This window comes from Haliotis rubra, unplaced genomic scaffold (genome assembly GCF_003918875.1).
Source record: "Haliotis rubra isolate DU_JTF1 unplaced genomic scaffold, ASM391887v1 Scf2016, whole genome shotgun sequence".
NCBI classification, from domain to species: Eukaryota; Metazoa; Mollusca; class Gastropoda; order Lepetellida; family Haliotidae; genus Haliotis; species Haliotis rubra.
The window spans coordinates 1,690-73,778 of NW_025766022.1; the positions used below are offsets into that span (position 1 = coordinate 1,690).

Sequence of the window (72,089 nt, forward strand, 5' to 3'; positions counted from 1 at the left end):
ATAAAGACGACGGCGAGAAAGGATTAGTTCGAGTCGGGGACGTTTCGTCACGACGTCGCGAGACCCGTATATCATACGCCTGCACGACCGCCAACGTCACCGTCGACTCCATGCTTTCATCATGTAACATCAGTAACTGCGACAAAACTGCGTTGTTTCAGCAGCAATATTGCGCTATATTTCACGCGATATAACCGATATGATGAATATCAACGCCTTCACGTCTTCGTCAGCGACTGCCGTCGGTGAACGCGTTGTATAATTTTAGCGTGACGAAAGAAAAGCCCCGCGTTCACCATTGAGCTCGTTCACCAAGACAGACAACAAGTTCTATCGTCCACAGCCAGTACGATGAAAATAACTGGCCCAGCGCATATCATGATTTTCGTCTCCTCATTTCATTAAAATGCATTGTTAGTATTCACGCGATTACATTGAATACGCATGCAACATATACAGTACAGCATACATAAGGCTGACGCCGACATGATCGTGACAAAATAGAAAACCGGGGACAACAGAATCATTGTTTCGTAAATAGCAATCCAGATAGCAACTGAAGATTTCCGACAAAGACTTTGTTAACCAACATACATTATCCCGAGAAAGAACGAATGCTTATGATAATTCAATAGCACGAGATTCATTTTCGTCTTCGTTTCACCGTCCCGTCAGACACCAGTCTTCTTGAAATGAACATATTTTTACAGAAATAGTCTATAGCAGCGAAGCGTGGAAATTGACTCGCCAATATTTTCTAGACTTGCGGGCTGGCGTTTCGTATGCCGGATTACGTTCTTCACGCATACTGTTCGAATATGATCGTCAAACAATACGCTCATTATGGTCGAATTTACGCCACGGATTAGCAGACATTATCTGGATAACAGGTTTTTATGCGGCTTGGTGTCAATAGATTACCATTACCACGTACAGCTCTTCTGCGCTGCCGACCAAAACGCCGATCGTTATACAATAGCATGTCAAATTGAGACAATCGGTTATGCGGCAGTCGATAGCGCCGTCGTTCTTACGCCAGTCAACGCTATCGTCGACCATCGGGTATCTATTATTGCGTGATGGAGAAATTGCGTCGCCATCAATCGGGAATACATGGAAGAACCAACACGATATAGCGATGTGGGGATGACGACACGTACCTGCCTTCGGCCCGTTTATATGACGTCGCCGCCAGATGTAAGTATCATAACGGTATGCTCAATCATTGTATTTATACAGCAACATTCTTCGAACGCTCTCCACAGCGTCCGCCGTACCAATTTCTCTGGACTTCGCTGACGTCATAAGTTCGACGGTCAGCTTGACTATCCTCATTGTTCATTAATATTGCCCGGGGAATAGAGACAGACCATCTCCAATCGCCAGATAATTCACCGTTTCGTCGTCAACTACGTCGAATTTTCGGCTCCAGACGTAGAATCGATGCGAGGTTGCCCATGTCAGACTTAATTCATGAGTTGCCGAAGACCGGGAAGGCATAGTTCGTTGTTCGCTCCGCAAACAACGTTATTTTGGAGATGATCTCTCCTCGACGGGTAAGATTAACGCAACACTACTTGCGTGACATTGTTTCGCAACTGAGATCATCGACGTCGACTTAAACAGACAAAGGCAACATCGCGGTATAACGCCGCGCTATCGTCATATCAACACGAAACTATTTTCATTACGTCCGGTGAATAGAAATCTTGATAGAGCACTCCATTGAATTAAAGGAATGTTCGGAAATACTGTATATCTTTATTTACTGGGGATATCCGTTAACAGTCGTCGTCTGAAACATGGCAATACAGCAATGAACGAAAGCTGCTCGTGCCGCATAGATTCAAAAGAACATGCCCGAAGCCGTATCGAAACACGGCGTCATTAAGCCAACTTTACGTCATTTCGTCGATTCGCGAGTCATAGCGAACAGCATCATCAGCATAATTGAGTGTCAACATTTATCACGTACCGTGCGAATGCGCGTTATCTTCTGTCGCAACGAATAGTGCCGTTCAACACTTCCGCAAAATGTGCGAAAGCGAAGTACCGCCGTTCGTCGCTAATTTCACCGATCGTTGTCCGGCGATAGAGATGTAGTTCGGCGATGTCCCGTTGAAATAACGCATCATGAGTGCGGCGATTGCTGTTCAAAGCCCCATCAACAACACTTCTCCTTACGGCATTCCCTCTCGGCCGACCAACACCGTCGGCGAAACACGTACGCATCGTAGAAATGCGATCACGAACCAATGCCACCGGTTCACAAAATGAGGGCCAAAATAATCTTCGGCATCGTAAACGCCTTCACCAGTTTTCGACGGCCTGCAGAAAGTCAGCCACGGTACCGGTCGCAATGATCTGGTAAGTTAGGATAGCTGTCACCATCGTCACGCATTTGCGCCCGTCGCGCCTGTCGCGGCACCGCATCGCCGATTTCAAACCGGTTTATTTTACCGTCATTCCGAATAGCGACCTTATCATTGATCAATATTCCCGTCCTTCACGGCCAACGGCGATCATACATCATACGCCAGTTCGAACGCTGCCGCCAAACGCACGAAGCATGCGCGCATCGTGCAATGTCGATCGACGTTTCACGGTTATTTCTAGTTCGCTGGGAGCAATTGCTATTTCACGCATAGTTTTCTTTCGTCCCGTGACTGCGTTAACATCAACCGTAAACAATACAGCGTATTACCCATACATCAGCAAAACAGTTCCTCAGCATGCATAATATGGCATGCACATCAGTAGTGAACGCTCATGAATGGTACCATTGAAATCGCTAATGCGCAACAGCGACAAAGCGTGACACCGCAGCGATCGCCTTCGAAGGGCCATTGTCTTTTAGTTATCGACCATGATTTCAATGATTCACACAAACACAGTGGAAGACAATGCGATTCGTTTTTTCAGCAGCATCACAGGCAACAGCTATTGTTTTGATCGATTATGCAGCGTTTGTTAATTGACTATTGTGTCCGCTTCACAAACCATAAGACCGCACAACATGTCCTCACAAATGAGCTTAACCAAAAGGTCAAAAGTCAAGATTTCAACTTTCACCTGGAGTCAAACGCTTAAGTCATGGTATAAAACGAAGCTGCCGAGTCCTTTGCAGCCGATATCGCAATATCATACCTCGTACCATGGTACTACCATATCGAGAATTGAAGGTCTTCAACTCGATACTTTTCATAACAATGACACCATCGATAGGAAAGCCCGTTTCGAGGAAGTGAAAACAGCCATGAATGCGAGTGAAATAGACTCGTCTCCCCGTGACTGGTATTCTCCATTGAGCCTCATGATGCGCATCGTCAACGTTAGGTCGCGCCGGAGTCAAACCATCGAACCGGACATTACCGCAAGCGGTTGTGTCACCACCACTCTTCACAATACATGAAGATGCGTGACCGCAGTGTTGTTTTGCTTCGTGCTCTCATGCCATTTACTTCTTTCCTTTACGTTGCTGCTGCTTGCCCGATGGCGGTGGGTAGCCTGTTGCGCCCGCCACCGATTTCACAAGGATATGCGCTTCATTCGCCGTGATATTGCTTAAAGCGGCGTAAAACCGAAACTTCTCATTCACCAACACGGCCAGTACCAATGTCAACTCACACAGCCACAAGGACTCACATGTTACAACGCTGCAACAAGCGACGATCTATCAGTCGTTAACTTCGACATTAATGCCATTCGCAGCGTTGGTGAAACGATTGCATGAAATTACGGCGACAGCGGAGTCAACCTGAATGGTGACGTCAATATCACGAACAGTCGGCCCAGTACGACCAGGTCCCAGCAACGCATCGTCAATAGCTGTGAAGACCATCGTCAGCCCAACACAAGACTGAAATTCAAGAAAAGCTCGAAGTCTGCATCATAGCAAGCTCAGATCAAAAGAAATAGACAGTTCGTCATAGTCATTCTTTGCAAACCGTTTCATTCGCAAAAACAGAGACTATCGCCGGTCTAGGACAATCGCTTAAATGCAACATTTCCGGTTATGTAACTCGATTTGTTCCAAACACGATACTCCGCCACCGTGATCGATAACCAATCGACAGACGAACGGAGTTATGAGATTACGTATTTCACGACTATTTAGAATATTAACCTCGTGCAACCACCATTCATCTTCTGATGAGGCCTCAACCGTAAACATATCAGTCAGTATAGACGAAACAATACCATCTTTATCATCACGAATTAGAAGATAAAGTTCGTTCACGGTGTCCGACCGCCGTAATTAACGCTTATCGCGAGGTTTTACCAAACATTTACGGTTGAAATGCACTTCAATATGACGTTGTCGAAATGCTTGCTTCATTGTTAACAGGTCAACGAGTTCGCATTATTATGAATCGGTCACCAGCGGTTCAGAAACGTCATTAGCGCATCAATCAGAATCATATCAGTCGTCTCGAATGTCATTCAAATGTTCAGGTGAATTAAGTAATTAAAATTACGCAACAAAGTAAACCGCTAAACTCAAAAATATGCTCATTATTGGCGAAGGGTTAATAAACATTGCACAGGCACTGAATATGCCTCAACATTTGCGTGTTCATTCCGCCCTCACGTTAGTCTCAAGCACGTTAACCAATACGTAAGACTTAGTATCCGCACGTTACTGTCATCAGCAGTTAAGCTTCGTTTCGTTCGTTATTTCATTATGCTTGAGTGCGTCTTTAAATACGTTAAAATAGCAAATTATTTACAACACGTAACCGTAGCGTAATTGCATGCTCCAGAAATCAATGTTTGCAGGTGCCAAAAGGGCAGAATAACTCATTCATTCATTGGGTAAGGTGCTTCAGCACAGGTGAATGGGCTGAAAATACGACTATTTTGACGCACCAATGCAACCACGAATGTTACCCCATTTGTGATATGAATACGATTGTTTGTTAACCATTATCAGCCGGGTGATAAAGCTGTGACTCACCAACGGAGAATAAAATTCCCCTCATCATGACTCATTGTTTATCTGGTCACACCACGGCAACAGTATTCATCGTTCTAGTGATGGCGCGCAAGATATTTGGCACTGTCAATCACGTAACCCCAACGCATATTGATTTTCAGCTCGTATTAACACAGATGTCGCATACCGGTGTATTACGAGAAATGCATTATTAAAATAAATAGATTACGAAATAGTTTCCGGACGCGTATAAAACAATCTTAATTACCAGCCCGATGATAGAACGGTTTTCAGCATTTGTTCGTGTACACATCATCAATATTGTCCATCGATCACGCAACATCTCGCTCAATACGTGCCAAATACAAGATGTTTGTTTAGATTATCAAAACATAAAACAAAGGCGATGACGCTATAGCCAGCTGCGTGAATATCAACAAACGACACGTACAGAGTGAGTGCGAGGAGGAGGAGGAAAGTGAAAGGAAAGTGAGTGAAAGAGTGCGAAGCAGCAGCGAAAGAGAGTGCGAGTGAGTGAGTGAGTGAGTAAAGAGTGGCGAGTGAGTGCGCGAGTGGTATTAGCGAGCGAGTGAGTGAGCGAGGAGGAGTGAGTGAGTGAGTGAAAGTGAAAGAGTGGCGCGAGTGAGCGAGCGAGTGAGTGAAGCGAGCGCGAGTGAAAGAGCGAGTGAGCGAGCGAGCGCGAGTGAAAGTGAGCGAGTGAGATGAGCGAGTGAGCGAAAGTGAGTGAGCGAGCGAAAGAGGAGACCGCTATCCCAGTTATATGGCGGCGGTGATCAGCATTGTTATCCCGCGCAGACGTTCACGACAATCCGCCCTTTATCCTTGCGTTAAACGTACCGGCATCATTAAACGTTGTTATCGCACAATTCCGCTGACAATGCCAACACCGTCATCTTTAATTCATCTTATTAGCAGAGTTAACAAACGACAAAGTGAACGACATAACAACAGAACTTCACCACTAAACAGTGAAAGTTCAATCACCACCGCAACGCTGATGTTATTTCATTAACCCCGTTTCAATTAGACTCGAATTTCAGTTTATATGCCGAATTTGTATCACCAGGTATACATTCGTTCATGTTGCCCGTCGCTTCATTTCTCAAGTCAACATTGGCAGCTACGCCTCAATAAAATCACCAGCGCAGCGTTTCAAAATGTTTGAAACGCCCGTAAAATGTTAATCAACCATTTTCATCAGATGATTGAGTCATCACACTGTTTCGTCCATAACGGTGCGTTCATCACCAGCAATAATTATTCATCTTTACCGAGTAGTCGTCAGCCACCGGTATAATTGTACCGTTTCACCAGTTACGATAACGACACTGCGATATGGAGTACGGCACAGACAATAGTGAACAACATCATGGTACCCGAATATGATGGCATGAAACAAGCGAGCGACCGCCCTTTCGACAAGCATGGCCACCAACCTCGATTTCTACCATTGAGAAATACCTTCAGTAATCAAGTTTATCAGAAGTATATGAAGCTCGAAGACGTTCAAGATCACTACGCAATACGGTTAACAAGCATAAGTGACGTTGTCTGGTCAACAGAGTGAATACGCAAGTAAACAGCCGCAAATTAAATCAGCCATACTGACGACGATGCGCAGCAAAACCACTCAATCATCGCCACGGCATCTACCTACTATTATATATCGCCTGGCATACGTTCCGCCTGCCTGTCTTCTGCCAATATAAGCGTCAGTACCATTAATGCAACAAGGATTGCCAGAGCGATTTTCAGAATTTACGCATCAGTCAATGAAGGCAGCCAGTAAATCGAAACGACGGTCGGTCGTCAGCCGCTATCAAACCGAGACACATTCACGACAGAATGTCAAAGCGTTATCAATATATCATCGTGAAAGCGCATTTATTATTGCTGGAATACGCAAAGTTAACGCAACAATTCGCTAATCGTTAAAGATTGGTGAAATCGCTATAGCAGTTCGAGCGACGAAACAACGATTCGAACTGGTCCGCGAAACATTCGGTCTGTTCCATCCCACGTCTGGTCCAACAGAACGCCCGTCATGTCCCATTGTTGATAAGGCTTTCATGATATCGCTTGGAGCCGTTCTACTCGACCAGTTGTTCACGGTCAAAACCGCCATCCCTCAGTTTATTCCAACAAACGACAACATCAAGATGACGCACAAACGTTGGGGTCGATAATCTGTGCTTTATCGACCAGTGCGAAGAACCGCCGTAATTACGCTGGTAAGAGGCGATCACCGATCAAAACAGCTCGATCGTCGACATTATCGTCTATTTCAACGGTTGCCGAACGTTGCCGATTGTTCAAGACTCGATTATTTATCATTTCGTGCCATCTTCCGCCGATCGCAACGCACAGTATTGTTCGTCTGTTCACCACCACCAAAGTGAAATTACGAGGAGACCATCGAAGTCGCTGCTCATTCGGTGGGGCATCCCGATTGAATTATTAACATTGTTCAGATGGGAGCCACCATCATCCGCTAATGCCGTGTCCCCACTACGACATACATCTATCGCTCGCACGACGACGATAAACAGCGGAAATAGCAGTCTTTCATATACTTAAAACCACTTAATTGACTATTGATTGGCAAAACGACAAGATTGATCACGTTTTATGACAGCTCATATGATTTTACATAAGAGCCAAACGTGCCATTTTCAGCCCGAAAAATACCCGTTTTTATATTCTAAGATTAGCAGCCAGTTTTATCAAATGGTTTCAAGATAATGACAACGAAGTTCCGTGAGCATCGAGAATCCTGTTCGTTTTTAGCACCACTTCGTGCCAGTTTCGTTCATCACCAGCCCCAGAAAGCGTTTATTTCACACTCCGTTTTCATAACCGCCCACACCTTCTTTAATGTCTTCAAAATCGACGTCACGTTCCGTCACTATTTACATGACTAAGAAATGAACTGTTGGGCACTCTGTCACGTCATTTAAGCCAGTCATTTTCGTTCTATTGGCGTATTGCAGCAACGCATACGAAAGGACGGGGCCTGGTCAGCGATCTCGACTAACAAAGTGAACAGGCATTTCACATTCATTCAACGAGTCAGCGAACGTTTTCGACACCCGTGATTTCATTCTCATAATAAGCGACTTAATGAAATTGAATGAATAACGTTTGGACGGTTTAAATCAAACGTTTAAAATATCACGCCAACATTAACACCACCGTTTTATGTTTACCGATTTGATGCGCATTATTACGATCAATACGACACGCATGTCAGTACCGCCGTTGCTTCCCCCAGCCAGCCCTATCGTTAAACTCAGCATTTTGAATGTGCCAAGGGATCGGGTTTGAATGAAATAATGATTTCTCCATGATGATACACGATAATTGGTGCTTCAGGAAAACACATCAAATTGCGTTCTTTAATCCATTAAATAATTTTAAATTGATGTCGCGACGTTACCGTAACGCCATTAACGGATGCCGACACTGGCAAGGTTCCCAACGTCACCATTGGGTACCCGCGTCTGCCGGTGACACGAATTGCGTCCACGGTTCGGCAGTTTCGAACACAGGATGTTCCGCAAACAACTCCGCGTCCGGTGAGAACAAGCCCGCGCCCGGGTCCGATCACAGGATTTCTTTACGTTCGCAAAACAAACTGCGCCCAGAATGTTCTGTTGGTGAGTGAGAGATCGCGCGATATTAATTTCCTGCGCGAAACCGCAAGGAACAGTCCGATCACTCATGTCTTCGGCAAAACAGTCCAGAACAGCCAGAGACATCATGTTCATGGTTCGGCAAGGAGCTGTTCAGAAACGTCTGCAACCACGATCGTACCAGGTTCATGCCTGCGTTCACCAACAAATTCCGTGTCCGTTCGCTGGTGAAAGTGAGAGACGCCGACACCTCCCTGCGTTCATTGTCTGGCAGTCCGACTGCGGGATGTCTGTACTGCGTTCAGAATACCCAGCGACATCGAATTTCCCTGCGTTCATTGGGTTCCGGCAAGCGGTTCATTGGGGATTTCGAACAACGCAGGAGATCGTTCGTTCATGGTTCGCGTTCAACTCGTGTCCGAATACCCGCAGAGATCGAGTTGATACCCCGCACCATGGTTCCGGCAGTGGCTCGAATACGTTCGCAAACAAATTGTGTCTTAAATGCCTGCCGGTGAAAGCGAAAGAAGCCGATACCTCAGGTTCTGTTGCCCGCGCGGCTCGTAGCGATACGTCTGCAGTCACCCGCGTCCAGAATGTCTGCCGGCAGAGAAGACGAGCCGACAATACCGTCCACGGTCTCGAACAGTCCGTTCGCAACCCGCAACAACAGCGCCGAATGCGCCGTTACCTTCCGCGTCTGGCTTAAGCGCGCGTTCGCAATGTCCTGACTACAGTGCATTCTCAGCCATCAACGCAACGGTCTTGCCGGTGAGCGATCCAGTTGTTAACGCTCAAAAGTTGCTTCAGTCAGGTACTGGCACGTACCGAATCGTCGGCATGTCACCGATGTTAACATCAGACCGCACGAAACAATAGACCGATCGATATGACCTCAGCCGATCGTTGATTAAACAGCAGCCGGTTTAACAACGCAACAAGAAAGCTTCAGTTGCCGATTTTCGCCGCACTACCGCTGCTTCAATACCCAGCGTAGATGCTTGTGTTGTTAGTTGTTCATTAGTCGCATATTTCAGCGCAACGAATTTCACCGTTCGACCAGATAATGCCGAATTAAAGCCGACCATCGACACGACAAATTTCTAACCCGATTCACGGTCACTTTACAGTATGCTGTATCATTAGTTGCTTCATATAATAACAATAATAAAGCATATTTAGCACGTCAGTCGCGCTACAGAATATTTATTAATTTATGATGAAGTTGATACATACAATATACCGAAAAGGTAGACTTAAAACAGTCGTATTTTTGCGGAAGAGTTCAGCAATATCGCGTTCAAAGATTTCAGTTTGTAGATGTAATGCCGACAAGATGTAAACAGATACGTATAAAGGTTGTCAAACTGTCATTGGTCACGATCAAAACAGTCGGGTCAAAGACCAGATATTGCAGGATCTCGCAGTATCCAGCGCAGTCCACAAAAATGAACCCGCACATCAACCGCAGAGCCGGTAGTGTCGCATCAATTTTCCTTCAAAAGAATAAAGTCTTCGATTGTCGACGCCAAGAAAGTATGCGACTTCAGACAGCACCATCATCAATGGCGTCATTTTGGGGATATTAACCTAAAGTGATGCAGATTTATTGAAACTCACGTGCTGTTATGCTCGAACATAGAAATTATCCGGCCAGTTACCCGCACTCGCCGTCATTGTTTTTGGCGTACCCAAGGATGTAACTTGCGCAGTGCGCAAAGAAGGAACACGGGGAAGATATCTAATGGTATTTTTTACAAACCAGTACCGCCTATGAACGCGCTGTTTCAACAGTGATCAGACATGCATTGCAGAGAACAAATCATCCTTATTATCTTGTTCGTTTCGTAGACCACCTTCCTTGGTGTCAATCAGGTTCGTCAATAACAACCACTCCTCGCTTTATCTAACGTCCGCGAGGCATCGAAAAGGTTGCTCGCGTCAACCGACGGCTTCATGCCGGCAGCGTTCACCACCTATCAAGTCAATCGTAAAGATTCAAAGTCGTTACCATGACCAACTTAGATACAACATCAAAATGGTGGCCTGTTTCATGAAAAATAAGCATTACCGCGAGCGTCCGATGAATTTCCAGAGCAGAAATCGCATCCCGCCAAATATCATGGGAACAGCAACGAGCGACGGCGGTCATCGTCGTTAATATCGCGTAGTTTCAGCTAAAGATACAAATATGCCATCATATTACTTGGCGGGGATTACAGCAGTGTCGTCGACACGAATATATTGCAGTTCGTTCACGCCTTGTTTATTCTTACCGACAAGCGTCTGCGCTAATAAAGCTTCCACCGACATTTTTACCGTTCTCGCATATATATCTTCGGCCTGCAAAAATATTAAAATAGCGATGAGGAATACGCATTTCATTATATTAAGTATTCGAAGTCATGCGCCATTACCCAATAGTTTTCGCTGCCCGTTAACATGAACTAATAACCGAAGAGGCCAATCAGGACATGGTTTATCATCTTCAATCTCCATTACGCCGACCGGATCCGTAGCTCCATAAATAGCGTTCAACACGAACGCCCGTTAGTGAACGCTGGCGCATTCGAGCCGATTACAGATCGCCGGACTCGCCGCAACATCAATCGACAGCGGGTTCGTAAATCGTTAAAGCCGCATTCTTCGCGTTCGTCCGAATCCGTCCTAACGACCAGACGACCATCCGTTATCCCAGCGTATTCGTTAAGATTTCGATCTTAGATAGTAGTGAACGGCAACTCTCTACCGATAATAGCGAAATTGTTGATATAATGGTTGCGCCGTTTAGTGTGACCTGTGAGTATCGAAATGAAGACGCATAACATTTTATTTTCGTAGAGATTTATCCCGGATGACGCCAATAATGGTAACTCCAGGCAAACATCGCCATATACGGTTACCATACAACGAACACTTTTAATAACATTAAATATTAGTTAATTTATCAAAGACAGAGAATTTATCAGTTATATTCGGCATAAATATAGTCGCGATGGCGGTATACGAAGAATCATGAATGATCATGTTGCAGTGCGCAGTTGTCAACATCACTCATATCATTTCGTTGTATTTAAATTGCCGTTTCATCATTTCGTCCCCGTCAACGCGATCGTCACCAACACGTTTCGCCGTCGACAAATTAACCGTCGCTACGTCATTTTGCCGCGATGCGGCGAAGCGTCGCGTTATCACGGTCTTTTATCGGCAGTGACCAAACAGTGCGTCTCTAATGCCGCCGGTCGGTATTACGCAACAGCATCAATTCCCCATCCACCCAACGATAATTGTCTTAACCTACCGTAGACCAGTTCACATACCAGACCGCACCGGTTATTTAGCCTGTCACCACCGCATTAATAAAACTGTTCGCCGGAAACAAACAGCCCCGAAACTTTCGAACAGCCCCAACATATACCATAGTAATAATATTAATTGGTTTATAGCAGATTCAAAATTAACGGCGTTGATGCCATCAGTTAAAAACAATGAAAAGACAGAGTCATCTTTAGGTTTTGAAAGTTGTCGACCGGGGACCGTTCAACAAAGATCGACAGAGCTGGTGCCGAAAATTCACGGATATGCCGGCCGTTAGTTCAACGTATTCGCCGAACGGAGCCGGCAGCGACAGCAGTTCATGACGTGGGTCGCGCCGCAGACAGTAAAGGCAACAAGTAGGCAGATCCCGTACTTACCGGAAGCCGCATCGAAAGCGCCGTTAACGGCATAAAGAGAGCTTGAGTCATTAAGCAGATAGAATAGAGTCGAAGTCATCTGCCGATTGTATGAAAAGCCGCACCGTGATTCGTACGCAAGAATGTTGTTTGTTTCAGTTTCTGTATGAAATTCAATGGTTTTCCGAAACGCGCCTTCTTTGTGCCTACCGGCAACGAATTTTGAAAGTAAATACTACTATTTTCCGCCGTTATTCTGGCCCATTATGACACCTCTCTGGTCGTTCAACACCGTGACATTGCTTCAGATAATGACGTTTGCATGAAGATTCCTTCAGCGTGGATGTTTATTACGTACCTCGTCACTGCAAATGACGCATTGGGTACGCCATACCTCTTCGCAATAAACACTTCGTACCGAATCATTATTGAAATGGGTGTTCACCGCCGCTTAAATAAACCAATGCCAACGGAAACGGTGCCGTCAGACCAATGATCTGCGAGCACCCCGGTACCGCTTATTACTACATTTCAATAAGGGCGGGGTGTTAATGAGGTGAGGTGAAAAGCTCGTCATATGACGATGCGCATGTACAGATATTACCAGTTCAGACTTTATAGCGTACCATCGCGATGGCAGTTAAGAATAACTCATATACGATTCGCCGACCGTTAAACATTATGCCAGGATCATACCATATTTTACATACCAATTGCATCATCAGTATACGATGACCAGCCAGCGTCATATCAACAGCACCATATTTTAACGCTAAAGCGGCATCGGGGATTATCTGCTGGATTTCAATCATCAATACCACAAGGTCACGTTACGTGGGTACGAAAACAGTTCGCGGGGGTAGTTTTGTTGTCGTCCCGAATAACTGCCCGTAGCATATCATATACACATATGTCATTATTACCATACAATTCCACCCACTGTTCAAATAAGTTCACCACAGCAAGTTTCATACATCTACAGAAACCATGTTTCATAATTACGACAACATTATTGGCAGTAGCAATCACTGTAAACAACAGTGACGCAGACACATTGTTTCGCCGACGAGTGTCACGCCGTGAAGAGTACCCGAAGGTCTACAACACTATTCAACCGATACGCTCGTTTTGGACAAGACGTGTGAACGCTCTGCATATCATTACCTGTACGTTTATAAACGCAGTTAATTATGTCGTTGCCGCCAAGCCCTCATCAACCCGTGACTTTCATCACAATAACATGTACACCGTCGCATTAAATAACAAACAGCGACCGCATGCTCACGAAAACCATTCAGCATCGTCCATAACTTCAGAGCCCGCAGCTTTGTCGAAAGATAAAACGAAAAAGAGACCTTACCACAAGTTTAAATTCTCCCACATAAAAATACCGTTTTCACAGCAAAATCTCGAACTCAAACCATCATGCGTTTTAATCATTATCAAATATGACAGCACTCGCCGCAAAACCGAAGAGAATACAACAAGCGGGCTCAATCAGGGCACTGCGTACCGCGAAACGCCAGATTTCAGGTTCGTTATCATTCAATAACATTGTTATTTTAAATATCACTACAAACAGCCTTTCATCACGCATAACACGGCAGTACATGCTGTCATACGTGCCGTTCATTGATCAGTGTTTAATGGTGCCGTCATGGTTCGTTGGTACCAGGAAATCCGCACGGGGAACGCTGACCTGGGGTACGCGGTACAAGTCCACTGTTCGACCAGACTTCACCTTCGTGCCGTTGTTTGAGACATATACTATCATGCTGTTCTTCGCTCGCCGAAATATCGGCGTTAACTCAATAATACCACCACCACCACCACCACCACCATCACCACCACCACCACCACCACCACCACCACCACCTCCTTCACTCACCACCACCGCCGATCCAGCTCGACCGGCAGCCAGCGCGAGCAATACGAGCATTATCCTCGCCGTAAGTGCCGAAGCTGTCAGTAGATGCTCAAACAACAGCGAAAGCCGCAAGTTCACGAAGGCTACGACATCATGCCGATGCCAGAATATGTCGCGATCGCCATGACCAACACGTGTCGAATATCACGCCCGGGCCCGCCAGAGATCGCACGCACAGCGAGATATTTCGAGCCAACAGTATCAGCTCAGAAGAAGCCCATACCCGATACGATCGAGCTGACCGATCATTGCTGTACCAACTGCCGTATGATCCACGATACCGGAATAGAATGTCGTGCGCACTGGCGAGTAGATGCCTGCGTTCACCGGCTAATGACTATGCCGCGCCGTCGCAAGTTGCGCATCGCTCAGACATGTTATCCGTACCGCGGCGGTCGAACAGTGAAGGCGTCCGGTTGCATTTATTCAGTAACTCATGCTTCGTCAGCTGAAGGTTGACATGTCGTCGTGGTGCCACGTCATCCTGCTGACTGACAGACCGCCATGCTCGCCACAGCCGTGCAGTCCGGTAGGAACAATCACATACCGCGTCTGTAATCCATGGCATATCATAACGCAACAGTAACGCACTCGTAGCCAGTGTTGGTCATCTATACTTTAAAGTGAGCGTGAGGAAAGTTTAGTTTACCATGGCGGCGCTAAAAAATGGGTGGGGAACTTCATTTCTGCTTATCGGAGTCGGCATCAGCCAGCATCATTCACATTTGGTTGTCGCTCTGAAGTATGACGAAAACTCAGTTAAAAACAACACTAACATCTGTAAACATGCAAAGATGATCGTCAAATTGATAACAGTGATCTCCTGAAACCGTTAAAAGACATCGCATACAGCGTTAAAATGCGCATCATGCCGTGTCAAAGAGCATGAAGAGAGTTCCTACGGTTTTTGAAAAGTTATTTCCTTAACCAGCCTCTAAAGCTCGCTCTTTTTAAGAGTATATCTTCATCGCGCATGTTACGTCTCGATACAATTTTCGATACCGCGTTGTTGTCATGTTACGTGAATTGGAGAACTTCACATTTGTTTACGCAACGAAGTTCGATACCATTTCGATTTCACCCATGCCTTCGTGAATTCCGTTGATAAGGTGAGCATTTTAACAATCGATTCGATATTCATGGCAATAATAAAAGAAGTCTACTTCTGGTGTCCGCTCTAATATTACGCAGCGCAGCGTTCCACGATATTTAGCACGAGCCAGCATACCGGAGACAAGCATCACCAGAACCAGTGTCAACACAGTGGAACGACGAGAAAACAACGGTTCGAAATAATATCCCATAATGGCAGTTGCAGATGCGCCATTTCCGGTCACCTCGGATTGTAAACGAAGCGTTATTGACGATAAATGTCATCGACACCGACATTTTTCGAACACAACCATACCACCCTTCAAAACGATCATTCGGTTTCGAAGGACAACCATAACAATGCCATCACGATGACAACGTTCATCGCAACAGACGCGATCATAAATGACCGTATCAGACCTCGACACCTTGAAGAACAATCCTCGCCAGTGATGCGCACCCGAACCGTTATCCCAGTTATATGGCGGTCAGTCAATCGAGTTCGTACCGTTCAGTTATTCCATATCGATTCGTCAAAATCGATAAACATAACCGAGGGTCAATTAACGTTCTTCTGACAGGCATGAAGCTGAACGACACGCACCCGTAAACAAGAAGGACAACAGACTAACCCGTATCGCAACAGACGCTTCCGACGCGTTCATCCTTTCCGTCGACGTTCGACATTCCTTGGTAATGACATGCGTGCCTGTTCCATCACTTATCATTTCTCCACGATAAAATATCTTCGCGTTCTATCGACACGATCATTTTGTACATACCAAACGACCGCCTTAATGCCCATCATCTTTCGGGTACGACCATAAAACAACCCTTTCTGAGACACCTCGACAGGTTTATCAACCCGCGTCAACGCACGACATTCGTGTTTGTCGAAGGACCTCGATAATTTCGTAATGCGCCATTAATTATCGTCTCGCCCGCCATGATGACAGTGCCGACAGCGAAGACACCAGAATTAGATACCGCGATACCCGATCACTCTGCATTAAAATATGTCAGACGTGTATAAAGGTATCCAGGCTCCAGGCCATAAAGCGTTCTCCAGGTGTATGCCTCCAGTGCAGCATCGCGAACCGCGCGGTAAAATCGCGCAGCGTTGGTAAAGGTTCTGTTCAAAGCAGCCCGTACTCAGGCGTATCATATCCGGTACATAAAACAGTGTTAAGAGTAAAGACCGTTTTATACAGCGTTGTCACCCTCCAGCGTAAAGCTCCAGGCGTATGGTAATATCCATGCGCCGAGTGTATACCAGTCAGCAAATCAGGCAAAATTCATATGCGCCAAAATTCCAGGCGTATGGTATACCCATGCGTTGAGGTACATCCAGCGCATAGTAACGCACCAGGCAGGTAAAGGCTCCAGGCAGTATGGCAAAGCAGCATCCAGCGTGTTGAGTAAAGCATCCAGTGTATAGTAATACCAGGTTTAGCGGTAGCGTCTTCAGCGGTACCTGGTAAAGGCACGAACGAAATCAGCCTGCCAGTTCTCGTCATGGCAACAAGCATGTAAATATTTACATTGATGGACCGCGCATTTCCAGACAGATGGGCTCGGGATTGTTATCAACATCCGCCGAGAAACGTACGACAGTTAATTTGCCATCGTGGACGACGTTAAAATACAGACCTTCGGGATTATATTGATTGGGACGCAGGTAAGCCATACTGATTGGTGCCGCTTGACGGATACGCACATTACCAGTCGCATCACGCTTCTGTTCGCGACATTATTTGTCAGATACTGACCAATAAAGCAATACAGTACGATGGTCATTTGCAGAGTGAGCAGCTTTAACGCCGCATAAAGCAGATACGACCGTTAATTGAAACATGAATATTATGCGAAGCGACACTAGAATGTGATTAACGGCGTTTATACTGTAGTAGAGTTATTTATTAGCAGCGCAGGCTCATTGCGGACACAATACGCCATTATGATGACTCTCATTCAACATGAGACTTATTATGTCGAAGTTCGCCTAGGTATTTTATTTGTCTTTCTTAATGAATTGCGGCAAATGCAAGACTGAGCATTACAATCTTTCTGTCAAAATTATTGAAAATGATTTCGGTTGTAAAAATAGTGATCATAAATCTCGCGGTTTTACTGGATGGCTTTGTCTATATTCACGAAATTTTGTAATCAAGTGAAGTCGGTGATGATAGCTTTTTGCCAAAGGTAGTTTATTTCAAAGAGTATATTTACATTTCACTGTTAATATGTAGGTCGCGGATTGTCGCTACTTCTTAGTGTGAAGTCAGAAAGTCTATCCATGTGCATCATCCATTGTTTCTTTCAGGAAAATGATGTTGTTTGCATGGAGTAGTGCAGTTTATACTTGATCCCAACTCACTCGGCGTAGAATCGAACCAGAATAAGGTCTGTCACAGTGTCGAGATGTACGAGACACATGTGTTAGCAAAAGCATAATCATTCTCCCCTGCAATAAAAAGACTATACGGGCTGACTTATTCTTTACTGAGATGTATAGTGTCAAATCATACAGATTACGATATTATCCTGTCAACAGTTAAACAGTAATTATGAAACATCACACGTCATGTTATTATCTTTTGGCATTAAAATGGCATAACACTTATACCACACCATATTTCCATTAGTATACCAATACCGCCACTGCTACAGTTGTCAATGTTTGAATTCGAATTGCCATTTACGTACTGCCATTTATTTATTTAAAAGTAGCCATGTCGAATTGTAAAATATTTAACTGTATAGTAAATTATTAATTGTATAGCATTTCTTTCTTGTTTCGCTCTTTAAAACAAACATTTCTGGCCTAATTTCAAATTAGTATTTCACCGGAATTGTAAATAACGTAACATAATCAATACTATAACGTTCGAGTAGTTGTGCGCATCACAGAAACATCTCTAGCAGGTCGTTGTGTCGGCCATCACAACACCCATGTGATTTCTTGAGGTAGTTAGCAGTCGGCACATCACAACACCCGCGATTTCGAGGCAGTCGTATGTGACAGTATTAACATTTCTAGTGACGCCGACGTTCGCTGCGCGGCTAGCATCACAAGAACATCTCCGTGACTCGAGGTAAAGTCGTACGTGACAGCACATCACAAGAACATTTCAGTGACGTCGCGCAGTCGTATGTGTCGGTACACGAACATCTCCGTGACCGACGCAAAGGCTGGTAGCTGTGTCAGTACATCACAAGAACATCTCCGTAGTCATGTGACGGTACATTGGAACATCTCAGAAACTTCAACTTAGTCGTATGTACATCACAAGAACACCCTCAATGACTTCGAGGTAGTCGTATGTGTCATACATCACTAAAACATCTCGGTCACTTCTGATAAATGTATGTGTCGATACATCAAGAACATCTCAGTAATTTCGAGGTAGCAATGATTTTTCCTACATCAAAAGAACACCGCCAACATTCCGAGGTTATCACGTGTGCCCCTTCATCAAAACATAGCAGTGACTTCAAGGTCGACATATCTGCCTCAACACCAAACGAATCACAACGCAAAAACCATCTCAGCGAATTCAGGTCCATATATCTGCTTGACAACTCTTTGCTCCTGAACCTGAACACTGGTCTCGCTTATTCCATCCATCCATCAATCCAAATGACTATGATATATAATTACATAGATATTTACGATTATCGTTCTCACACAGATAAAACCTAACAGGCATGTTCTGTGTACAAAATATATGTTCACTAAATTACCGACTTTTTCCATGGTGTCAAATCGACTGGATATTTCTGAGGTACCAATACAACTGGGCATCCTGACAATCAAACTATAAATTTAAATAAACCGGATATCCACCAATGTATGAGACTACATCTTAGCTACGCCGTCGTCGCGGTTTTACTGTGTCCACACGAAACTTCAATTTAATTCCCTTGATGATACAGTTAGAGCTAAGACTTTTCCAACCCACGGGCCCCTTCTGCAAACTGAAATGTCTGGACGCAGTCTAGTTTGAAGGCTCAAATAAACGCGCTGTTCTTCCTTACACTCTGAGACGACATGTACGTAGGGCCAAAACAATTCTTCAAAGCAGCTCGCCGGACCTTGAATTTGATTTAGTCCACTGATATCTCCCCATTTCTCCTCGTGTGATGCTCTGGTCACAAAACACTGGGTACCCAAAACCCCACAGCCGAATCACACTGCAACATACAACGAAGGAGATTATATAAGTCCCTCCTTCGTTGTTCCATCAGCACCGCAAACTCAAAACTCTACACAAGGAGAGTCAAATGGATCCAAAGGCCATTCACCCGGATATCTATGCGTGCTGCAGCAGCCACCTCTGGGTATTTGGAAGTTCAGGGCCTACAACAAAGCGGTTCTTAGTTTGTATGTTCAGAGATCATGGGGAGGTGAGTGTGTGTATATATATATATTTTAAAACTGTCTCAAATCAAATTCTGGGACATACCAAATTTTGTTGGAGTAGAATGTTCAATGATGAGTATAATTATGTTTATATAATAACCATGTCCTACTGAGGCGTGGCGCGCTGCAACCCGTTGAAGAGGACAACTGGCATGCCAGATGGGGCCAGAATTCCCACTCTGTTGCTACTCCATCTCGGATCAAGAGCCTGGTGGCTATAAACGCAGAACAGTACTCTGATCTCTCATGTGGCATGTGCTTCAGGGTAGGTTATTCCTTAAACCATTATACTAAGTCTGTCATTCTGTGAAACAACACTATAAATGTACCTTACGTCTTGTAGGTGCCATTAACGCAGTACGTGGTTTTGCCCCGGTGCTAGGGTACAGGTGTATGGATCAGATCCGCCAAAAGTTTATTTCACGTCAACCATTACGTCCGAATGCAAAGAAGGTGAGTAATGTACAATACATTTTACCATATCACACCACGGTTTCATGCGACAATGCCTGCTGGTGTCACTCCATTTGAATTTTGACTCGGCCAATGCAACACCTGGTTTGCCATTTACAGGATTGAAAGAATATTGAAAGAGTAAGATTGGGATGTTTTATCGGAAAACTAGCTTCAGTGACAAGTATCTTTACCTGTAAAGTCAGTAATATATCCCAACAACATTTCAAAGTAGCCGACCTTGTGGTGGGTACGTTTCCAAACATTAGATATGTCCCTTGTGCTTATGTCGTTAACGATTAAACGACAACGTTTGTGACGTTGGTACCGTCACGTGAAACAGCACAACTCACTGTAAGGTGTAAGTCTCCAGGTGAATGATAAGATTGTTGATCTGAATCCTTAAACTCCTAGCGCTTCTGGTGATGGTTTTCTAGCATCTGGCAGCGGTGATAGTTTTTGAAAGTAATTCATATGTAATGACTGGGCACACTTTCACACATTAACCCTACGCGTTGTGATATCACAGACAACACAGTACAAACTCAACTCACTCATCCAACACACTGACCTATTGCATGACATTGACCTCGCGGAGGAAGGTGATGGAAGTTGGGAGGTGGAGATTCAGGCTGTGCAGTGTCCGCCCGGTCACCAAGATAGAATATAAGTTCCAAGGAAGCTAAAAATGGCGCAACACTCAAGCCTGCGCTCAAACGTAAGGTCAGTAAATACAGTCAGCGTGCACCCAGCTTCACCCACCATAACTACCACTTATTCATGGCCATTTCACGAGATAGCCTCATGTAAGCCGCCAACAAGTTTTACCGTAACTACAGCCCAGCCAGAAGAAATCATATTACCGTTGCATGCAAACGAAAGAAAAGCATTCTCCATTGTGATACATACCTGGACCGACTGCCAGTATTCGACCCTTTTCTAACATTACATTAATGTTGCATGCAACGAAGAAAGGTAATTTCTGTTATGTTGCAGCCCAAAGACGGCAAAGATCTTCTGTTTGGGTTTGTGCCCGTAATACGCAATGGGCATGGATTTGTCAGTGAGGTACTGATCCAGTAGACATTCTGGTGATTGTCCTTTGACTTATACCTGTCCTGAACGTTAACAAACGTTTAACAGGTAGTCCTTTATTATACACCTGGATACCTTTACTATACACCTGATGGCCTTTATTATAAACATGGATGCCTTTACCATACACCTGGATACCTTTACTATACACCTGGAGGCCTTTACCATACACCTGGATACCTTTACTATACACCTGGAGGCCTTTACTATACACATGGACGCCTTTACCATACATCTGAAGAAGCCTTTATCATACACCTGTAGGCCTTTTCAGGGGCGGTGGGGTAGCCTAGTGGTTAAAGCGTTGGCTCGTCACGCCGAAGACCCGGGTTCGAATCCCCACATGGGTACAATTTGTGAAGCCCATTTCTGGTGTCCCCCGCCGTGATATTGCTGGAATATTGCTAAAAGCGGCGTAAAACCAAACTCAGTCAGTGAGTCAGTAGGCCTTTTCTATGTACCTATTTTTCAGGCATATCATGTTAGTAGAGTATGTCGGCAAAACGAACTGTAACTTATAATGGTACTATTTCTTTGCTTGCTTTTTAACGTCGTACTCAACAAAATTCCGGTCTGGATCTAGTCGACCACACAATCCAGTGATTAATATTCTGAGGTACACAGATGATACAAACCAACCAATCATCCGAGCCAAACTACCTGTTAAACGTTTGTTAACGTTCAGGACAGGTATAAGTCAAAGGGACCAATCCTCACCGGAATGTCTACTGGATCAGTACACATCACTGACAAATCCATGCCCATTGCATGTACGAACTCAAACCCAAACAGAAGATCTTTGCCCGTCTTTGGGCTGCAACATAACAGAAAGTCACCTTTCTTCGTTGCATGCAACATTAATGTAATATTTAAGAAAAGGGTCGAATACTGTGGCAGTCATTGAGTCCAAGGTATGTATCACAATGGAGAAAGTCACCTTTCTTCGTTGCATGCAACATTAATATAAATTTCTTCTGAAAAGCTGGGCTGTAGATTACAGTAAAACATTGGCTTACATGAGGCTATCCTCGTGAAATGGCCATATGAATAAGTGGTAGTTATGAAGATGAATAAACTGGGTACACATGACTGTGTGTTACTGACCTTGCGTTCCTGACCTGGAGCTTGATGTACCATGCATTGCTTCCTTGGAACTTATATTCTATCTTGGTGTTTCCGACCGGACACTGCACAGCCTGAATCTCCACCTCCCAACTTCCATCACCTTCCTCCGCGAGGTCAATGTCGCCTGCAATAGGTCAGTGTGTTGGATGAGTGAGTTGAGTTTAATGCTGTGTTGTCTGTGATATCACAACGCGTAGGGTTAATGTGTGAGAAAGTGTGCCCAGTCGTACATATGTGATACTTTCAAAAAAACTGTCACCACTGTGATGCTGAGAAACATACGAACTTGGATTTAGGATTCGAATCAACAATCTTATCATTGTCACCTGGAAGTGAACCTGTACAGTGAGTTGTGCTGTTTCACTTGACGGTACCAACGTCACAAACGTTGTCGTTTAATCGTTAACGACATAAGCACAAGGGACATATCTAATGTTTGGAAACATCCTTACCCCACCACAAGGTCAGCTACTTTGAAATGTTGTTGGGATATATTACTGACTTTACAGGTAAAAGATACTTGTCACTGAAAACTAGTTTTCCGATAAAACATATTTAATCTTACTCTTTCAATATTCTTTCAATCCTGTAAAATGGCAAACCAGGTGTTACGTGGCCGAGTCAAAATTCAAATATGGAGTGACACCAACGAGCGCGTATCACATGAAAACCATGTAGTGTAATATAGTAAATATATGTATACATTACTCACCTTCTTTACATTCCGGACATATGTCGTTGACGAAGACGTAGAAGTCTCCTTTTATAGGATCTGATCCAGTACCCACACCTGTACCTAGCACCTGCAGGAATAGAAACCACGTACTGCGTTAATGGCACCTACAAGACGTAAGGTACATTTATAGTGTTGTTTCACAGAATGATGACAACAGACTTAGTATAATAGTTTAAGGAAAGACAACCTACCCTGAAGCACATGCCACATGCAAGAGATCCAGAGTACTGTTCTGCGTTTATAGCCACCAGGCTCTTGATCCGAGGATGGGTAGCAACAGGTGGGAATTCTGGCCCCATCTGACATGCCCCGGATTGTCCTCTTCCAACATAGGTGCCCTACAACGCGCCACGCACTCAGTAGGACATAGTTATTATATAAACATAATTATACCATCATTGAACATTCTACTCCAACAAAATTCCAGTATGTCCAAATTTGATTTGGTTCGATTTAAAATATATATATATACACACACACTCACCTCCCCGCTGAATCTCTGAACATACAAACTAAGAACCGCTTTGTTGTAGGCCTGAACACTTCCCAAATACCAAATTATGGCTACTGCAACACGCCACTGAATAATATCCATGGTGAATAGCCCTTTAGATCCAAAACGACTCTCAGCAATATGGGGATTTTGAAGTTTGCAGTGCTGATAGAACAACGAGGGACTTATATAATCTCCTTGCATTAGCCATGTTTACAGTGTGATTCAGCTGTGGGAAGCGAATTGCCAGTGTTTTTCTGTGACGAAACATCACACAGGGAGGAAATGGGGAGATTATCGGTGGACACAAATCAAATTTCGAGGTCCAAGCCGGCTACTTTGAAGAATTGTTTATTTTCACGTACATGTCGTCTCAGAGTGTAAGGAAGAACGGCGCGTTTCTTGTTTCAGGCCTTCAAACTAGACTGCGTCCAGACATTCAGTTTGCAGAAGGGGCCCGTGGGTTGGAAAAACAGTCTCTTTTGAGCCAAGCTCTAACTGTATCATCAAGGGAATTAAGTGAAAGTTTCGTGAATGGACACAGCCAGTAAAACCGCGACGACGGCGTAGCTAAGATGAAAGTAAAACAGTCTCATACGTGGTGGTTATCCGGTTTGTTAAATTTATAGTTTGATTGTCAGTGATCAGGATGCCCAGTTGTATTGATACCTCAGAAATATCCAGTCGATTTGGCTTGCCATGACAAAAGTCGGTAATTTAGTGAACATATATTTTGAAATTTTAGAACATGCCTGTTAGGTTTTATCTGTCATAAATGAGAACATTTGTAAGCAATCAATTTACAGAAATATCATATTTGATTTATGGTTGAATAAAAAAAGCCGCTTTAATCAATAAATTGATCTTGCGATTTGGATTGATGGATGGATGGAATACGCAGAAAACGAGACAGTGTTCAGGTTCAGGAGCAAAGGTTGTCAAGCAGATATATGGACCTGGTCACTGAGATGGTTTTTTGCGTTGTGATGTTCGTTTGGTGTTGAGGCAGATATGTCGACCTTGAAGTCACTGCTATGTTTTGATGAAGGGGCACACGTGATAACCTCGGAATATTTGGCGGTGTTCTTTTGATGTGGGAAAAATCATTGCTACCTCGAAATTACTGAGATGTTCTTGTGATGTATCGACACATACGACTACATCGAAGTGACCGAGATGTTTTTAGTGATGTACTGACACATACGACTACCTCGAAGTCATTGAGGTGTTCTTGTGATGTACCGACACATACGACTAAGTTGAAGTTTCTGAGATGTTCTTGTGATGTACCGTCACATACGACTACCTCGAAATCACGGAGATGTTCTTGTGATGTACTGACACATACAACTACGTCGAAGTCACGGAGATGTTCTTGTGATGTACCGACACATACGACTGCCTCGACGTCACTGAAATGTTCTTGTGATGTACTGTCACATACGACTACCTCGAAGTCACGGAGATGTTCTTGTGATGTACTGACACATACAACAACGTCGACGTCACTGAAATGTTCTTGTGATGTACTGTCACATACGACTACCTCGAAATCACGGAGGTGTTCTGTGATGTACCGACACAACGACTACCTCGAAATCACGTAGTTGTTCTTGTGATGTACCGACACAACGACTACCTCGAAATCACTGAGATGTTTCTGTGATGTACTGTCACATACAACTACCTCGAACGTTATAGTATTGATTATGTTACGTTATGTTACAATTCCAAATTGAAATACTAATTTAAATTAAACCAGAAATGTTGTTCAAGCCAAAAAACAAGAAAGAAATGCTATACAATTAATAATTGCACTATACAGTTAAATATTTTTACAATTCGACAACAAATACTGCAAATAAAATACAATGGCAGTACACAATAAAATGGCAGTCTAAATTCATTGACAACACAATAGCAGTGGCAGTATTAAATATACTATTGAAATATAGTCAATGTGCATTATCTGATGTTATGCCATTTTTAATGCAAAAAGATAATAACATGACGTGTGATGTTTTCCTTAATTACTGTTTAACTGTTGACAGGATAATATCGTAATCTGTATGATTTGACACTATACATCTCAGTAAGAATAAGTCAGCCCGTATAGTCTTTTATTGCAGGGAGAATGATTATGCTTTTTGCAACACATGTGTCTCGTACATCTCGACACTGTGACAGACCTTATATGCCAATTCCGATTCTACGCCGAGCGTAGGTTGGGATCAAGTATAAACTGCACCTGGTTCTCTCCATGCAAAACAACATCATTTTCTGAAAGAAACAATGGATGATGCACATGGATAGACTTTCTGACTTACACTAAGAAGTAAGCGACAATCCGCGACCACATATTAACAGTAGAAATGTGAAATATACTCTTTGAAATAAACTACCTGGCAAAAAAAGTTATCACCGACTTCACTTGATTACAAGATATAGACAAAGCCATATGTGAGATTTATGATCATTATTTTACAACCGAAATAATTTTCCAATAATTTGACAGAAAATTGTAATGCTCATCTTGCATTTGCCGCAATTCATTAAGAAAGAGTCTCGGGGCCAAAATTAAAAATTACACAAATCAGACTTCATTCATAATGTACATAAAGAGTCTCATATTGAGATAGGAGTCAGGGGATACGTCCTTAATAGCATGTGTGTCCACCATGGGAATACATACGCTGTAGATAGCTCTACACACGAAATATGGCATACGATTAAGGCGATCACATTCACAATTGTCCTTCGCATATGTGCCTTCGTGACAATTGGCGATTCATTATCATAGCTCATGCAGCGTTAAGCAAATTTCACTCACTCACTTTGCAAATGAGCCTAAAATCGAGTACTGTGTATTTAGCTATTGAGTCCAGGGTATGTATCACAATAGAGAATAAATATCCTTGGAACTTAAGAAGCCAGTGATTGCATTTGGGTAAATGTGTGCATTAATTCCGTCAACAGCATAATGGAAATGTAACTGGCCCTGCGTTAGTGACAGTGGTCCCCGGGAACGCATAAATCAATGATATAATCCCGAAGGTCACAGAAGGATTATATTACCTTTTAGCAAGGTCATTGAAACAACGATTCCACGATGTTACTATTGTTCATGGCAAATTAACAATGCATGGATATGTCAAACATAAAAGATACGTTTTGCCACTAGTGTTCTCACCTATACCGGTTATGATGTCACGGATGGATTCCCCGTTGATTGAAGTCATTTCCAGCTTGATGGGGAGTTCTATGAGTCCATCACTTAATTCCCAGAGCCCATCTGACGTGAGTCTGGAAGTAGTTAAGTGCACTGGTCCGTAATAAAGTTTGTGTTAGGAACCCTTATAAATATTTACATCATGGTTATGAACTTGAAGGGGCAAAGTCCAAGGTGATTCTGTTCGTAGACCTTTACCACACACCTGGAGGCCTTTACCATACACCTGGAGGCCTTTACCATATACCTGGAGGCCTTTACCATACACCTGGAGGCCTTTACTATAAACCTGGTAGCCTTTACTATACACTGGATGCCTTTACTCAACACATGGATGCCTTTACCATACACCTGGAGGCCTTTACCATACACCTGGGTGCCTTTACTATGCACTGGATGCCTTTACTCAACACATGGAGGCCTTTACCATACACCTGGAGGCCTTTAACATACACCTGGAGGCCTTTACTATAAACCTGGGTGCCTTGACTATACACTGGATGCCTTTACTCAACACATGGATGCCTTTACCATACACCTGGAGGCCTTTACCATACACCTGGAGGCCTTTACCATACACCTAGGTGCCTTTACTATGCACTGGATGCCTTTACTCAACACATGGAGGCCTTTACCATACACCTGGAGGCCTTTACCATACACCTGGAGGCCTTTACCATACACCTGGATGCCTTGACTATACACCTGGAGGCCTTTACCATACACCTGGAGGCCTTTACCATACACCTGGAGGCCTTTACCATACACCTGGAGGCCTTTACCACACACCTGGAGGCCTTTACCATACACCTGGAGGCCTTTACCATACACCTGGATGCCTTGACTATACACCTGGAGGCCTTTACCATACACCTGGAGGCCTTTACCATACACCTGGAGGCCTTTACTGTACACCTGGAGGCCTTTACCATACACCTGGATACCTTTATTATACACGTCCCCCAAACGCTACTCGTCCAATCTTCAAAATGCAGAGTGATCAGGTATCACTTGTTTGGTATCTAATTCTGGTGTCTTGCTGTGTTATAATAATCTGTAAGCATAACACGAGGCAGGACGAATGAGGCAGTGTAATGGCACATTACAGGAATGCACATCACAGGGTTGTCCTTCATACGACACAGGGTTGTCGTACAAAGATGTCAGGTGTCGACGTTGACACGGAGGATACGACACAGGGTTGTCGTACAAAGATGTCAGGTGTCGACGTCTGACACGAGGGATGAGACACATGGTTGTCGTACAAAGATGTCAGGTGTCGACGTCTGACACGAGGGATGAGACACATGGTTGTCGTGCAAAGATGTCAGGTGTCGACGTCTGACACGAGGGATGAGACACATGGTTGTCGTACAAAGATGTCAGGTGTCGACGTCTGACACGAGGGATGAGACACATGGTTGTCGTACAAAGATGTCAGGTGTCGACGTCTGATACGAAGGATGAGACACGTGGTTGTCCTTCAAAGACGTCAGGTGTCGACGTCTGACACGTGGGATACGACACAGAGTTGTCCTTCAAAGATGTCAGGTCTCGACGTCTGACACGGGGGATACGACACAGGGTTGTCCTTCAAAGATGTCAGGTCCCGACGTCTGACACGGGGTCCGTGAAGGTCCGGGTTAGAATTTCCCTTCAGTAACCCATGCCTGTCGTAAGGGGCGACTAACGGGATCGGGTGGCCAGGCTCTCTGACTTGGTTCACATATGTTATCGGTTCCCAATTGCGTAGATCGATGCTCATGCTGTTGATAACTGGATTTTCTGGTACAGACTCGATTATTTACAGACCGCCGCCATATAGCTGGGATATTGCTGAGTTCGGGGTAAAACTAAACTCACTCACTCACTGACACTGGGGATAAGACTCAGAGTTGTTCTTCAAAGATGTCAGGTGTCGAGGTCTGACACGAGGGATGAGGCACATGGTTGTCGTACAAAGATGTCAGGTGTCGACGTCTGACACGTGTGATGAGACACAGGGTTGTCCTTCAAAGGCGTCAGGTGTCGACGTCTGACACGTGGGAAGAGGCACATGGTTGTCCTTCAAAGATGTCAGGTGTCGAGGTCTGACACGAGGGTGAGACACGTGGTTGTGGTACAAAGATGTCAGGTGTCGATGTCTGACACGAGGGATGAGACACAGGGTTACGGCCGTCATCCGAGCACATGAAAGTTCACTAGCTACTGAACCTGAAAATCCGGGCATAACCGAGTGACTTAAAATAACATCTACATCTATATAACTCTATCATTATAAGGATATTATTTCGAGGTGAAAGCCGTTTAATCAAATCCTTTTTCTGTCATTCCAGCACTTTTTGTGTTGACACTGAAATAGTTCTGGTGATGCTTGTCGTTTTTCGGACATATAACCGTACTAGAATATGTCGGCAAAACGCGAAACCACGCTGGTACTATCCTTTGCATGATTTTACGCCGCTTTTAGTAATATTAGAGCAATATCGGGCAGGGGGACACCAGAAATGGGCTTCACACATTGTACCCATGTGAGATATCGAATCCGGGTCTTCGGCGTGACGAAATAACGCTTTAACCACTAGGCTACTTCACCGCCTCTATCTCAACGGAATCCCTACTGAGAGGGTACATGGAATTGACAAATCAAGGCTCAGTATCGGTACAAATTCAAACCAATACCGAAGATCAGAACATAAATTCACCTGAATTCGTTGCATAGAATATAAATGTAAAGTTCTCAATTCACGTAACATGACAACCTTGCGGTATCAGAAATTGTAAGTATCGGGGCTGTAGCTTATCGTAATTTATTGGGTTGATACGTGTGGCTATGCGCATGATGTGGTCATGTGAGTACGTGTTTTTTATATATACTCTTAAAAAAATGTAGGGGAACTTGAACTTTAAATTTGGATAGGAAGTATAAGCGTAAACAAACTTTTCAAAAACAGACATCTTATGAATGCATCACAGTTTCTCTTCATCACCACCCCCAAACACAACGCATGGGATGCACGTGCACAACGCTGTAGCACCATACACGTGCATGGAGTGTCTTTCTTGATTTTGACGGTTTTCAAGGAGGTCGATAAATCACTGTTATCCATTAATTTTGACAATCATCTTGCATGACACAGATGTTAGTGTTTGTTTTTAGCTGGGTTTTTTTCTTTTCTTTTAAACGAAAATCGTACACATGCAAATTTCACGTCATACACCAATCACATTTCAAGAGCGACAACTATGGTCATGAGGAAATGTGCACAACATTCATTATTATCATACCAACATTAGTTGACTCCGATCGTAAATTACAAATGAAGTTCCCCTACTTATTTTTAAAGTATAGGACCGCCGCCATATAGCTGGAATAGTGCTGGGTGCGGCGTAAAACTAAACTCACTCACACTCACTTTAAAAGTATAGATGATAACACTGGCTACACAGGTGCGTTACTGACCTTGCGTTCCTGACCTGGACCTTGATGTACCATGGATTGATTCTTTGGAACTTATATTCTATCTTGGTGTTTCCTACCGGACACTGCACAGCCTGACTCTCAACCTCCCAACTTGTAATGGGTCAACGTTTTGGGGTGAGTAGTGAGTGAGTTTAGTTTTGCGCCGCACTCAGCAATATTCCAGCTATATGGCGGCGGTCTGTGAATAATCGAGTGTGGACCGGACAAACCAGTGATCAACAGGATGAGCATCGATCTGCGCAATTGGTAACCGATGACATGTGTCAACCAAGTCAGCGAGCCTGACCAACCGATCCCGTTAATCGCCTCTTACGACAAGCATGGGTTACTGAAGATAAATATTCTAACCGGACCTTCACGCGTTTTGTGTGAGTAAGTTGACCATGGCGCCGCGTTAGACTGTATTTTCTGTTAGTTTCTTTATGTGAGGAGAAAACCAATCTGGGCCAATTAAGTCGAACACAGCTTTTTTACGTGACGGTACCACCGACTTCCCAAACGTTGTCGTTTAATCGATAAATCGATTATAAGTTCAGTGGGCATATTTAATACCTGGAAATATCCCTACTCCTTCACCAGGTGAACTACTTTGACGATTTGTTGGGATGTATTCCGAACTATTTATCATGGATCATACGGCAGTTTAGTCTATGTGATCAGTCAATCTCATATTTGAGTCAGTTAAGCTGTTTGTCGGTAGCATCAAGACATGGGTGACTTCTAACTTCCTGAAACTGAATGATGAAAAAACAATGCTTTTGGTATTCTGTTCCAAACGAAGTCAAAATTATGTCCCTCTTCCAGTGTGCCGCATTGGTAAATGTGCGATCTCTGCTAGCAAGGAAGCCCGAAATCTGGGTGTGATATTCGACACGTGATTTAACATGGAATCGCATATCAATAGCGTCTGCAAGCGTGCGTACTTCCATATTCACAACATCAGCATGATGAGGAGGTATCTCGATGTCAAAACCATCTCAGCTCTTATCCAAGCCTTCATCACGTCGAGACTTGATTACTGCAACTCGCTGTTGTTTGGAACATCTGAGCATCTACTTGGCAAGCTTCAACGTGTGCAGAACACTACAGCAGGGATGATAACCCGTCATCAGAAATATGACCACATCACTCATGTACTCCGCACTGGCTGCCAGTCAGATACAGGATCCAGTACAGTGAGTGAGTGAGTGAGTGAGTGGGTGGGTGGGTGAGTGAGTGAGTGAGTGAGTGAGTGAGTGAGTGAGTGAGTGAGTGAGTGAGTGAGTGAGTGAGTGAGTGAGTGAGTGAGTGAGTGAGTGAGTGAGTGAGTGAGTGAGTTAACGTCACACCGGCAATATTTCAGCCATGTAGTGACGAGAACAAAGTTAGTATATATGATAAATATATGTCACGAAGGACAGTCAAACATTAGCAGCGTAGCACAGAATTCAAGTCTGAAAAGGATCCAGACAAACACTGCTGTTAGTGTGTCAATGGACTTGACCCCAGCTACCGCTCCAATCTTCTTCACAACTACCATACCCCCAGGTCCATACCATGTTGTTCCCATGCAGGATTTCCTGGAGGTACTAACCACCCGAACAAAGGCATTTGGCGGCTGTTCATTCGCAAACACCTGTCCAGTAATGTGGAACAGTTTACCCATGCATCTCAGATCGTAAGAGAATCTACCAACATTCAAGTCACAATTGAAAACGCATGTTTAGTGCTGCCTTCCGTACTTGAACAATGTCTTTCCAGACTCTTCTCCAGCGCTTTTGAGTGGCACATGCCAGAAACTAGCGCTATATATATAGTTTTTTTCTACGTGTATGCATGATGAAATGATATTTTGTAAATGATATTTAAAAATATAACAATCTTATTCAGATGATAACAATCCCTGAACCTGGGAAAATCTAGACATGCTTCATTCAAGGCGTTACCATTGCAGTAAGGGCTGGGCGGAAGGGGAAACAATACCCACGGAGTATCAGTTCTGCCCTGATTCAGGAGCCCTTGTTGTAATTCTCTTGGTTTGCATGTGTTAGTGACGGGGCAGGGACACCTTGTAACATCACTATTTGATAATGATTCACAAACACATACGCATGATAAGGTCGGACACGTACCACGGGTTCGGGTTTTAGCAGAGAGTTCTCACGAAAACAGTATTTTATGTAGGAGAATTTAAACTTGTAACAAAGGTCACTATACTACTCTTTTCGTTTTAAAATTCTTATCTTTCGACAAGCTCATTCAAATTCTAATTGTAGTTCGGGCTCTGAAACAAATGGGGTCAAGCAGGTATATGGACTTGGTCACTGAGATGGATTTTTTCTGTGTTATGATGACAAACGTGATTACCTGAAAGTCGCTGTGATGTTCCTTTGGTATTTAGACAAATATGACGACCTTGAAGTCACTGCCATGTACATGTTATTGTGATGAAGGGTCACACGTGATAACCTCGGAATCTTTGGGGTTGTTCTATTGATGTGGGGAAAAACATTGCTTCCTCGAAGTTACTGAGATGTTCTTGTGATGTACCAGCAACGGTACTATAAAATTAACTGCGTTTATAAAGCAATACAAATTAATGCAAATGATATACAAGGGCGGTTCACACCAGAGTGGTCTTGACTCCAAAACAGGCCTTGTCTGGATATCCAAGGTTGAAAAGATGAGATAAGATGTTATGGAACCTTCCAGATTACTCTTCACTTCCAGTCTATATTCAGCAACTTAAAAATTGTGTAACACAACCTTCAACTATATGTCAACAGAAACAATGTAATACATTTGCATCACTGTTGTTTTACAGTGATTTATACTGCCAAATAATGATTACCGTGAAGTCACCTTGAGGTCATGGTGTAAACATGGTTTCATTTAAGTTGCGCCGGCTTAGGTCTTATAGAACTTACTTTGTAAGAAAACAGACTTGATTTCCAAGACAATTAGATTGGAATTGTATGATATGTAACATATGATATATGATATACTACAATTGGAATCGAACCCGGGTCTTCGGCGGGACGAGTGACCGCTATAACCACTAGGCTACCCCCACCGTGCCTAATTTGGTATATAAGTGGCAAACCCTTTTTCATTACCCTAACACATGTACATTGTGGCCGCCTCCGTGGTGTAGTGGTTAGAGCATCCGCCCGGAGAGCGGAAGGTCGTGGGTTCGATCCCCGACCGCTTCATACCAAAAGACGTTAAAATATGGTACTTGTTGGTCCCTGCCTGGCGCTCGGCATTAATGGGTACAACAAGGACTGGTCGGCTCGGAGTCAGTATACTGTGTCTGAGTGGGGTATTCATGCTTAAAATATGGTACTTGTTGGTCCCTGCCTGGCGCTCGGCATTAATGGGTACAACAAGGACTGGTCGGCTCGGAGTCAGTATACTGTGTCTGAGTGGGGTATTCATGCTTAACTGCCCATGGTATCGCAGTGGGCTAGCACTATAAAACCAGCTTAAGTCTGGGCTAGTACAAGCAGCCGCACATACACATACACACGCATGCACGTCGTCATATGAGCGAAATATTCTCAAGCACGACGTTAAACCCAATTTCACCTCACCTCATGTACATTGTACGATTCCAATTGCAGTATATACCCCACCCCACCCCCACCCCGCCCCTGTGTAAAAAAAATATGTAATGCTCATATTTTCAAGTGCTCACAAATCATTAGTCTGACAGCACCATTCCCGTGCGTGGATTTATTCATGGCGCATAGTGACAGTAAAGAGTGCCTGCATACACATTCCCTTAAAGCATACTGAACATTTCAATAATAATGATTCGGTACGAAGGTGTTTTATTGCAGAAAGAGTGATTATGCTTGTAACAACACTTGTGTCACGTACATCTCGACACAGTGACAGAACACATATGTCACATCCAATTCTACGCTGAGGGTAGGCTGGAATCAAGCTTAAATTGCACCTGGCTCTTTCCATGCAAAACCACATCATTATCTGAAACAGAAAATGTCACAATTGAATGATGTAGACATTTTGACTTACAATAGGAAGTACGTGACAATCAAGCCTGACATCATAATGGGCCAGAATAATGTTAACAGCAGAAATGAGAAAAATAAGTACTTTGAAAGTATTTACTTTTCAAAAATTCAATTCATAATTAAACCCTACTGTATAAAGAAGGCGCGTTTCAGGAAAACCATTAGACTGTCATACAGAAACTGAAACAAATATGTTTAATATTGCCCGTGCAAGTCTACGAATTTTGTTTTCACATCTACAACATCGGCAAGATCCGCAACTTCCTAGATACTGAGACAACAAACCTCCTAATGCAAACACTTGTAATCTCAAAGCTGGACTATTGCAACTCACTCTTTTGCAACACGGCATCTTCAACACTTTCTAAATTGCAGATAATTCAAAACGCAGCAGCTCGTGTGGTCTCTCGAACCCATCGCCATGACCATATATCGCCAGTTCTTAAATCCCTTCACTGGCTTCCAGTAAAGTACAGGATCTACTTCAAGATTCTGCTACTGACTCATAACTGCCTCTACGATGACCAGTCCTGTGACTACCTTCGCCAGCTTGTACATCTGCATGTACCCACCAGAGCTCTTAGATCAATAGATACGTTAAGACTAACACAGCCAGCACTAAAACATCCATGGGTGATAGAGCCTTTCCTGCAGCAGCACCAGCTCTATGGAACAATCTTCCCAGTCACCCTCAGACGAACTGAGTCCCAGTCACTTTTCAAGAACTTGCTCAAAACCTACTTCTTCAAGATGGCTTCTGAATAGAACTCTTTTCACACTTATTGTGTTTTTAACGATGTATGCAGCGCCGTTGAGCATCTATGATGGTAACCAGGCGCTATACAAGCCAATTATTATTATTACTATTATCATTATGTATGACAAGACTAGATTTCCAAAGTTTCAGGATTTGGGAGAACTATCAAGTAAGGAGTGTTTCAGCAGAATGATTAGTTTGTCATACAGATTTAGAAACTGACACAAATAAATATAGAAGAATGCCAGTGCAAGTCTAGGATATGTGACAGGTCTACATTATCACAGTTTCAGGATTTATGAGAATTATCATTGGGTGTATGGACTCACTTAAGTTGGGAATGATGTCTGTTACCGTCTCCCCATTAGCTGCTGTCAGCTCACACGGACACCGCCTGTTTGGTCTACCTTCTGTCCGTTGGAAAGTTCCCAGAATCCATCGGCCGTGTGTTTCATGCTGACGTACTTCCCGCCCTGCATCATTTCAGCTTCCGTGGCTGGTATGCTGGTAGTTAAAGTTTAATCGTAGCAATAAAACGCATGTTAGAGCATAAAGAGTGACAATCACACACGTGACATGAGAAGGATAAATGACCAGCACAAACAAAAAACAATTTAAATACAACTTGAAATGATCAGACTACTAAGTGATGTTGACAACTGCACACTGCAACATGATCATTCCTCGGTATGCCCTATGTATGTGACTATGTGCTGACTATATGTTTATGCCAGTATAACTGTCTCCGTGTTGTAATATCACTCTGTCTTTGTCAGTGCTTGTATATTTAATGTGTTATTAAAGTGTTCAATGTGGCATTATTATATAGTATTAATATGCATATGTCAAGCCGGTGTTTCGTTGCCTAGGTTTATGTCTGTGCCCATTTGTTTGCATCCTCGATAATCTCCAGGATATACGTTCCGATAAATCTCTACAAGTAAATGTATGCATCTTCGGCTCGGCCCGATAATTTTATTACCTCCCTTTGCTGGGTCCGCCTCTTCACAGCAGCCAATCTGATAAGCCGTTGCAACCGAGCTTGCCAGAGTCAACAAAGATAGGAGCCGCAGCCGCGAAGGTTTGCTCGCTGTGCCACTCAGATTTAGGGAAAAATATCATACGGACAAATTAACGGGGTGCCGTTCCACTAACCGATCTTATCTAAGATCAATCTTAGCAAGTTACGCCAATTTTACAATCGTCTTAGCTAAAAGTTACACCCTTTCCACTACCCGATCTTAGGCCGATCGTAGCCGGTCCCGATCTTACGATCCGATCCAAGCTTAGATCGAGACTCTTTCGTGCGAGAGAAAGAGGAATGCGAGGCACGAGTTATCTCCCTTTGCATAGTCTAGCAAATGATGGAAGTAGTTTACGAACCCACTGAGTGAGTGAGTGAGTTTAGATTTACGCCGCACTCAGCAATAGTCCAGCTATATGGCGGCGGTCTGTAAATAATCTAGCTCAGATGCATAGCGTTCACTAACATGAGCGTTCATGTTAGTGAACGCTATGTATCTTAGCTATAAATAATCGACCCTGGACCAGACAATCCAGTGATCAACAGCATGAGCATCGATCTGCGCAGTTGGGAACCGATGACATGTGTCAACCAAGTCAGCGAGCCTGACCACCCGATCCTGTTAGTGGCCTCTTACGACAAGCATGGGTTATTGAAGTTCAATATTCTAACCCGGGCCTTCATAGGTATTTTTCCAACCAAGCGTAAACGTAGAAAATAAAACTAGAGCAAAATATTAGGGTAGTGAGCACCTTGGCTTCAGGTGCAAGTGCGCGTGAACGCTGGGTATCAGGCATAATATAATAATAATAAATGCATATTTATAGTGCCCCTATTCCACATCCTTGGGCATGCTCAAAGCGCTGTGTACAGATAATTTACACGAGAGTATTTACAGCCGAGATTATAAGTAATATACTGAGAACAGGTTTTAAGTCTGGACTTTAAAAATGTCAATTGTGTCAGAGCTTTTAATATGTGCCTGAACCTTGTCAATCAGAATAAACAAGGCGTGACGAGGCTATAACGTATGTAGAATCTGTCAGTGGTCTTGAATAACACGCGGCCTGCCTTTAGAATCCCCACCAAATATGCGCAGTGAAATCAAACATATTTGTATCTTTTGCTTTCAGAACATTGTTCACTTCACGGCTGTCCCTATTCTTAACCATGACGTTGCAATATTGTTGTACAAATGTGTTACACCGACTCGCTCGGTTGTGTTCCCATGACGACAGTGGTCAGACTGGCCTGACATTTGTAGGGTTTCAGTGCAGTGTTTGTTTACATCACAGAAATATACAAATTCATTTCATGGGGGATTTTAGGGGACGCTCACGGTGAAATGCTCGCTCTTATTTTTCACATAGAATAGGAAAGCCACCATTTTGGTTTCTCTACGATTGATGTTAGCTATCCTAAGTTGGTCATGAGCAACTTAGACTTTGAATCTTAAGTTTACGATTGACTTAGGTAAGATTGGTTAGTGGAACGGTATGCCGACCGTAACGTCACGCTAAGATTGGGATTTTAGGGGTTTACGATCGGCATAGGGCTAAGATCGGTTAGTGGAACGGCACCCAGGTCTGAAACCTTCAAAAATCTTCTACCTCTTTCAGAGTACCTCTGCAACAATTGTGTTGCCAAGTTTAATCCGTTAGATAAAAGAAGCGAAAGTGAGTTGTGATAGCAGCTTTGTGATTGGAACGCTCAACTTCCCAGCGTAGACACCTGATTGGATGAAAAGCCACCAAAGGGAGGTAATAAAATTATCGTCCCCAGCCGAGGGTACAAGTGGAAATGTTTCGGAATGTATGCCCTGGAGATTATCTAGGATGATTTGTTTGTCTAATGCAGGATAATATACCATAGCCAGCCGTTCTGTTGAAACGGTCCCTGTTGAAGCATGCCTTAGTCCCATGTTAATACTTCTTGGATTGTAAAATACCATTAGATCTTCCCATTATTGTTTCCTTCTTTTGCACACTGCAGAGTTACATCCCTTGGGTACGCCAAAAACTGTGACATGGGTGCGAATCCCGGCTAGCCCGGGATGTTTCTATGTTTGTGAGCACCATAACCCAGCACGTGGGTTTCAGTAAATCTGCATCACTTTGGGTTGTCCTCCCACTTTAAAATGACACGCCGTGATTTAATTAAATTACTGTCCAAAGTCCACCTCACACTCATTATCTTGGCGATCATTAATCGAGGCTATTCACAGAGAAAATTGTCCCGACACCTACCGAGCGTTTCTGACTTGCAGTTTGATGTAGTACGGGTTCGTTCCTTGGAATTTGTATTCTATTTTGGTATTTCCAACTGGACACTGCACTGCCTGGATCTGTATATTCCAGCGTCCGTCTCCGGATACTGCGAAGTCCAGAGATCCTGCAAGCATGTATATGTTGGTCAAATGACTGAGAATTTTAGTCTTTTGACCAAATGACTGATCGTTTTAGTCATTTGACCAAATGACTGGTTTGACAGATTGACTGTAACATATATACCATGGAACGTATCTGTTTACACATCGCCGTATGTAATGGCATTCACACCTCTCGTGTCTCACTCCCATCCTACAAACTGAAATCTTTTGGACACCGATCATTCTCTTACTCTGCACCTGTACTTTGGAACTCTCTCCCATCTGCCCTTAAAAGCTCTGATACAACTGACATTTTTAAGTCCAGATTTAAAACCTACCTTTTTCTCAGTATATTATGTATAACTTCATCTGTAAATACTCCAGTGTAAATATTCTGTAGCGCTTTGAGCATGCCTTAGGATGTGGAAGGGGCGCATTATAAATATGCATTTATTATTATTATTATTATATAAACAACTAATGTGTCTAGCATATCTATGTAGCAAATGACCCGTGAAGATCCGGGTTAGAATTGGTCTTCAGCAACCCATGCTTGTCGTAAGAGGCGGGTAATGGGATCGGGTGGTTAGACACACTGATCGGTGGTCAGACTTGGTTGACACATGTCAGCGTGTCCCAATTGCGTAGATCGATACTCATGATGTTAATCACTACATTATCTGGTCCAGACTCGATTATTTAGAAATATGCATATAGCTGAAATATGCGACCTTGAACAACTAACAACACAAGCATCTACACTAGGTATTGAGAAGCTTAGCAAGTAAGCGAATACGGCGAAAGAAATCAACAACTATATAACAGAGACCCCTGAGGAAGCTTTCTTGTTGCGTTGATATGGTAAACCAGCTGCTGATGGCAAGATCAACGATCAACAGGGGTCTCATATCGATCGAATTCATAGTATGTGGGGCATAGACCTGGCTCTTAGTCGTCTTAACATCGGTGGGTGACATGCCGATGATACATTTTGTGCAAATTCCACCTAACTGAAATAGTTTTCTTTGGGCGTTAAACCCAACTGGATCTCTCACTCACCAGCAAGACATTCTGGACACAGGTTGTTTGCAAAGACGTAGAAATCCCCTGTGATCGGACTGTTCCCAGAACCCTTACCAAAACCATGAACCTGGGAAATTGTAGCAACGCGATCTCTCACTCACCAGCAAGACACTCTTGACACAGGTTGTTTGCAAAGACGTAGAAATCCCCTGTGATCGGACTGTTCCCAGAACCCTTACCAGAACCATGGACCTTGGAAATTGTATCAACTCGATCTCTCACTCACCAGCAAGACATTCTGGACACAGGTTGTTTTGCAAAGACGTAGAAATCCCCTGTGATCGGACTGTTCCCCAGAACCCTTACCAGAACCATGAACCTGGGAAATTGTATCAACTCGATCTCTCACTCACCAGCAAGACATTCTGGACACAGGTTGTTTACCAAAGACGTAAAAATCCCCAGTGATCGGACTGTTCCCAGAACCCTTACCAGAACCATGAACCTTGGAAATTGTATCAACTCGATCTCTCACTCACCAGCAAGACATTCTGGACACAGGTTGTTTGCAAAGACGTAGAAATCCCCAGTGATCGGACTGTTCCCAGAACCCTTACCAGAACCATGAACCTTGGAAATTGTATCAACGCGATCTCTCACTCACCAGCAAGACATTCTGGACACAGGTTGTTTGCAAAGACGTAGAAATCCCCTGTGATCGGACTGTTCCCAGAACCCTTACCAGAACCATGAACCTGGGAAATTGTATCAACGCGATCTCTCACTCACCAGCAAGACATTCTGGACACAGGTTGTTTGCAAAGACGTAGAAATCCCCTGTGATCGGACTGTTCCCAGAACCCTTACCAGAACCATGAACCTGGGAAATTGTATCAACTCGATCTCTCACTCACCAGCAAGACATTCTGGACACAGGTTGTTTGCAAAGACAGTAGAAATCCTGTGATCGGACTGTTCCCAGAACCCATACCAGAACCATGAACCTGGGAAATTGTATCAACGCGATCTCTCACTCACAAGCAAGACATTCTGGACACAGGTTGTTTGCAAAGACGTAGAAATCCCCTGTGATCGGACTGTTCCCAGAACCCTTACCAGAACCATGAACCTTGGAAATTGTATCAACGCGATCTCTCACTCACCAGCAAGACATTCTGGACAAAGGTTTTTTGCAAAGACGTAGAAATCCCCTGTGATCGGACTGTTCCCAGAACCCTTACCAGAACCATGAACCTGGGAAGGTGTATCACGCGATCTCTCACTCACCAGCCAAGACATTCTGGACTGGGTTGTTTGCAAAGACGTAGAAATCTCCTATTGATCGGACTGTTCCCAGAACCCTTACCAGAACCATGAACCTGGGAAATTGTATCAACGCGATCTCTCACTCACCAGCAAGACATTCTGGACACAGGTTGTTTGCCAAAGACGAAAGAAATCCTAGTGATCGGACTGTTCCCAGAACCCTTACCAGAACCATGGACCTGGGAAATTGTATCAACTTGCGATCTCTCACTCACCAGCAAGACATTCTGGACACAGGTTGTTTGCAAAGACGTGAAAATCCCCTGTGATCGGACTGTTTCCCAGAACCCTTACCAGAACCATGAACCTGGGAAATTGTATCAACATTCATAAAGCATCCATTAATGAGCATTACAATTATTTTACAAAATGCATTTATGAATTTAAAATTATTTAATGGATTAAAGAACGCAATTTCAAACGAGACGGTGTATTTTCCTAAACACCAATTATGCGTATATCATCATAGAATCATTATTTCATTTCCTAAAACCCGTTAATCCAGACAATCCTGGTTGATGTAATTCCTACCTTGAAACACATTCCGCATGCGAAAAGAGTTCTGGAACTGAGGCTTGTTGAGGGCAACTTGATACTTTATTTTCGGGCTGAGGGCTGCTGGGGGGAGTAACTTATGCGGGTTGTACTGACACATGCCTGTGTCTGTATTGTCCTTCAATATGTGCCCTGTATCAAATCAGTAGAAACTATAAAACGAGTGGGTGTTGAATATGGAAAATGTTCCAACGTGATATTTTTAAACGTTTTGATTTAAACAAATCAAAACGTTTGAAACATTGAGTATTCATTTCAATTTCATTAAATCCCTTGAAATTATAGGGAATACAAGAAATCCCTGGGTGTCAAAGCGATTTCACGAAATCACTGACTCGTTTAGGGATTAAGTGAAATGCCTGGTTTAACACATTCCCTGTAACACATATACACTGTTAGTCAAAGTCAAAAGAATTTATTATATTTAAGGCCCCCGTCCCTCATACAAATATACATTTACAAATACTATACAATACGCATAATAGAGAGAACAAAATGACTGGCAATTTTAAAATGACCTTTAGCGTATTAAATTTTTTAACAGTTCATTTCTTAGTCTCATACTATGTTTGATAAATAGTGACAGGTTAAGAATAACATTATCATTTTGAGAAGACATTAAGGATGCAAAGGTTGTGCAGGTGGTTATGACAAAAACGGGTGTGAAATGTATTTGCTTCTGAGAATGTAGTAGTATGGACAAACTAGCATTAAGTGGAATTCATTCTCAACTGCTGATTTACATAACGGACAAGTTCTCCTGTTCTTTCTCCTGGACATTTTTCTGCCTTCGTTTATCATTATATCTTACAAACCAAGTCTACATTTGATAAAACTATTTCTTAAATCTTTAGAATATAAAATAGACAAATATTTTTCAGGCTGAAGTAAACGTTTAAATGCCCTGTAACAATCATACTTTGAGCTGTCATAAAGCGTAGAATGTCAATCTTGATAGAACATATCAATCAATAGAATCAATTAAATTGGTTTTTTAAAATTATATAAAAAGAGACTGCTATTTCCACTGTTTGAAACATAGTGCGTGGTTCTCGGCTTATCTCGTCATGCAGGCGATAGATTAACATATGTCATGACATAACTGGTGGGGACACAGCATGCTGAGTTGTGTCTGGAGTACCAGACATATTCAACCCTCTCCATCTGAACAATGTTTTAATGGGAGAAAATAAAGAAATTCAATCCAGGATGAGGTATCCTTTTGCCACAAAGGGACATAACTCTGCGAAACGAAAAGCGGCTTCGGACCAATGGTCCCTCCTCACTGTAACATGTTGAGCCTTCACTTCTGTTCATAATTTAGTGCCGAGTCCAAAGACAAGACAGACAATACTGTACTGATACAGTCAATCACGATGTCACCTACACAAGTTGCATTGACAGGAGGATAAGCACAAGAGTGTGAGTGAGTGAATTTAGTTTTACGCAGCACTCAGCAATATTCCAGCTATATGTCTCTAAATAATCGAGTCTGGACCAGACAATCCAGTGATCAACAGCATGATCAACGCAATTGGAATGCGATGACATGTGTCAACCAAATCAACGAGCCTGAACACCCAATCCCGTTAGTCGCCTCTTACGACAAGCATGGGTTACTGAAGACCAATTCTAACCCGGATCTTCACTGGTCGATAAGCACAAGATTCATCAACCTAACGTTTGTACATCATCTTGATGTTAAAACAACTTACATCTCCCGTGAATTTTTGTTGGAATAAACTGAGGATGCCCTGGTTTTTGGCACCAGCTGCTAGACCAAACAACAAGACAGTCAAGTAGAACATGGCTCCAAGCGATATCTTGAAGACGCCTTATCAACCAAATATTTATATCCAAGGTTCCTGACCTTAGCCATGACCTTGTGGTCCACCTTTTGAAACTATATATAACTCAAGGTTTATCTATTAATGACTCTTTAAAATGCATACATACAGTTTCGTGAGATGTTTTTGTAGGATACAGATGGTTCACTTATGGTAGGACTAGTTCAGAGCGGATGTTCTGAATTTTGTTTCGTGATAAATAGACTGCTATAAGGCTGAAAGGTGATTCCTGTGACGCAAAATCTTAGCTCGTGCTTGGAGTGAGTGAGTTTTACGTCGCTTTTAGAAATATTCCAGCAATATCACGGCGGAGGACACCAGAAATGCGCTTCACACGGTGTACTAATGTGGGGAATCGAACCCAGGTCTTCGGCGTGACGAACCAACGCTTTGACTCATTCACAGTCGTAAGATGTATCTCAGTTTATTAAAGAAAGCAGCTGACTCATTACGTGCCATCGTTCCCAGTTTACTAACGTGTGCTACTGACACACTCTTCATTGTGGTTTGTGCCAGTCGACATCTTTGCCTTGGTCACATGGACGTACCAAATTCACCAAAAGAGTCACTCTTGTTCAGCAATCCAGCAATTTGTTACGTGAAATGTGAAACATACTGACCTTATATTGCTTAGAAGGCCATGGCACAACAGACAACGTCTTCTCAAAACGAACCTCTGTACAAATATACATGGGGTATTAGGTAGATGCCGTGAAAGCATTTAATTGAGTGAGTGAGTTTACTTTTACGCCGCACTCAGCAATATTCCAGCTATATGGCTATAACTGATTCATTACGAGCTGAACTTTAACTATCAGGCTACCCCACCGCTAGTACTCTGATGTGACTCTGAGATAACCATCACCAATACTTGTGCTCATGGCCTAAACAAAGTGGTCTTAGATTTGAACGTCTTCCACAGAGCAGGCTTGCTATTATATAAAACCCAACTCACTCACTCCTGTTATGACCACTTCTCGACTTGGTGCAAATAATTTAGCTCAAAAAATCCCACTTTCTCAGTAAGGGATACCCGAATTAGGAACATCGGGTTGGAATTCTTTAGCAGCCCATGCTTGTCGAAAAGGGCTCGGATTGTCACTCGCTTACTAGACTTTCATGCCATCATAATTCCGGAGCCTGATGCTCATGATGTTGTTCACTGTATTGTCTGTGCCATACTCGTTTATTTAAGGTGCCCTTATGTATCTGGAATATTATCTGGAATTGCTTCATGGGTATTTCGGTGAGGATGGCGCCAGACAAATAGAGACGGAGTGTATAGATAACAACATTTTGAGCTTACTCGAATTTAGCAGGAATGAATAATATTGCTGAGTGAGGTGATGAATAACACCGAACCTTGGACAAAAACGAATGTGACAACTCAAATCATCTGATGAAAATGGTTGATTAACATTTTACAGGCGTTTCAAACATTTACAAAAACTACCTCACTGAGAACAGTTTGTGAGGGATGGTGATAGCGTGCTCGCATAATGTTGGCTGAAATGAAGCGGCTGTTTGTCAACGCTCTATTCAGAACAGATAATATACCTGAAGAGTTATTTAATTACAAATTCCGACATAGTATAAACTGAGAATTCAACTCCTCGTGGGGATTCCTAATTAGAAACGGGGTTTAATCCATGAAATGAACACATCAGACACTGTATTAAAGTGGGTGAGTTAATATTGAACTCACTGTTCTAGTGAGATGAGTTCTGTTGTTGGTATGATTGAGTCGTTTCACTTTTGTCGTTTGTTGGCTCGCAACAATAAGATGAGATTAAGTGGTAATTATTTAGCATTATCAATAGTTCAGTCTTGATATTGCTCGAATATTGCAGTATTAAGCAACGATTTAATGTGCCGGAAAACGTACGTTTGCTTACAGACAGGATACCAAAGGGAATACGGATTGTCGGCCTAGACCTGCTACATACCACTACCGTTGACACTGTCATCGTACCTCAATTGCGTAGGATCGATGCTCATGCTGTTGATCACTGGATTGTCTGGCCCAGACTCCATTATTTACAGACCGCCGCCATATAGCTGGAATATTACTGAGTGCGGAGTAAAACCTCACTCACTCACTCACTCACTCACTCACTCACTCACTCACTCACTCACTCACTCACTCACTCACTCACTCACTCACTCACTCACTCACTCCTCACTCACTCCTCCTCCTCACTCCACCTCCTCACTCACTCACTCACTCACTCCTCCTCACTCACTCACTCACTCACTCACTCACTCCACTCCTCACTCACTCACTCCTCCTCCTCCTCCTCCTCCTCACTCCTCCTCCTCCTCCTCCTCCTCCTCCTCCTCACTCACTCACTCCTCCTCACTCACTCCTCACTCCTCACTCACTCACTCCTCACTCACTCACTCTCCTCCTCACTCACTCCTCCTCACTCACTCACTCACTCACTCACTCACTCACTCCACTCACTCACTCCTCCTCCTCACTCACTCACTCCTCCTCCTCCTCCTCACTCACTCCACTCACTCACTCACTCACTCACTCACTCACTCACTCACTCACTCACAGCTGATACAGCCACGTGTCTGCGTGTGTGATTTGGTGAATATTCCCACACGCCAGCATTAAACATGTGTGAATCATGTTGTCATAGCAACTGTTTTATGTTTTGATGAACAGAGTGAATTGGAACACAGATATCCGCCATACCTCCTAAAATTCATAGAAACGCGCGTTTAACATATTTTATGCAGCCGAATATAATCTGGATTGGGTAAGTCGTGTTCAAATATACAATTGCGTGATCTATGGGCATTTTATGGACAATGTGTGTGTAGAAACACACGAACAAATGCTCAAAAGGCCACGTTATATCTTCAGATACAACAGGTGAATTAAGATTGTTTTAAAAGTGACCTTATCTCTATACATGAGTATACATCCTTTCGATGTTGAGAACTTCTTTCGTAAATCTATTTATTTTAAACCCTGCACCAAGTCCCCCTGGCTTTGAATAATGCATTTCTCAGTGCTGTGAGCCCCGATTACACACACATTACACCCACGTAATATGCCGACATCACAATGTTGATACGAACAGAAAATGTAAATACGAATACGTTGGGGTTTTTCACTTCAGCGTGGGTGCGACATCGTCTTGAACTGCTTATACTTAGATATCTTGCACTTGCGTTAAAATGCCATCACTGCCGTTGCCTGTGTAAGTGTCAGTTTGCAGTGAATAAATTATTTTGTGCCGTGTAATTGTGACCAGGTCTTCAAAACAACAAAGTCGCTGGTATAGGGGAGGACATTTTATTCTCCGTTGGGTAGTTAAGTCCACAAAAACATCACCCTGAAACATTTGACAAAGAATCCAATGGACAGCAAACAATCATTCTATAAGAATATTCTATATCACAAATAGGGTAACATTTCATTGGTTGCATTAATTAAATCAAAATAGTCATGTTACACAAATACACACGCACACCACATTCAAAACATTCACACAATGTACTAAGGAAAATACACCTTACCCATCTATGGAATGGAATGGAGTTTACTATTCTACCCCTTTTTGGCACCTGCAAACAACATTTGCCAATTTCACAAAATTGCCAAGGCATACACAAGTGCATACACTACAGTTACATGTTATGCTAGAAATAATTTGCTAATTATTTATTTGTAGTATTTTAAAAGTTTTACTCAAGCATAATATAAATAACAACCTCTAAAGTTAATGTATTAAACAAAACAAGTATTCAACTAACCTTCTGTGGCAAGTAACTGTGCTGTGCAATGCTGGATACTAAGTGCCATGTGCTTGGACACTCAGGGTATTTAATATGCCTAAAAAAAAACGTGTACCCAATCAGAGACTTAATCTCTGGTCACATTACACACAATATGAAATTGAGGCCAGAATGAACCACCTCACTTCCTTAGTGATGTAAATATTCCACAAAGGGGCATAATTCAGATGCACCTCAACCACATAGAATTTTATTAACAAACCCTCACCAAAACCTTTTATCAGTTTTGTAAATCTGATTTTTAAACAACCACAATGTTTATTAAATAACCCTTCACCAATGAAAGCTTTAAACATATTTTTGGAGTTTAGCAGTTTATACTTTTTATTTGCATAATTTTATAATTACACAAAACACCTTCACCTGAACAATAAAATCTGATATGTCTCAATTGACATCATATCCTGCTATATAATTGACATTCCAGGACGACATTGTGCAATACTCGATTCTGATTGGCTGAGAGCTCATCAAAACCGTACTTAAATGGCTGTTTGAGACCGCTAATTAAAGTGACCGATTCACCGCGTATGAATACATTGAACTCGTTGACCCTATTGTTTGTAAACAAACATTTCGGACAACGGCGATTTCTACCTCTAAGTCTAAATCTTTCAACCGCTAAATGTTTAATTTAAAACCTCACGCTGTCGCGTTCAGTTTTTAAATTACATTTAGCGGTCTTAAATCAACGATAAAGGACCGCAAAATTGAAAACAGAGTAGCTTTATCTTCTAATTTGAGAAGGGGAGTACGATTCTTTCAACATTGTAATCACTGAGAAGTGATCATGATGTAAATATTGACGCTCACGTCATCATTTCTCTGGCTTGGTGGAATGTGTATTTGGTTGGGGTACTCCATATCAAGAAGATGGATAATTTAGGGTTAAAAAACCGGGTTACTGTTTACGAGGTTAAATGATTCTAAATAGTCGTGAAAAATACGTAATCTCGCAAGTACGTTGAATCCCCGTTCGTCCGGGCGATGTCCGGATTAACAAGTATCCGGGTTATCGAATCACAGTTAAATCTCTCTTCAACAGCAAATACCGGACTTCGGGTTTCCGGAGTATCGTAGTTTGGATAAATCAGGTTACACTGTCCAGTATTGTTGCATTTAAGCGATTGTCTAGACTAACAATTAGTCTCTGTTTTTTTTACAGATAAAACAGTTTATATTAAAAGAAATAAAATATAATGAAAATGAGCCCTGATACTTTCTTCATTTTGAGAAATCTAGACTTGCCATATATTCTAGACTTGCATGGGCTTTCTTGGATATATTTGTTTTAAGGTCTGTATGACAGACTAGCGATGGTCCTTCTAGCTATGAAACGTCACATTGCTGAGTTAATGAGATCAATGCTGGGTGACGTCATCTATTATTCATGGCGAAAAATATTGGCATCCTGTCATTCAAAGAATAGGTTGACTCCACTGAAGTGTGTCACCATGAATGAATTTCGTACGATGTTTTCCCTGTTTCTTGAATGGCGGTGAGTAGTATAATGTTTCAGGGGTTAACGACATTCATTGATAATAGATCATCCATAATTCCCCACAGCTGGTTATTCTTTTAATATAACATATGGGTCCAGTGTATATGGAAGATGCTTAGTAATAATGTAGGTTGTGGCATTATGCTGAAAGGTTACTAGTTACAACGTGTGGAGCGAATGAGAGAGAGTTTGGTTTTACGCCGCTTTAAGCAATATTCCAGCAATATCACAGCGGGATACACCAGAAATGGGCTTCACACATAGTATCCTTGTAGGAAATCGAGCCCGGGTCATCAGCGTGACGAGCGAACGCTTTAACCACTAGGCTACCCCACCGCCGCTACAACCTGTGGAGCCAAGGCAAATGAACCATCAACCTTAGCAAGCATGTGAAGGAGATGTTACACCCTTAAAGGAAGAAAGTAAATGAATGCATGGGAAACTTTAAACAAAAACAACACTGCGTTCAATCACGCATGTATATTTCATATATTGTATTGACAGAAGGATGAATGATGAGGATTGGCAGGGTGATAACCGCTAGTTGTGCACGGTGATGTCCAGGTTCCGATTAGTACCTGGTTTGACTCCAGCGCGACTCCATGCCTGCACGACGTTGACGTGTCGCGTCGCGTCGCGTCGCGTCACATCGCTCAAGTGGCCTCAATAGAGGGAGAAATACCAGTCTCAATACAGGGAGACATACCAGTCTTCTCGGTCTAATTTCCACTCGCATTCCTGATTGTATGGCCTGACACCTTCCTCAAAGTAAGGACATGCCTTCCTATCGTGTTGAATGTCGATGACGTATATGAAAGAAGTATCAATCTCACAGAGGGTTGATGACTCTTAGTCTTCAAATTCTCGATATGAATTGAGACGTGTACACCACCACATGAACGAGGTATGATGCTCTGATGTACGCAATGAATATCAACTGCAGATTGGGACTCGGCAGCTTTAAGACATACCATGACGACGTTGCGACTGGCAAATGTCAGACTTGGCTTTTTCCAGCTTCCAGTTAGCCGAATGACAAACGTTTGACTCAAGATTGGCCTTTAATAAGGATTAAATCTTGACACGATTGCCGCAGTTTGCACGTGCATACTACAAATAATCTCATTTGTGGGACATGTTTGTGCAGTCTTACAAAAATAGTTTGTATAAAGCTACACGTTTAAAATGGTTGCTTTTGAACACCAATTAACAAACATATATACTGCATAATCGATCAAAACAATTACTTCATTTTTTGTATTGAATATTTCTTGAAAAAACGAAATCAACATTGTCATTAACTCCACTGTGTTTCGTTTTGTTTGAGACCGTGTAGAATCATAGTGTACGGATCAAATCGTTAGTGCATCTCGACAAATCTATAAACTATGAATATGTCAATAACTAATTATAAAGACGTTATAAAACTAATGCCCACTTCAAGAAACACTGATCAGCCGACGACAACACAATAGCTGCAGTTTTCAACATATTTATTGCTATCAGTTGCATTGAATTCTATTAATACCGTTTGCTTTTGTCACTGTTGCGCGAGTTCGCGTTATCAGTTGATTTCAATGGAAAGTGTTTACCATTCATGAGCATTCATTAACGCACTACGATTAGAGTACATGCCATATTCTATACATGCTGAGGACTGATTTTCTTGTCATAATCTCCCCAAAAAGAAACGATTCATGAAAATAGCAATTTCATGTAGCAATGAATTAAAACGTGATTCATTTTACAAAAGGTTTTGCTCTGTTTATGAGTCCTATGGTGTTTATTTTTTGAAACATCACAACAAAACGCACCATCCGTAAAATACCCGTATTTAACAGCATGATTTTCAATTTCGGCATGTAGTGTCACTGAATATACAATTCGCATGCAATGCAAGTGAAAGTTGGGAATCAGATAGTCTCAATGATGGGTATAAAAGGTTGATCGCTGCCTGTCGATTATTCACTGTATTTGGAATATTGTTGACGAACGCAAAATGCCACGTCTAAGTGAAGCCAACCGTCATATCGCCATTGGTTTGCTTGAAGCTGGCCAGTCTCAACGTGCAGTTGCCCGACGCATGAATGTTCACCAAAGCACCATTTCACGGCTCTGGGAGAGATATCGCCGGCAGAATGCGGTAGCAGATGCCCCTCGTAGTGGGCGACCTCGAGCGACCACTGCGGCGCAGGATCGCTACATCCGGGTACATCACCTGCGTCATCGAACAGCTACGGCGACCAGTACCGCTCGACAAATACCCGGATTGAGGAGGCTTTCTGCACAGACCGTCAGGAACAGGTTGAGAGAGGCTGGTTTACGTGCCAGAAGACCTTATTTTGGCCCTGTGCCTCGACAACAACATCGTCGACATCGAGTTCAATGGTGCACCAACGTTCAGGCCTGGAACCTACCGAATTGGCGTAGAATCTGGTTCAGTGATGAATCACGATTTCTATTGGAACGACGCGATGGAAGAATGCGGGTGTACAGACGTCGACGTGAACGTTTCGCCGACGCTTGCGTTCCCCAGGTGGACAGATTCGGCCGGGGAAGTGTTATGATGTGGGGAGAGATCACCTGCCGTAGGAGAAGTGATTTGGTGATGATCCAGGGCAACCTGACAGCTCAACGGTACTGTGACGAAATCCTACGCCCACACCTCCTTCCAATCATTGATCGCCAGAGGGAGTTGTTTCAACAGGACAATGCCAGGCCCCACACAGCACGTCACACTAGAGACTTCTTCCAGAACCACAACATCAATGTGCTCCCCTGGCCCTCAAGATCACCGGACTTAAACCCGATCGAACATCTGTGGGATGCCCTGGACAGACGGGTGCGACGCCGTAACCCTCAGCCCCAGACACTTCAGCAACTCGCACAGGCACTACAGGCAGAGTGGGCTGCGATTGGGCAACACGAGATTCTGAGACTTATTCGTTCGATGCCGAGGCGATGCCGTGCAGTTCTGGATGCCCACGGTGGTCACACGAGGTATTGACTTCAGCGCCACCACACGTCTCCATGTGACACTCAAACTGACTTTCCTCGAGTTGGTGCCAAAGACGGATAAGTCTGCATTCCCAGTGTGCAATTTCGCTATATTTCATTGACTCATAAAGCCTACAAGATGTTTCAAAATAAACATAAAAATACAGTTGAAATTCCTATATGCGTTTCTTTTTGGGGAGAGTATACATGGCGTTCTCTGAGTATACCACAGGCATGTTGGAACTCCGTGCCTTTTTCAAATTCGTCTTGATTGTCCTGTTTAAATTGACGATCGATGAACTCGGATTGCGAAAGCAAATGTCACACAAGTAAATGTGATGTTGCATTGGTGTACCTTTACCCGTCGGAGAAGTCCTTCTCAAAAGATATATATTCCGTTGTTTGGAGCAGGCCTATATGACTATTACGCCCCAGTGCTGTTAAACAACTCGCAGACCTTAAGTCTGACATAGACGCAGACCTCGCATGTTCCAGTTCACATCTGATTGGGGCCGAAAATATTGATTCCGACATGAATGCAATATCTCATTAAGTTATTGTTTTCCTAAGTAAGTGGAGTGCCGTCTACAACATTGGAGATAAGTGTATCTCTGTCCTTCTGATATTCCCCCGAACGGAAGCTCTACCCATTTAGGGTACAATGTGTATGTTACAGATTTGTAGGGGATAGTCTTAAGACTTTCAACTTTGACCAGGATTCTTCGAACTTGTAACAGTCGCTTGAGAAGATCAAAAGAGAAAGGGGTAGTGTACGATGTATCTGACGGACGTATATATGGAGAACGTTCGAAGAATGTTACTGTATAAATACAATAATTGAAATACCGTTATGATTAAGAAGTACCCCCAATCTGATAGCCAGAAAGAGAATTGTGAACGATCGCAGTATGTATCATCATAAACGGGCCAAGATAAAGGTACATGTCATTCATCCCCATATCATATCCCTTCTATAGACACGGGGCATCGTTGTTACAGGTAGGGCAAACACTTTCTTCTATAGGTATCTGCCAGTTTCACGCTACATACATGTATTCCGATTATTGAGAAAACTAGCGACGCAAGTTCTTCTCCATCACACAGATAATTGTATAGATACCCAGTGATTAGTGATAGCGTTGAAGCAACTTATTAAAATTTACGACAGACACTATCAACTGCAGTAGTACTGCCACACCCAGCATCGTATTTATAGCTCTCTTACATAAGGTAAAATATCACAGGGTTGTCATGGTAACGATAATTTGACATACTATTTATTGTCTTACTCTTTAATCAGCGATTAGAATTTAAATCAGTTTTGAGGTCAGCATGCTAAGAGAAAAGAAGCTGTAAAACGAAAAGTATTGTGATCGAATCTATTGGCCTTTGTAAAAGCAAGTTTCAAGCCACCTACATAAAAACCTGTTATCAAGATAAATATCTGCTAATCCGTGGCATGATTCCGACCATATCATGAGCATGTGTTTGTGAATCATAATCAAATAGTGATGTTACAAGGCGTCCATGCCGTGGAGACACATGTGGTTGAGCGTATGTAGGGACGTAGTCTGTCATACAGGCCCTGAAGCAAATATATCCAAGCCCACGCAAGTCTAGAAAATGTGGCAAGTGTAGATTTCCACAGCTTCAGGAGAATGTCTCAGGGCTCCTTTTTATTATATTTCTCTTTTTTACTATGAACCTGTTTTCTGTAAAATATGTTCATTTCAGAGACTAGTTGTTAGTCTAGTAGGGACGGGTAGAAGACAAAAGACAAAATGAATACTCGTGCTGTTATACTTTTGAATTATATGTAAACATTCGTTCTTTTCTCGGGATAAATGTATATTTTCCAGTTTCAACCAAATGTACATTCGAAGGATATCGAAATCTTGGTTAAGCTATCTGAATTATATTTATAATTAAAAGACCCAAACAATGGTCTGTTGTCCAAATTTTTGGTTTTCCATATTTTGTCCCAGTCTGTCTCACAGTCACAGAACGATATTATTTCCCCTTCTGTCCAGCCTTACTGTAATATGTATACTGCAATACTGTATATGTTGCACATATACTACACAATGTATTATGCATGTATTCAATGCTATGCTAAGCAACGTCCACTCGTATTCAAGATTACACCTGGTTAGAGATGCAAACAAATGTGTATTCGTATGTGCATTTTAATGAAATGAGGAACCAAGCAAGCAAAATCATAGTATGCATACAAATCAAGTTGGTACACTGGGACTCGTTATCATCGGAGGAAGCTCACAGTTTACTTGTATGGACGATCTATTATAAGAACTTGTTGTCTGTCTGTAGTAGACAGACTCGTAACATAGTATGTAGAGCACGGACACACTGCTCGTGCATCCCACACACTCACGTGCACGTGCTTCACAACATTCGCAGCGCGTTCACCGTTAACATCTAGCGGCGAGTGTCACTGACAGAAGACGTGAAGGGAGGCGTTGACAACTTCATGAGCGCATGTTATCATTTTTATCTAAATCATATCAATTGTTCATTTATATCACATGTGAAGCTCTGCAAAAGCGCAATGTTACTGTAAACAACACAGTTTTATGCACAGTTACACTGATGTTACACTGATGTAAAGCATGGAGTCATGATGACTATCGACAGTGACTGTTCATGAGATCGTGCAAGGGCATTATGGGTATCTCATACAAGTTATCTCATGACTGTAATAGTGTTCATTTGTCCCGACTCAGACTAATCCACCTTTCTGGCCACCTTTCTCGCCGTCCCGTCCAGCATCTTTATGAGGATGCATGACCCCACTGGTCACCCATGATGCCTCAACTTTCTTATCCAAGACAAGTTGGCGGGCCCTTCGAACTTCGGGTCCGGTTAGATCTTCACTGATAATAATTCGTGTCAACTGACAAGTTATGCGTTCTCCTAAGGTCCTCATATAGCTTCCCGTCTAGATTACGATTTGTGAATCTTAAATCTGAATCTTATATGTGTTATTCAGAATGGTTATAATATATTCTCTCTTCAGAAACAGTTTTAGAAAGGAAGCAATAAAACTATGTTTTTCGATGGCAATGCTAGAAAATAATATTTTATATATACACATATTTCACTTTCTGAATGAAAGCATGTATGAAATTTTCTGCTGTGCCCATATATGAAAACAACCATAGGAATGTGGTTGTCCTGGTCACGTGTCCTCGTTGATCATGGCGGGTCGGTTTGCTTGACTAGTGGTTAAAGCGTTCGCTCGTGGATCCGGGTTCAGTTTCCCACATTTGCATAATGTGTGAGGCCACCTCCGCCCCGCGATATTGCTGGAATATTGCTAAAAGTGGCGCAAATCATACTCACTCACTCGTTGATTACAGAGTACCCGGTAACAAACCAACTCCGTGGTGTAGTGGTTAGAGCGTCCGCCCTGAGCAGAAGGTCGCGGGTTCGATCCCCGACTGCGTCATACCAAAAGACGTTAAACTATGGTATTTGTTGGTCTCTGCCTGGCGCTCGGCATTAATGGGTACAAGAAGGACTGGTCGGCTCGGAGTCTGAGTGAGGTATTCATGCTTAACTGCCCATGGTATCTCAGTGGGCTAGCACTATAAAACCAGCTTCAGTCGGGGCTAGTACAAGCAGCCGCACATACACATACACACGCATGCATGTCGTCATATGAGCGAAATATTCTCAAGCACGACGATAAACCCAATTTCACCTCACCGCACAGAGTAACAGAATGCTACGAGATTCCTTCTTATCGTTTATTTGAATATCTCCTTAAAGGCATTTTAACTCCTTAACCTTGCACGAAAACGCAGTTAGGTGATATCAGTTTTAATGACATTATTGTAACATGCAATTTGTATGTGTCTCTGTATGGTTCATACACGGACATGGGCGACGGCAAAATAGTCGGGGCTGCATGAAATACATGGACAGTGTCGGTTATAATGGAGTCAGTGGGTTTAGTTTTGCCCGCTTTTAGCAATATTCCGGCAATATCACGGCGGGGGACACCTAAAATGGGCTTCACACATTGTACCCATTGGGGGAATCGAACCCGGGTTTTCTGCGTGACGAGCGAACGCTTCAACCACTTGGCTACCCCACCGCCCCTATAATGGCTGAACGTTTGTCAAGTTATGTTTATCAATAATACCATTTGCAAGGCATTGCATGTACTTGACTTTCATACTCATAGGCATATAATAGATTTGAGATATTATTCATATTGGTCGACCCATTTCGATCGTAATTAAAAAGTCATTACTGCAAAATTTACACTAGTCCTTCATGTTAAATAGATGTCTTTGAAATACAGAATGTATTCCAAGCTTAATAGCTTTTCAGTCACTTCACGTCCCACGCCCAGCGAAGACATTGGCATTATGCGATTTACACTAGTCTTGCATGTTAAATAGCTGTCTTTGAAACACAGAATGTATTCCGCTGATTTGCTTTTCAGTCACTTCACTTCCCACGGCCAGCGATGACATTGGCATTATGTAATCTGAAAACAGAATACTCTTTGAAGCGTAGCGTTTCTACAACTTATCACATGCTAAATGATAAATAATAGTGGATAAAAATAAACTTGCCTTTTTTTATATAGTTTGTAAACTGCTGACTAGTTTTGCTATTTAACATTCACTGATTACATGTTGTGACAACAACCACTGTCGTCGTATATCTCATAAAGCGAGAGCGTGTAGTGAACGCCTGTGTTTGTTCGTGCTGGTCTTTCCTTTGTGGTTATAGCTGAACATGACGGGAACATGAATCTAATCAATGCCCTGTATGGTGATTATGCATAAATCCATGTTGAGTCACTCACTCAACAACGCTCGGAGTTTAAAAAACTCGTTACCTTTGATCGCGCAATGAATATCAAAGATATTCAGTCGCAGACGATAGTGTGAAGCTAATTCATAACGCCATTCGTGTTGAACATGTAATATCTCCTACGTACGACTTAATATCTCCTACGTAACACTTAATATCTCCTACGTAAGACATATTTTCTCCTACGTAGGACATAGGACGTAGGACATATTTTCCCCTACGTAGTACTTAATATCTCGTATATACGTAGGAGATGAGCGATATATTAATAGACATTAATCTGAAATGGTCGACTTAAATCCCCAGACACGCAAATAATCAGTCCCTGATGCATATAATTTATGTATAGTTATATAGTTTTTCTACTGGAGTATATCATCCTAGTATTTATGGTGTTGCACATCCACGTGGCCTCATTATTCTAATCACCAAAAGAGCCTGACAAAGAAAGCAGTGTTACGCAAGCTAACAAGCCTTATTAAGCTGCATTCGCCCCTGCTACCAGTATCAGTTACGTCTTGTCTGCGGTGTTGGCAAATCTTGTGAGGTGCTTGTTTCGAGGGATTAAAAGGTTCAGTGATGAACAAAGGGCGATGAGGTGCCTCTTTGTCCTCTCAAGTGTCCCTAGCTGTCCCAATAGAATAGCACTTTATCTCTCTTAGAGCTCAGCTAAATATGCCACACGTACCAACTCGTAATTTCTTAAGTCTCTTCAGCTCACTACTGTCAAATATTGTTCGGCGGTACATAATTGGATTATGATTGCACTGCATGTGACCTTTCTTAATAGTCTCACAGTGCCTGAACCATGTTATGTCTCCTTCCGCTCAGCCTTTGCTGTAATAACGCCATACAGCTTTAAGTTGTCCACATTTGTTTCACTAACGCAAAAGTATGCGACAACAAACAATGCCATATCAAATTATACATTCTGTGAGACATGAAATGAAAAATAGTTTTTTTTGTGTAGCGATTATGACCCGATAGCACAGGCGCGCGGGGGCGTTCTCTGAGTATACCACAGGCATGTTGGAACTCCGTGCCTTTTTCAAATTCGTCTTCATTGTCCTGTTTAAATTGACGATCGATGAACTCGGATTGCGAAAGCAAATGTCACACAAGTAAATGTGATGTTGCATTGGTGTACCTTTACCCGTCGGAGAAGTCCTTCTCAAAAGATATATATTCCGTTGTTTGGAGCAGGCCTATATGACTATTACGCCCTAGTGCTACTAAACAACTCGCAGACCTTAAGTCTGGTGCTTAAGACCTCGCATGTTCCAGTTCACATCTGATTGGGGCCGAAAATATTGATTCCGACATGAATGCAATATCTCATTAAGTTATTGTTTTCCTAAGTAAGTGGAGTGCCGTCTACAACATTGGATTGGAGATAAGTGTATCTCTGTCCTTCTGATATTCCCCCGAACAGAAGATCTACCCATTTAGGGTACAATGTGTATGTTACAGATTTGTAGGGGATAGTCTTAAGACTTTCAACTTTGACCAGGATTCTTCGAACTTGTAACAGTCGCTTGAGAAGATCAAAAGAGAAAGGGGTAGTGTACGATGTATCTGACGGACGTATATATGGAGAACGTTCGAAGAATGTTACTGTATAAATACAATAATTGAAATACCGTTATGATTAAGAAGTACCCTCAATCTGATAGCCAGAAAGAGAATTGTGAACGATCGCAGTATGTATCATCATAAACGGGCCAAGATAAAGGTACATGTCATTCATCCCCATATTATATCCCTTCTATAGACACGGGGCATCGTTGTTACGGGTAGGGCAAACACTTTCTTCTATAGGTATCTGCCGGTTTCACGCTACATACATGTATTCCGATTATTGAGAAAACTAGCGACGCAAGTTCTTCTCCATCACACAGATAATTGTATAGATACCCAGTGATTAGTGATAGCGTTGAAGCAACTTATTAAACTTTACGACAGACACTATCAACTGCAGTAGTACTGCCACACCCAGCATCGTATTTATTACTCTCTTACATAAGGTAAAATATCACAGGGTTGTCATGGTAACGATAATTTGACATACTATTTATTGTCTTACTCTTTAATCAGCGATTAGAATTTAAATCAGTTTTGAGGTCAGCATGTTAAGAGAAAAGAAGCTGTAAAACGAAAAGTATTGTGATCGAATCTATTGGCCTTTGTAAAAGCAAGTTTCTAGCCACCTACATAAAAAACCTGTTTTCATGATAAATATCTGCTAATCCGTGGCATGATTCCGACCATATCATGAGCATGTGTTTGTGAATCATAATCAAATAGTGATGTTACAAGGCGTCCATGCCGCGTCAACAACACATGCAAACGCACGAGAAGTGCAATATGGGCCCCTGCACCAATGATTCTCCGTGACCTGGAGACACATGTGATTGAGCGTATGTAGGGACGTAGTCTGTCATACAGACAGACAGACAGATATAGTTTATTAAGGTGTCACGTGAACGATTACATGAAATAAAATACACAATATACATAGTAAAATATCGTTCACCCAGCCAATAAGGCTTATCAGCCACCATACACAATTTAATAACTATGTACATTTCGTTTTTAGACTAAAATATAAGAGGTAGTTTAAATGAATAACATTTTTACAGGAATAGGGAGTCGTCTTCTAAACATGTTATTCACAGTGATTGATAAAATTAGCGGGTCTGACGACATTAAAATACTTAATAAATGCACATTGTTATCATACTTAAAATCTCCATTTATAAGATGATATCTAAGATCCTGATAAAAATAACAGTGCAAAAGAAAATGTATCTCGTCTTCCACACAATTACAGAAAGGACAAATTCTCTCACACAGAGGGGTGGGTGGTTTGCTGTTAATACCTGTTTCTATACGTAATTTTAGATTACCGCAGCGTAGTTTAGTCGGGTTACTTCTCTTAGTAAGTAATAATTGTTTGCAATCTTAACCAAATTTAGTTTTCCATTTATTTAGAAATTTTCAGTTTCTATTTTCTGGAAATTCTGTACGAAGGTAAATTTAACAGTTTCACTCAATAACAGTAACGCATACAGACAATAATGTTCGGCACTTTGATAGATTAATGAGTAAACATTTATTCCATAATATCGGGATGCCAAAATGATTAACATAATTATGTAATGTATAACAAATAAGACAGCAAAAAACAAAAATGAAAACGCATGAGTAATAAATGCTGTCAGGTGGTAAACTTCAAGTAATTATCGAAACTGCGTAGTTACCTAAGCTTATGAACTACATGTAATTGTAATCACAAGAAGTTTCTATAATCTACCCTAGAACTGGAATCAAAATAGGTGTACACTTATGTATATACCGTCGGGGAACTGACATTTTATAAAACGTCCGTATGGGATAATATCTTGATTCCGAATTAAAAAGAGGTTATACCAAGTACGTATGTGCATGTTTACACATTTACAACAGTAATTTACACCGGGAATCATTAATACAATCATCATTTTTGAAAGAATAGATAATAAAATTTGTGCAGCTATGATCAGTCTGATAACTCATACAAGTGTGCACTAAAATTAGGGACCTACCGGTTCATGTCTGTGTGAACACACCTGTCTGTGTTTTATTGCAATAAGCAGTCTCTCCTTGCATGTTATATATAAGAAGTGTACCTAAGATCAGTTATTTAAACTGTAATGTAATTTCCATTACAAAAAGTATTAACGGTATTACATACTGACCAGCTGCAGAAAGGCTTATCACTACCCCACCGCCATCACCCCACCCTAGGCCTGCCCCATCAAACATCCCTCCCTCTCACATACATGCACACACACACACACTCCCTAACATACATATCGCTCTAGCCCATACACTCAATATTTGAACCTTTTAAACAGACATCATGTGTAACAAATCCGATGTGAAAGTTACATTACAGAACCATTGAAATTTGTTAAAGTAGTGTTAATCTTGTAACACTATATTTATCCATTACCAACCATTTACGTGTGTACTAAATATATGGCAAACCTAACCCTGGCCATACGAGATTTCAAAGGTATTAAAATGCATGCCCTACAATCACAGCATTTACATATGTTACACATGCTAGAAAACACATGAAAACAATGGCCAGATTTACACACCTGTGAAATACATGTAAATACAGAGTTGAGTGTTCGTTAATTTTAACACCCTTTTAAACGTGTGTAAATCTGACAGCCGGATGAAACGTATATTTCCTAACGTTAGTAAATTTGGGCAATACAGTGATTTTGGGGTGACATTTAACAAATTGAATAGAAAGTTATCAGCATTAAACAAACTGTTACTATTTCGATACGGTGCATGACGAGAAGAACTAAACCCGCACGTTAATAATGCTTTGTTTGCTGGAAGTAGTGTGGTGGTGTGTGGTTCTGTGCATAGAGCTCAGGTTACAAATCAGCTAAAGTGAAGCAACGTTGGGCGCGGAGAGTTCTTGGATGGGTGACCGTGTTTGGCAGCTTGACTCCTGAGGGTTTCTAGGACTTCAGCACAACGAAGCAGATATGACACATGTGGTCTCACCTTAGGTAAGTGAGTTTGTTCAAAACTGCCTCTGTTCACCCAGCAGAACATGGGTACCCGGTGGGATAAGTCATGTGACTATATCCTTCTAGCGCCTCACATGCAGCTCGGCTTATCCGGGGTAATAATTAACTGTCTGCGCTATGGACATGCTGTCGATTTGGATTTAGCGCAATATATATTGAATAATTAATTATTATAATTTTAATAAATAGAGATTATTAATCGAGTGTGTTTCCGTATGATTAATATCATATATTAATTATATAAATTGTATTATGCGAGCCTTTCCTATGATATTAATGATACGGAAACACACGAGGTTAATAATCTCTTCCTCATATAATGTCATTCTTATAATTACTCTAAAAAAAGAAGCAAATCATACGTGAATTTATATGAAGAAAATCGAGCATAAACTAAGAATACTTAGCGGTACACCAAGGTGAAGGTCGTTCATGACGGCGGCATATGGTTGTGACTAGTCGCTAATACAGTGCAAACGTAACTCCATCTGTCTAAAAAGAACAACAAAATCGGGCAGGGTTTTCCTGGCAGGGTTTCTGTTTTCATTGCTGGTAATCACCTCATCAATATCAGTTTCTGATACCTGACGGAATCGGTTCGTCGTCTGCATTGTGATCGAGAGATCGAAATCCTTGGTTGGTACCTTTCTTAGACGATTGCCTTTCACTCGTGCCTCATAATTCGTACCTTCAATTTGAAAGAAGTACTCCGTTTCATGTTTTCCAAAGTCGATTACTGCAGTAACGACTCCAGAACCTCTGTCATCAATTCTTACAGAATCACCAATTGTGATCATGGGAGCAGCCATGTTTGTTTACAAACTCGTCCACGCAATGTAAACTCGCGACGACGTCATCAATGAGGAAAATGTTAAAACGTTTTAGGATTCGCATGGCGTGTATGGAGTTTTGTGAGAGTAGTTTGTGGATTGACGTAATTTGCATAGTTATCAGATTTGGATACCAAGTTTATCAGATTGCTTTATTGCACCGATAACACCCTCCATTAGATGATAATGCCACACACGTCAGTGTTTCCGGCATGTCTCCGTGCAGTAAACATAGTAACATGGACCGGTGTAGTCTGCAATACAGGCCCTGAAACAAAGTCTAGAATATGTGTCAAGTCTATATTATCACAGTTTGAAGAGAGTCTTCTGGCTACTTTCACAATATTTTATTATTATAATTTAGGAATCTTTTCTGTAAAATATGTTCATTTCAGAGACTAGATGTTAGTCTAGGACGGGTGCTAGATTTGCTGTTGAGGAAACGCTCTGAAGCGGTCTCTGATAGCACCAAATAGTGGCGACGCTAAGCTCTAGATAATAATTATCAATGGTGATAAGTAATTTTACCAAAAGGAAAGACATATTTTGTGTAACATAAGACTTCATAGCTTCTCTGCTAGTCTAGCAAGAGTTTGGAAATATGGACTTTTTTGGAATAAAAACATAAACAGTCAAGGCTCAATTTGAACAACTTATGTGGAATAACTCGTGCACAGTGTCCGATTCATTCGTTTCAATATAGTCTTATCAATCAGAGAAAATGAGAAAATTTCTATCTATAGATATAAATATGTGTCTGTCGTGTAAATGTATTGAACCTGAGTGATGCATAGGTGATTAATCGAATTCTCAAAGTTTCAAATTCATTTAGTGACGCGTATCAAGCCATGCGCTGATCTCCAGACAACCGTCTGAGAACTTTAAGGTGAAAACTCGTTAATATTAATAGGGAGTATTGTTCCAACATAACATCTGCAACATATGTTAGCCTACATGCTGTAACCTACATGTTACATTCAAATATTGTTTACAAGCTGTCAGACATGTGTTGACACTCATACGCTGTTCCCTGCTCCCCTTGCTAATCCCCCTCTCGCCCTCCCCACCCTCCCCGCCCTCTACCCCCCCAGTATCACTCCCAGTCATCTCCATGATTTATTCAAAGCGCTGCGTACTATAAACAGCTCAAACCCAGCTGGCCAGATGAGTCTTCGCGATGGCGTGGGTGAGAAGTGCACGCTTTGTGCTCGTTTGTCTGTCTTGTGTTGTCCTTCCCGGTGTTTTCGCTGCAGTGGATCTGGAAGCTTTGAAGTCTGACATAGCAGCTACATGGAGGTGCCATAAAACCTCAAACCCCGGACTTGCAGTGTCGATTGTCAAAGATGGAGAAGTCGTGTTTGCAGAGGGTTTCGGTGAGGCAGACATCAAGGAGAAGACCCCCGTGACGAATGAGACGCTCTTTGGCGTAGCATCCTTGTCAAAGGCATTTGCCGCAACGCTCTTACTGAAGCTTATAAGTCGACGAAGTGAGTAAGTACACGTTCCATGTTCTCTCTTAGTAGTGGCAGACTTTCCTTGGCAAAGAACTTGCATTAATGCATTTTTTTTATGTGTGTTATATAAGCCCATGTTATTCGTTTTGTTCAATCATTTGTAGAGACAGGTGCTCAGGATTTCACAGTGGAACATGCTTCGCACACACTCTCTGACACACAAACATGAACACACGTGAGCACACCCACGTACATCCACGCACACTCACATTAATACTTCAACTTACATGCACACGCACGTGCGCGCGCGCACACACACAGATACACAGACGCGCACACTCCTGAGCCAACGATATACCCTGTAAGTGTTTATATTTTATCTTCCTGTATTTTCCGTGAAACTAACACAACCCTCCAGGGACTGAAACAGATGTCTAACATTCAGGTTTGTGTTGAGACCAGATTGTTGCAATGCCACGCCTGGTCGTCCCTAGCAACCACTATAATTGCAGGAATAATATTACATATTAAATCGTTTACACTCAAGCAATTTCCAGCTATATCCAGTCCTACAAGTGGAATAATCTGTGAATAATTAGTGTTCAGTAACCCATGTTTATCGTAAGAGGCGACTAGCGGGATGGATGGAGGGCACGCTGACCTGGTTGATGGACGTCATCGTACCCCATTGTGTAGATCGATGCTTATGATGATAGTCACTGGATTGCGTGGTCCATCATTTGCAGACCGCTCGATAAAAGCTGGAGTATTGCTGGGTACGGCGTTAAACAATACTGACTGACTGACTGAATTTGGTTTTACGCCGCTTTTAGCAATATTCCAGCAACATCACGGCGGGGGACACCAGAAATAGGCTTCACAAATTGTACCCATGTGGGGATTCGAACCCGGGTCTTCGGCGTGACGAGCCAACGTTTCAACCACTAGGCTACCCCACCGCCCCGTTAAACAATACAAAAAGCCACACGTGAAATATATCTGAGACTTAAAGAAGCAAGAACTGACTATTTTAAATGTACTAGTACTCTACTCTTAAAATATTTTTGCAGTATCACGCTGTCCACGAGGGTTGTGGATATTCTTGGAGATGAGTTTGCTTTCCCTGATGAATTTAGGACCAAATACACGACACTGGAGGACATACTGTCTCACCGAACAGGCTTGCGACCGTTCAACAGCATACGCTTCGACACCAACCTGACCCGAGCCAATCTCGCAAGGTAAGTACACTTCAAATACATTGAAATTCTACACTGATCTGGAGATCGAAAACGATTCAGATCTATTCCATGTCAATTTCTGCACCGACCCCTGTCAAGCAGAGCTGTCATAATATAACTGGAATTTATTTTAAAACTGTGTTCCACAGGAGATATTGCTTGTGTGAAATCAAGCGATATCTCCGAGGAGATATCGTTTTGACAGTAGATTTTGTACAATGCCCTGACAATGCACGAGGGAGGAGTGCAGAGAAAGGGACAGTCAGGTGTGCGAGAAAGGATGGAGACGGCACAGCACAGGTTAATGAATCAATAACTTTGTCGGCACTTGTGCACGTGCTTCTCTAACACCTGGCTGTCCCTTTCTCTGCACTCCTTACTGGTAACAAATAGTGAACTGTGTCAAAATTTTAATGATAGGTGTTTAACAGCTTTTTTAATTTTAGGACATAAATTCTGCAAACAAATCACAGAGTTGGTCTGATGTTTTGATTATGATCAGCGTTTCATTGAGTATTATATGTTTAGTAGTTTTCGAGTTAGATTGCAATTCATCGGTCCGCTTTTGAGCCAAACGGACTATAGTCTGTGCATAAAAAACACTCCCAAGCTGAAATTATTTGAGATGTTATTCAGATGAGAGGCAAGAGTAAGCTCTGATTCCTGAAGATTCTCCAACTCGCTGTGTCAGTATATAATGGAAAGCCTCATGGGGTTGTCGTACTCTATAGTACCTTCCAGGGCCCAGTTCCTCAAAGCGATCTTAACCCTAAGACTATCGTAACTCCCATTCTTTAACATAGACTTGCGGCAGTCGTAGCGCTAAGACGATCGTAACTCCCATTCTTTAACATAGACTTACGACAGTCGTAGCACTAAGATGATCGTAATTCCCATTCTTTAACATAGACTTACGACAGTCGTAGCGCTAAGATGATCGTAACTCCCATTCTTTAACATAGACTTACGACAGTCGTAGCGCTAAGATGATCGTAATTCCCATTCTTTAACATAGACTTACGACAGTCGTAGCACTAAGATGATCGTAATTCCCATTCTTTAACATAGACTTACGACAGTCGTAGCGCTAAGATGATCGTAACTCCCATTCTTTAACATAGACTTACGACAGTCATAGCACTAAGATGATCGTAACTCCCATTCTTTAACATAGACTTACGACAGTCGTAGCACTAAGATGATCGTAACTCCCATTCTTTAACATAGACTTACGACAGTCGTAGCACTAAGATGATCGTAACTCCCATTCTTTAACATAGACTTACGGCAGTCGTAGCGCTACGATCGCTTTGAGGAACAAGGCCCAGAACACTAGAGTACATTACTGCCCCCTTCCGAATGTCAACAGGTATATTCTTACACATCTGATAATACTGCCACATAACATCATATATGTCACGTGGATTGTTGACCGTGACTTGACTGCTGTCACTTAAAGGTATATGCCTGTCCATAAATGCAAATTTATTGTCTCTACACCCGTCTCAGAGTACAATAATATAATCGCTATATGAATTTATAATCGTATCATAGCTTTGAAGCTAAAACTGAGCATGAATAACAAAAGCAAATTAACCAAGCTGGTTGTCTCAAGGACACAATTTTGTACATGTGCCTTTAGTGCAGATTAAACAGTACCGACATTTTGTGCATGTCATGGCCATCTTCAAGAATCCTCGGACCCTGTCTGGTTATCGCCACAACCAGATGGTATGGAATATATTTGCCCGTATAATTCAGTCGTTATATTGCGATCTTCCTGCCACGTGCTTAATATGCTATTAGCTAACTGTAAAAATATAAGCAGTAATAAATATTGAAATGATATTAGGCCTAGGGCGACCTGTATGTAGAACGCATAAGCTCAGCAGCATATGTTGTCTGTTAAAGGCCGTCGTACTTTGTCACAGATAAGACATTTCTGTTTTTATTACCGGTTATCGTGTGTTGCATAGGCGTATCAGAGGGGGTGGTGGATTTGCAGGGTGCGTACCCCCTTTCTGCTGAAAGTTTGTTAAATGACCATTGAAACTCGGGTGAAAATGAAGTGTGCACCCCTCCTTTTCTCAATAGTATGCACCCCCCCTTTCTCAAAAAGCTGTATCCACCCCTGGTTTGTAACACATTATAGCTGACCTTGCAATCGATCGCATCGGTTTTCAAAATAATAGATGTTTACAAAACATATGAAATCGGATGTTCTATTCGACAACATTCATCTAACATGTCTTGGTGCTGTCAGAACTGCTAAATGTTGTGGTGATAAAATACAAGTGCTCCTTCCTATATGCTATTATAGTGTGTCCTATGTATTACCCTTTATCTTAGTAATATTACCATTTGTCCTATGTGCTACCACAGCATGTCCCGTATATTACCCTTTATCTAAGTATATCTTACCATTTGTCCTATGTGTTACCACAGCGTGTCCTATATATTACCCTTTATCTAAGTATATCTTACTATTTCAGTATTTGTCCTATGTGCTACCACAGCATGTCCCGTATATTACCCTTTATCTAAGTATATCTTACCATTTGTCCTAAGTGCTACCACAGCATGTCCCGTATATTACCCTTTATCTAAGTATATCTTACCATTTGTCCTATGTGTTACCACAGCGTGTCCTATATATTACCCTTTATCTAAGTATATCTTACTATTTCAGTATTTGTCCTATGTGCTACCACAGCATGTCCCGTATATTACCCTTTATCTAAGTATATCTTACTATTTGTCCTATGTGCTACCACAGCATGTCCCGTATATTACCCTTTATCTAAGTATATCTTACCATTTGTCCTAAGTGCTACCACAGCATGTCCCGTATATTACCCTTTATCTAAGTATATCTTACCATTTGTCCTATGTGCAACCACAGCATGTCCCGTATATTACTCTTTTTCTAAGTATATCTTACCATTTGTCCTATGTGCTACCACAGCATGTCCAGTATATTACCCTTTATCTAAGTATATATATCTTACCATTTGTCCTATGTGCTACCACAGCATGTCCCTTATATTACCCTTTATCTAAGTATATCTTACCATTTGTCCTATGTGCTACCACAGCATGTCCCGTATATTACCCTTTATCTAAGTATATCTTACTATTTGTCCTATGTGCTACCACAGCATGTCCCTTATATTACCCTTTATCTAAGTATATCTTACTATTTGTCCTATGTGCTACCATAGCATGTCCCGTATATTACCCTTTATCTAAGTATATCTTACCATTTGTCCTATGTGCAACCACAGCATGTCCCGTATATTACTCTTTTTCTAAGTATATCTTACCATTTGTCCTATGTGCTACCACAGCATGTCCAGTATATTACCCTTTATCTAAGTATATATATCTTACCATTTGTCCTATGTGCTACCACAGCATGTCCCTTATATTACCCTTTATCTAAGTATATCTTACCATTTGTCCTATGTGCTACCACAGCATGTCCCGTATATTACCCTTTATCTAAGTATATCTTACCATTTGTCCTATGTGTTACCACTGCGTGTCCCTTATATTACCCTTTATCTAAGTATATCTTACCATTTGTCCTATGTGCTACCACTGCGTGTCCCTTATATTACCCTTTATCTAAGTATATCTTACCATTTGTCCTATGTGTTACCACTGCGTGTCCTATATATTACCGTTTATCTCATGCGTTAACGGGGCGGTAGGTTAGCTTAGTTGTTAAAGCGTTCGCTCGTCACGCCTTAGATCCAGATCGATTCCCACATAGTTACCAATGTGTGAAGCCCATTGTTCGTGTCCACCACTGTGATAATGCTGGAATATTGCTAAAAGCGGAGAAAACCTAAGCTCACTGACTCATGTGTTACCAGTCGAATCCGCTACCTGGGCAGTACAGGAACATGGAGGAGCAGCTACATCTACAACAACTTGATGTACGGCCTGGTGACCCGGATAGCGGAGGTGGTGGGAGGAGACACGTGGGAGAACCTGATAGAGAAGGAGCTTTATAATCCACTGCAGATGACGTCGTCGTCGTTCTCCACCACGTTGGACTTCTCCCAAAATCAGGTTGCAAAGCCCTACGTCGTCAAGGACGGGTCCCCTGCACCTGTCAGTGTGGACTTTTCGCGGTAAGAAATAACAGGCTAATGTATGTATAAAGATGGAATGTCAGTGCAGAGGAATAATACCATAGATAGATTTAATGCTCGGTATAGTTGCTCACACCGTGATTTAGGTCTTGCTTGACAATGTCCGAATAATGTATACGGAAACGCCACTATTACGACACAAGAATAGTGGATGTCTTTAAACCTTGGTCTCCTTTTGTCATTCGTCAAGTTATGACAAAGACGAGAAAACAAATTATATTTGGAATTCAATGTAAGGATCTTGGATCACTGTAAACCTATCATGACACTTATGTTAACAATGGTTAGTCTCAGTCTCGTGTGATATATATGATATGATCATAATGCATCTCACAGTGTCACCTGTGAGATATATATGATATGATCATAATGCATCTCACAGTGTCACCTGTGTGATATATATGATATGATCATCATGCTTCTCACAGTGTCACCTGTGAGATATATATGATATGGTCATTATGCATCTCACAGTGTCACCTGTGAGATATATATGATATGATCATCATGCTTCTCACAGTGTCACCTGTGTGATATATATGATATGATCATAATGCTTCTCACAGTGTCACCTGTGAGATATATATGATATGGTCATTATGCATCTCACAGTGTCACCTGTGAGATATATATGATATGGTCATTATGCATCTCACAGTGTCACCTGTGAGATATATATGATATGATCATAATGCATCTCACAGTGTCACCTGTGTGATATATATGATATGATCATCATGCTTCTCACAGTGTCACCTGTGAGATATATATGATATGGTCATTATGCATCTCACAGTGTCACCTGTGAGATATATATGATATGATCATAATGCATCTCACAGAAATAAAGGCAGAAATAAAGGTTTATTATTAGTCCAATCTTTGCGTCTTGAAATCCCTAGAAATCTTGCAATATTTCTTTCCATTTCGCGGTATGCACCCTCACGTTTAGTTCATAACCAATCATGCCCTGAACTGCATAGCATTGTATAGAAGGGGTAAGAAGCATTGTTTTACAGTTTCACTAGATGAGGGATATTCTGTTACAGGCGATGGGGCCTGCTGTGTGGGTCCGGTTGTGTGGTCACCAATGCTCTGGATGCAGCCAATTGGATGAAGTTTCACCTGAGTAAAGGCCTGGATCCGTCTGGGAGGAGAGTGATGGACGAAAAGGACGTCGAAGAGTTGTATGGGCCGAGGACCGCAATGAGGTCTTACACCCTTAAATACTTCAACAAGCCTGATATTCCAGTTACCTCCGTCTTTGGAATGTATGCCTTTGGCTTCAGGATTGGCTATTACCGAGGTGAGACTGACTTGGGAAATATCCGTATTGTCCGTGTTTCTCATTACCCACTAGCCTCGACTTTCTTTCGGACGTGAAGGAGTAAAGTGTTTTTTTCCATAATCTTCTGGATTTCACCCCGTTCAGATTGAATTTGTTTCAGCAATATGTGTCGAAAATTCGTTTCCGAAGCAAAGTGACTCAGTTTACCTCTATTAAATTTAAGACAGGTATCACGTATTATAAACTTTCATACGTTACACAGTAAGTTTTGCATTTTCCTTCATAAAACATCACCCGCCGGGTCTCTCGATGCAATTTGTTTGTGATGAAAAACACATAAAAAACAATGGATAGCCCTCCTGATGGAACCTTTTCTTCATAAACTAGTGGGAGTTTTAGTGTGATTTATAAATTTATGCTCCAAGATTTACATATTTCTGAAATGAGTTTTCCATACTTGTTAGAGTTTTTCAGGCATGTTAGAATTGGTCTCCAGTAGCCAATGCTTGTCGTAAGAGACGACGGGTGGTCAGATTTGCTGACTTCATTGACACATGTCATCGGATCCAAATTGCGTATATTGATGTTCATTTTGATCACTGGATTGTCCGGTCCAGACTCGATTAAACACAGACCGCCGCCATATATATGGAATATTATTGAGTGCGACATTAAACGACAAACAAAAAAATCCAATAGATGTCCTTAAACCTGACACTATTAGAAATGTAGGAAGTGAAGGTTTTAATGATAATCGTGTACAGAGTGACGTGTATTTTGTAAACGTACTGATACCGATGGTGACATTACTGATACTGATGGTGACATTACTTTCAACCAACAACAGGTTACAAGATGGTCGCCCACAGTGGATCAACGTTTGGGTACAGGGCCTTGTTAACGTTGTTTCCCTCCGAGAACCTCGGCATCTTCATCGCCATGACAGGGGAGGACAGCAACTACAGGTACAGGTTTCCTCTGCAGAACTACATCGCAGACCGCATCCTAGGTAAGGTTAATGTTTCTATTTAACATTGAAACTATTGTCTCTCACTTCCAACAACGTTGTTATTATAGCAAGAACAAGAAGCGAGATGCAGCGTGTTCAGAAGGAATACGCTCTGTATATGTGTGTATGCGTGCGTGCGTAAGAAAGTATACATGTATATTGAACGGCAGCCAAGCCATGATGACTGTATTGAGGAAGTTGAGACAAAAACAATTCTTTGAACTGCAAAATCAGACGCAACATCACATTGGCAATAATCTGTAGGAGGATATATATTATTCTTGTCATTGTTAATAATTTATATGTACATATAGGCAAAACTATCGGAATATTGGAGTAATTGTGATACACATGTACATAAACCTATAAAAGATGAGGTATGGAAGAGGACCTGATGTGAAAATAATATATGACAATCGTCAAATGAGGATATGTATGATTGTTATTGTTTATGACAAAAGTATAACATGAATTTGATCGACTAGGAATATCTAAAACGATTGATGACTGTTTGATCAAACGCGAACGTATAATGCGAACACTGCGATCATATTTTCAAACATTTTAACCTTACTCCTTCCTTTTTGTTTTGTCTGACCCATTTGTTTTGGTCTCTGCAGGTGAAAAGCCTTGGCTCAACGTGTCCACAATATGCTCGTTCCCTGCACCGTGGTTCAACGAGACGAGTTCTTCTCCCAGCTACAACATGGCCAAGACTTTGTCGCATGATCGTAAACAATACGAGGGAATATATCACCACAAAGGTTTTGGTAACCTTGAAATATACTACAACGACACTGATCAACAGCTGATGGCCAAGTACGGATTTGCCACATGGCTGCTGTACGAGCAGGATGGAAATAACTTCTACGGGAAAGGATTTGGAATCATGGAACCCAAGAACTGCAATTCTATGATATTCAAAATGGGCGAAGACTCACAATTTGATGAAGTGGAAGCCGTGTGTTTTGAATCTGGATTACCCCCTGTGTTCTTGAGGGATGGCGTGGTCACTTCTGGGGGAGTAATTGCTGTTCATATGTGGTCTTTGCAGCCTTGTGTTGTTTTGTTAAGCATTTTTCTAGTATTGCTGAGAAGATAATATGCCATGCTC

At 42.3% G+C, this 72,089-nt stretch overlaps 1 protein-coding gene and 1 long non-coding RNA gene across 2 annotated transcripts in view; one reads left to right on the plus strand and one right to left on the minus strand.

Annotated features, from left to right (window-relative positions):
* Positions 1-34,115: 34,115 nt before the first annotated feature.
* LOC124275726 lies at positions 34,116-38,416 on the minus strand. Its single transcript, XR_006898347.1, has 3 exons — positions 38,367-38,416; positions 35,426-35,600; positions 34,116-34,292 (listed from the first exon to the last, which is right to left on the minus strand). It is a non-coding gene; the product is annotated as an uncharacterized LOC124275726 (long non-coding RNA).
* Positions 38,417-62,963: 24,547 nt separating this feature from the next.
* Positions 62,964-72,089, plus strand: part of LOC124275727 — a 9,351-nt gene continuing 225 nt past the window's right edge. Inside the window, exons 1-6 of the mRNA XM_046711373.1 lie at positions 62,964-63,314; positions 64,348-64,518; positions 68,397-68,657; positions 69,728-69,984; positions 70,814-70,975; positions 71,596-72,089. The exon at positions 71,596-72,089 is cut by the window's right edge and continues 225 nt beyond it. Coding sequence (XP_046567329.1) covers positions 63,001-63,314; positions 64,348-64,518; positions 68,397-68,657; positions 69,728-69,984; positions 70,814-70,975; positions 71,596-72,077 — 1,647 coding nt within the window. The 5' untranslated portion in view covers positions 62,964-63,000 and the 3' untranslated portion in view covers positions 72,078-72,089. The remainder of the gene's footprint in view (positions 63,315-64,347; positions 64,519-68,396; positions 68,658-69,727; positions 69,985-70,813; positions 70,976-71,595) is intronic.